The 72,089-nt window shown below is 38.0% G+C and overlaps 2 protein-coding genes across 2 annotated transcripts; both read right to left on the bottom strand.

The window, feature by feature from the left end:
- Positions 1-35,960: 35,960 nt before the first annotated feature.
- Positions 35,961-37,410, bottom strand: LOC113361247. Its single transcript, XM_026604552.1, has 4 exons — positions 37,280-37,410; positions 36,754-36,826; positions 36,597-36,652; positions 35,961-36,268 (listed from the first exon to the last, which is right to left on the bottom strand). The coding sequence occupies exons 1-4, from the start codon at positions 37,345-37,347 to the stop codon at positions 36,154-36,156; spliced, it is 312 nt and encodes a 103-aa protein (XP_026460337.1). The 5' UTR covers positions 37,348-37,410; the 3' UTR covers positions 35,961-36,153.
- A 588-nt stretch (positions 37,411-37,998) lies between these two features.
- Positions 37,999-38,982, bottom strand: LOC113359432 (BTB/POZ and MATH domain-containing protein 3-like). The gene is made up of 3 exons (XM_026603068.1): positions 38,584-38,982; positions 38,221-38,497; positions 37,999-38,087 (listed from the first exon to the last, which is right to left on the bottom strand). Exons 1-3 carry the CDS (start codon positions 38,980-38,982, stop codon positions 37,999-38,001), a joined length of 765 nt encoding a protein of 254 aa, XP_026458853.1.
- Between the last annotated feature and the right edge of the window lie 33,107 nt (positions 38,983-72,089).

Raw genomic sequence — 72,089 nt, 5'->3', positions numbered from 1 at the left:
ATGTTCAATTATGATATATTTCGTCTGCAGTTCATCCGAATGAGAAATGTCGGGTCTAACTCTAGTAATCTCTGAACCCGTGATGTTCAATTCTTATATATTTCGTCTCCAGTTCATCCGAACGAGAAACTCGGGTCCAACTCTAGTAATCTATAAACCCGTAAGGTTCAATTCTTATATATATATTTCGTCTCCAGTTCATCCGAACGAGAAACTCGGGTCCAACTTTAGTAATCTGTGAACCCGTGAGGTTCAATTCTAATATATATTTCGTCTCCAGTTCATCCGAACGAGAAACTCGGGTCCAACTCTAGTAATCTATATTTCGTCTCCAGTTCATCCGAACGAGAAACTCGGGTCCAACTCTAGTAATCTCTGAACCAGTGATGTTCAATTCTTATATATATTTCGTCTCCAGTTCATCCGAACGAGAAACTCGGGTCCAACTCTAGTAATCTTTGAACCCGTGATGTTTAATTCTTATATATATTTCGTCTCCAGTACATCCGAACGACAAACTCGGGTCCAACTCTAGTAATCTTTGAACCCGTGATGTTCAATTATGATATATTTCTTCTCCAGTTCAACTGAACGAGAAACTCGGGTCAACCTCTAGTAATCTCTGAACCAGTGATGTTCAATTCTTATATATATCGTCTCCAGTTCATCCGAACGAGAAACTCGGGTCTAACTCTAGTAATCTCTAAACCCGTGATGTTCAATTCTTATAAATATATTTCGTCTCCAGTTCATCCGAACGATAAACTCGGGTCCAACTCTAGTAATCTGTGAACCCGTGAGGTCCAATTCTAATATATATTTCGTCTCCAGTTCATCCGAACGAGAAACTCGGGTCCAACTCTAGTAATCTTTGAACCTGTGATGTTCAATTATGATATATTTCTTCTCCAGTTAATCCCAATGAGAAACTTGGGTCCAACTATAGTAATCTCTGAACCAGTGATGTAAAATTCTTATATATATCGTCTCCAGTTCATCCGAACGAGAAACTCGGGTCTAACTCTAGTAATCTTTAAACCCCTGATGTTCAATTCTTATATATATTTCGTATCAGTTCATCCGAACGAGAAATCGGGTCCAACTCTAGTAATCTTTGAACCTGTGATGTTCAATTCTAATATATATTTCGTCTCCAGTTCATCCGAACGAGAAACTCGGGTCCAACTCTAGTAATCTTTGAATCCGTAATGTTCAATTCTGATATATTTCTTATCCAGTTCATCCGAACAAGAAACTCAGGTCCAACTCTAGTAATCTCGAAAACCAGTGATGTTCAATTCTTATATATATCGTCTCAAGTTCATCCGAACGAGAAACTCGGATCCAACTCTAGTAATCTCTGAACCCATGATGTTCACTTCTTATATATATTTCGTCTCCAGTTCATCCGAACGAGAAATCGGGTCCAACTCTAGTAATCTTGAACTCGTGATGTTCAATTATGATATATTTCGTCTTCAGTTCATCCGAACGAGAAACTCGGGTCCAACTTCAATAATCTCTGAACCCGTGATGTTCAATTCTTATATATTTCGTCTCAGGTTCATCCGAACGAGAAACTCGGGTCCAACTCTAGTAATCTCTGAACCCATGATGTTCAATTCTTATATATATCGTCTCCAGTTCATCCGAACGAGAAACTTGGGTCCAACTCTAGTAATCTTTGAACCAGTGATGTTCAATTATTATATATATTTCGTCTCCAGTTTATCCGAACGAGAAACTCGGGTCCAACTATAGTCATCTTCGAACCCTTGATGTTTCATTCTTATATATATTTCGTCTCCAGTTCATCCGAACGAGAAACTCGGGTCCAACTCTAGTAATCTCGAAAACCGGTGATGTTCAATTCTTATACATATCGTCTCAAGTTCATCCGAACGAGAAACTCGGATCAAACTCTAGTAATCTCTGAACCCATGATGTTCACTTCTTATATATATTTTGTCTCCAGTTCATCCGAACGAGAAATCGGGTCCAACTCTAGTAATCTTGAACTCGTGATGTTCAATTATGATATATTTCGCATCCAGTTCATCCGAACGAGAAACTCGGGTCTGACTCTAGTAATCTTTAAACCCGTGATGTTCAATTATGATATATTTCTTCTCCAGTTCATCCGAACGAGAAACTCGGGTCAACCTCTAGTAATCTCTGAACCAGTGAGGTTCAATTCTTATATATATCGTCTCCTGTTCATCTGAACGAGAAACTTGGGTCTAACTCTAGTAATCTCTAAACCCGTGATGTTCAATTCTTATATATATTTCGTCTCCAGTTCATCCGAACGAGAAATCGGGTCCAACTCTAGTAATATTTTAACCCGTGATGTTCAATTCTAATATATATTTCGTCTCTAGTTCATCCGAACGAGAAACTCGGGTCCAAATCTAGTAATCTTTGAACCCATAATGTTCAATTCTGATATAATTTCGTCTCCAATTCATCCGAACGAGAAATCGGGTCCAACTCTAGTAATCTTGAACCCGTGATGTTCAATTATGATATATTTCGTCTCCAGTTCATCCGAACGAGAAACTCGGGTCCAACTTTAATAATCTCTGAACCCGTGATGTTCAATTCTTATATATTTCGTCTCCAGTTCATCCAAACGAGAAACTCGGGTCCAACTCTAGTAATCTCTGAACCCGTGATGTTCAATTCTTATATATATCGTCTCCAGTTCATCCGAACGAGAAACTCGGATCCAACTCTAGTAATCTTTGAACCCGTGATGTTCAATTCTTATATATATTTCGTCTCCAGTTCATCCGATCGAGAAACTCGGGTTCAACTCTAGTAATCTTTGAACCTGTGATGTTCAATTATGACATATTTCTTCTCCAGTTCATCCGAACGAGAAACTCGGGTCCAACTCTAGTAATCTCCGAACCAATGATGTTCAATTCTTATATATATATCGTTCCATTTCATTCGAACGAGAAACTCGGGTCCAACTCTAGTAATCTCTAAACCCGTGATGTTCAATTCTTATAAATATATTTCGTCTCCAGTTCATCTGAACGAGAAACTCGGGTCCATATCTAGTAATCTGTGAACCCGTGAGGTTAAATTCTAATATATATTTCGTCTCCAGTTCATCCGAACGAGAAACTCGGGTCCAACTCTAGTAATCTCTGAACCAGTGATGTTCAATTCTTATATATATTTCGTCTCCAGTTCATCCGAACGAGAAACTCGGGTCCAACTCTAGTAATCTTTGAACCCGTGATGTTTAATTCTTATATATATTTCGTCTCCAGTACATCCGAACGACAAACTCGGGTCCAACTCTAGTAATCTTTGAACCCGTGATGTTCAATTATGATATATTTCTTCTCCAGTTCAACTGAACGAGAAACTCGGGTCAACCTCTAGTAATCTCTGAACCAGTGATGTTCAATTCTTATATATATCGTCTCCAGTTCATCCGAACGAGAAACTCGGGTCTAACTCTAGTAATCTCTAAACCCGTGATGTTCAATTCTTATAAATATATTTCGTCTCCAGTTCATCCGAACGATAAACTCGGGTCCAACTCTAGTAATCTGTGAACCCGTGAGGTCCAATTCTAATATATATTTCGTCTCCAGTTCATCCGAACGAGAAACTCGGGTCCAACTCTAGTAATCTTTGAACCTGTGATGTTCAATTATGATATATTTCTTCTCCAGTTAATCCCAATGAGAAACTTGGGTCCAACTATAGTAATCTCTGAACCAGTGATGTAAAATTCTTATATATATCGTCTCCAGAACTCTAGTAATCTCTAAACCCGTGATGTTCAATTCTTATATATATTTCGTCTCCAGTTCACCCGAACGAGAAACTCGGGTCCAACTCTAGTAATCTTTGAACCCGTGATGTTCAATTATGATATATTTCTTCTCCAGTTCATCCGAACGAGAAACTCGGGTCCAACTCTAGTAATCTATGAACCAGTGATGTTCAATTCTTATATATATCGTGTCCAGTTCATCCGAATGAGAAACTCGAGTCCAACTCTAGTAATCTCTGAACCCGTGATGTTCAATTCTAATATATATTTCGTCTCCAGTTCATCCGAACGAGAAACTCGGGTCTAACTCTAGTAATCTCTAAACCCGCGATGTTCAATTCTTATATATATTTCGTCTCCAGTTCATCCGAACGAGAAATCGGGTCCAACTCTAGTAATCTTTGAACCCGTGATGTTCAATTCTAATATATATTTCGTCTCCAGTTCATCAGAACGAGAAACTCGGGTCCAACTCTAGTAATCTCTGAACCCGTGATGTTCAATTCTGACATATTTCGTCTCCAGTTCATCCGAACGAGAAACTCGGGTCCAACTCTAGTAATATTTGAACCCGTGATGTTCAATTATGATATATTTCGTCTCCAGTTCATCCGAACTAGAAACTCGGGTCCAACTCTAGTAATCTCTGAACCCGTGATGTTCAATTATGATATATTTCGTCTCCAGCTAATTGGTTCATAGTTTGTATACCGTTATACCACATTTGAAATTCGAATCGACAGTGAGCTTCAAATTTACAAACAGAGAAAGCATAAAAGCACAAAGAGAAAGCACAAATAAACACACCAATTATCGAATTCATTTTTCATTTTCCCGATTAATTCTTATGTATGTTTTGGATTTTTTTTATATCAGAATGTCGATAACAATGTCCTAAATTTATTAATAATTTTTTTGGATTTTTTTCATGTCGAAGGTTGATAATTAAACCAAACACATGAGTTCGTATTAGCACAAATAGAAACACACATTCTTCTCGATCCGTATGAGCATCCCAAATACAATTTCATCCGTCAAGATCTTTTTTCTCAATCCGTATAAGTGTATCAAACGAAACGTGGCCCGTCTATATTTCATTCGGATTCACTCATTTTTGTTTTTTTGGAAGCATTTGTTTATTCACTCATTCTTGGTTGTATCACCAAACCTTCACTCACTTTTGAAGCATTTGTTTCACTATAAATTACTAAGATTTGCTCAAGATTTGTTTTTGTGTGCTTCACTATAATCCTGATTTCAGCCCATTTTCCAAGTACTGTCCAAGGGTTAGAGAAGTGTTGAGTAATGTGCTGAAAATGTGTTTGTGAACAAGTTTGTTCAGATAGCCAAATTTGTTAGCATTTGGAAGTGCTGTCAGTTTTATTCATGTGAACGATCCTGTTTACAGATTCTAGTTTCCCTCTTATCCATTATCAAATCCTTCCTAAATCATCATATTAATTCAACCAAAAATCTAACAAGAAGAAATGGAGGAAGGATCCGATGTTTTTTGTGAAATTAACTCAACAAATTCAGAATTTATGTGAAACACTATCTCATGAAGACGAAGATAATATTAGAGGACAACTGGTGAATCTGGTAGAAATGGGGTATGATGTTAAGAAATTAAGAAAGAAGATTTGATTCATTAGTTGAACTTGCTAAAAAAGATCGAGAATTGGAGAATGAATTGGATGTTATAAACGCTGATGAAATGGTTCAACTAGGAGTCGTTCAATCTCGCATTTCTGAATTAGACAAAGAGAAGGAGTCGTCGAAAACTCAGCTTATTGCTCTGAAATCAGAAATTACTGCGCTGAAGTCCAAAGTGGATAGGCAGGAACATCCGAGCAGACTGTTGGACAAATTTAGGTCAGTTGGAATGGATATACGGAAGTGATCCATGGCATTCGATGATACCAATTAAGTGGAGTTTGATCTTTAGTTTGTTTGATTTTTTGTATCGCGGTAACATATTGTAGGGTATTAATATCGTTCCTTCACTGTTAGCAACTTTATTGGTGTATACTTCGAATCCTGCGAAGCTAGGTTGTACAACTATGAAAGAATTTGAGGAATCATATCAAATTAGGTGAAGACATGGAAATCAAGCTAGGTTGTACAACTGAGAAGCTAGCCTGCTAATCAAGAAATCTTGAATTTTTGTTTAACAGAATTTTTGCATCTTTAAATGACCAGAACACGATCAATAGAATTTCGATAAGGATTTTCTTCTTCTACAAAAGGTGTGGTTGCATTTTAAAAAAAAGACATGCAAACCAACCACGAGCAAAGCCAGAGTTGAGTTCATCGACATAATACTTGCATATCCAAAATGCCATGTACCCTCATTCAGGTCAGAGTTGCACAAACAAACAGATAAAGGGGTTACTTCGGATGATAGAGGCCACACTTGAATATATATTTACATCCCGTTAATTCACCACTTGGGATATTACCTCAAGGAACTGTTTCTTATAGATTTGAACAGCTATTTCCCGAAGATATCGCAGAATTTGACTTTTATCAATATCTTCCAAATTTATCCCCCTGATTAGATGCTCGACGAAATTCAAGGCATATACCCCGCATGAGGTTCTAATATATGCAGAAACCGAGTTGGCATCAAAAATTTATATCATTATTTACTTAGCTTACAAAACAACCAACATCTCAAAATGAATTGGGATGAAATAGAAGTCGGGTGTCAGGAAAAGAGTAGTTACATGTCGGGTTGTTGAGGGCAAGCCTCAACAAACTCGGGATACCAGTCCGTATCAATGTAGTTCTCCAAATACTCTGCTATACGCGTGATTTTAGGATAAACTCCGTCTGATTTAAAATCACGTAGCAGTCTCATGGAATCATATATATAAATGTTTTGATGTTTTAAGTCGATACGTACCGCCACCCAGTGTTTTTTTTTGGACGATATGCACCACACCATACAACATAGAGACTCTTTCCCACGGTTTAGCCCCACCAAGTGGCAATATCTCGTTTTCATATTCTATAAATTTAGCGGTGTTCGGCGAAGGCTTCCCATTCACATAAGGCTGCAGAACAAAATCAATGGTTAGTTAAAACAATACATTACTCTATCAATTAAAAAGAATCTCAGTATCTTACGTAACATACTTCAAAATGAGTGTCTATAGTGGTCCATCCGCCACGGGTGCCAAGATTTGATTCGCGCATGAGGCGCAGCATGATGTTGATATACTGTATGAAAACCCAAAAGAAATAAGTTGAACCCCCACAAAGTAAAATTCTGATATCAACGTTGTAGTTTAATTCAACTTAACATACATTCGTCCCTAAAATCCCATCCTTGTCGAGTAATGTTTTAAAATCTTGACAGCTTAACCAGTCGCCTTTAGCACCGACATCGCTATGCCACACAATAACAACACGATAGTTAAGAGTTACTTTCTAAATAAACAAGTACACTGAAGAAAATAACCGATATATCAGGGACACTCACCCTTGGTATATGAAATCATTCACACCATTCATGTCCTGCTTCGTTATCAGCCGGCTAACTTTGAAATTCTGAAAAACATTCTCCCTAACAGCGCAGCCATCATCAATTAAACTCCCAGAATTCTTTTCTCCCTTATTCTCGACATCCACGGAATTATTCTTTTTCTTACCACGCTTCCTCTTCTTACCAACTTCATTCTCGACCCCAATGTTATTCACATCGGTGATTACATCTCGCAAAAACCTTACCTTTTTGGGAGCCGTCTCATCATCGGCAACAATTATTCTCTCCTTAGGAATTGTAGCAGTAGTCATTCCAGGAGTAGTCAATGGTGACTTCAATGGTTTCCCAAGCTTCTTTTTCCTAACACCCTCAAGTGCATTCTCATTTCCCTGATATGATGATTGTGCCTCATCATGTTCTCTTTTCTGTTTTGTGATATTCTGAAACATATCGGTCTACATATCCGGAGGGCCTGAGACAATGAAATGGAATTTCAATCAAGGAGAAACAGGTCGGAGAAAAATACACCCATATCAACAAACCATACTATTGAACAAACAAAAATCTTAAAAAGAAAAAGAAAGATACACCCAGATTAATAACCCTAATCTAAACAGCAAGAGAAACATACACCCAGACTAACAACCCTAATTTTGAACATAAATTTTTATTTGTACCAAAGAAGACGTGCACGAAATACTTACAGTTTTTCAGAGACGCCAGATAGAGAGTCATATGAACCAGCTCTTCTTGATTCTTCCTTATGGCCTCCACCAATGTCGCATGAGGTGCAACTATATGCATAAATGGAGTTGGCATCAGATTATATCATTATCTATTACTTGCAACAACCAACATCCCTAGATAAATTGGAAATAGAACAAAAATGTCAGGAAAAGAGTAGTTATTTACTTATCGTGTTAATCAAAGCCACAAGAATCAGATCAGAAACTTCCTTCATTAAAAATGTTCTGGTTATCTATCTGTTTATCATCTTTAGATTCAATACCAGCCTCAAGTTTAGAAGATTCCATTCGTCTCCAGAACGTCGTAAATTCTTGAGATATTTCGTCCAAGGGCGTTACATCCATTTCTGAAGGACGACCCTGCCATGTTATATCAAAACAAAGTCAAATTAACATAAAGCCACCGACCATCTGTTTCATCATCATCATCACCCAATCCGCGAGAAAACACTATGGACAAAGATATGGATAAACTAATGGAGATGATAAAAGGATTACAACAAACACAACAAGAAAAAAACAGTTTCAAGTCAAATATAGAAAAAGATCCAGAGTTCATAGATGATTCGCCATTCAAAGTGGAGGCAAGAATCGAAATCGCTACTTACCACGGAGAATTAGACCCAGAGAAGTTAGATATATGGCTCAACTCTTTGGAGGTTTATTTCAGCACCAAGGGATTTACTGAAGAGCAGCAGGTAAGTTTCGCTAGACTAAGACTTGATGGACATGCCCTAATCTGGTGGGAAGCGTATATGTCAGGTTTGGCCCTTAGCAGTGAAGCACCAGTAACTACTTGGAAGCAATTCACAACTGATATCCAGAATCAGTTATGGTTCGAGCTAAATCTAACATTAAGTAAACAAAATGGCAACTCCACCGGTTACAGAACCCGCTAAAAGATCAACAACAAGACATGTACCCATTGCAGGACAGTTATTCAAGATCCAACATCGATATTTCTCGTATGTCATGAAATGTAATGTTGAATACAACTATCCGAATAAGACTAGTATCGTTTCCTCCGATTTAGACCACAAACAAAGAATCCTTTGAATTAAAAACTTTTCTTTTCAGCAAAAACCAATCTAAAGAAATCACAAAAAAATATTTATAAAGCAATGTAGCACATTATGATTTAGTTATAGAATACAAAGACACTCTCATGCTTCAATAACTTCTTCATAGACTGATTCACACCAATTGAATGAAAACCTTCTGTTATAGTTTAAAAATTAAAATCCCCCAAAAATCAATAAAAATATTAGGATTTTTTTCAAATCAGCAATTACACAAAAATCTTAATTTAACTAATTACCTTTAAGAGAATCTCAATGCGTTCCAAAAATATCAGCAGCACCACCAGCAATCGATCTTTTATAACGCTTCAAAAAAAAAATCGAATAACTCATCTTAAAAATCAAAATTTTAACTTGTAATATCACAAATTCTTTATCTCGTCCATATCTCTAGGTACACAAAATTATTCTTGTTGAAAACCCAAAAATTCCATGAACCCTAAATTTCATTCAAATCCGAAAAATCCAAGCTACTGAGAATGTGATTTTGAAGAACAGTGTATTTAATCAAAAACCCATCTAAAAAAAGTGAAATTGAGATTAAAAAATCTACTTCGATTTGTTTTTCCACAGACCTAAATCAGGTGTGTTTCTCTCTCGAAAACTTCAAAATAGCTTGTATTTACCTAGAATAATCCTTGATTTGAAGAAGAAACATCAAAATGAGATTCTGATAAACAAAACAATGAAGATGAATAGGTTAACTTTGATTTCGAGAGTGAGAAATCTGTGGGTTAGGTTGTCGCCCAGTTTCTCGAGAGAGAGAGAAATGTTTTTCAAATTATGTACTGAAATCAGTAGAAAGGTGATGTATTATAATACATTATGATTTGATTTCTAATTACTAACGATTGGTTTCCTAATAAACAACAGTGTCTCGACACCCACCGTATAAAGGGTATCTTAACCATTATTGAAATACACACAATTTTGGTCAACTATTTGTATTTGTTTCAGTTTCGATCAAATTATTGAAAATTAATCATTTTTTTGGTCATATATACGAACTAGGTACCGAGGGACTAATTGTCTATTTTCTTTACTAATTTTCTGTATCCAAAATGGATTGAACCCTTGTAATAGAATATAAGTAGGTGTAGTTCTAGGGTCCATTGTTCTAACTTATCGAAAAAATAAATAATAATCTACATTAAATTAATTCCAACGTCAGTAGCTGTCATGGGTTTCTAAATCTAAATAGATAATAACCAAATCACATTTGAACTTAGTTGTATCAGGCCGATTTGCAATGCATAGTGAATACAAGGCGTAGCCATAAAACGTTTATGCAAAGAGGATTTGTAATGCAATTTAAATCCCTAAACAATGCAATTTGTATCCAAGTTTCAAAACAGCTTGAATTACTCACAAAACAGCTAAAGGATTCAACTTACATCTTGTTTGTTTGCAGCTGACTCGGCGTCTGGATCTGAGTCAATCTCTGACTCCGGCCAAGTCAGCAGTCAGACCGTTTGTTTTGCATTTTGAGTCAGATCTGACTCGACCTATAACTCAGACATAACTCCTGATTCGGACCCATTTGAATCAGGTAACAAAATATCCCTGATTCATGGGACCAAACCACTGAGTCACGTTTTTTGAGTCAGATGAGTCAGATCTGACTCAAAACAAACATATTGAGTCAGATCCAGATGAGTCAGGTGATTTCACTCAGATCCAGACGACTCAGATGAGTCAGGAGTAAACAAACATAGTGTTAGTTCAAGAACTAAGAATCTGAAAACATCGTACGTAACATGAGCTTCCTAATGTAAACGTCGTTAGAGATTTGTCATCAAATCTATAAACACCATATTTCCCTTTACCGGTTTGGTCCAGTATTTCGAATCCAAACCATGCCCTAACTTCTCCAGGGCTTACTAGCTTAAGGTACACGGATACGTACTTGTTGCTAGCTTGAGTTTCGCCGTCTGGATAAAAACGTATAACCCAGTTATAACCACCAACTGTGAATTTGCCACTAGTCATGGACTTCCCAACTCCTATTCCCTATGCTAGAGGATATCCTTTTATCTCGTACTCATGAAACCTTCCACAGTTCCATAAATCGACTGCGACGACGACATCCCGTGAGACTGACGGAGAACTGGTGGAAGCGTGAAACAAAAATAAATAAATAGTGAAAGTGATAGATTTATTGAGAAAGTTCAATATTTATTCAGTAATAATATGCAAGAGTCTTCCTCGTATTCGTAAAAAAAATTCTTATAACCTACTCCTAAAGAAAACCGACAAGAAATATGTTCTAAATCAGGAAGCACTGTTTAGGCTTTTACCGCTTAATTTCTGTTGGGCTCAACACAAAGACTTAGAAGTCCAATAGTTGACCAGTACAGACTTTTAAGGAAATTGTAGAAATTTGAAAGTCTTCTAGACTTCTGTAATCTGTAGACATAAATATTTTAGGGAATTGCATTACAATGAGATGACTTTTTTTCTTTAGAATTGACATCTTTTCTATTTTTTCAGATATCATAAGTAATTAATTTACAACTTGGAATGTTTGACAATGCTACACATTTAATTAATAAGATGGAGCTATATTTGACAATGCTCTTTGTTGGCTTTGTTTCTGGGGTTATAGTTGCACTAACTTGAGTCAAATTGTTGTGCTGTGAGCTCCGTTTCATTGCACTACTTCTTCAGTTCCTCCATTGCAAAGAGAAGTTAAAAATCTTCAACTTCTTTAAAAATCTTAACAAGCATATAACAAAAGTATAAACCATAAATAATTTATATCTCTATTGCAAATGTAAATGCAGGAATTAAGATTGAAAAGAAATTATATAACAAACGAGAAATTGAGACAGGACCGAAAGAGTATCAAAATAAGGAGTAAAAGTATGAGAGTTAACCTCGGAAAATAAATTACGGAAAGAACCAGAGAAATGCTCTTCGTAAAAACCACCTGCAGTTCTAGCAGAGTAACCCTTTGGACTTCTATCAGCTTAATTTCCTTGGCCAGCACTGCTGGTGTTTTCCTGCACCACGTTAACACAGAGAAAACAACTAAATTAGCTCAAAACCTAGATTTATAGGGTTTTGAAATACAAAGCATAAACAAGACATGACGATTGAGCATTCAAAAGAAAGAGACAAGGAAATAATCAAATCAGCAAAACTGCAAACATAAAGAAAAATTACAGTTGAGGAACTCAAGAAATACTAATGTAATACAGTTGAAGGATCGAGACCTCGGGGTATCAGTATAACGCAGGAAGTATAGGACCTAGCTTATAAACTAATGTTAGTTTTCTGTCCAATGTACAAGCCGGTTGGGAATGAACAAAAGTAGGACTCAGAAATAAAATCTAATTCCCGTTATGCAACTTTGTGATTGTAGCTCCACAAAAAAATGGATATGCTTCCTTTGTTATTAGTCTGACTTCGTGTCAACCATGAGCATACAGTAATAAAAAAAACTCCAATAAATCTAAAGAGGAATTCAGCAAAAAAAAATCTATATAACAAAAACAAAATATCTTGAGCTTGAGGGTCTGCTTCATCTTCCTTTGATGCATTTGCAGGTCCCTTAGCTTCCTTAGAAAATTCATGGAAAAAATAGGTACTTCAGAGGGGTACCTCGACCCAAAGAATACAAGCGCGAATAAAAAACGAAGGGCATTTCGACAACCCAAAACAACGAAAAAACAAACTTACAAAGGCCGGAACAAAGAGTCCCACAATGCAATCACCATATTCGCCGTTAGACATAACATCCTTATGTTCGATTCGGCCCAAAAGAATGCCTGTAGTTTAACATTTTTAATGAGGCTTACCATTTTTTTTTTGTTTTTAAAGACTCTTGCATTTCGCTCTCTCCATATGCACCACCATATTGCAACCGGAATGTTATTCCAAATTTGACTAAGTCTTTCGTCAGCCCAATTAAACTTCCATGACTTCACATTTGTAGTGACATTTTAATTGTAAGTCCAATCAAAGCGGCATCCTTCCACAAAGTAATCCCAAATTCTCTGGGTACTCCAACATTCATAGAACAAATGCGAACTAGTTTCATCGTCTTCATCACAAAAACAACTTAAGCTAGAGACTCCATATCCATTCTTAAAAGTTTATCCGCCGTCATTATACTATCATGAGAAAGAAGCCAAAGAAAAAAGTTGATTTTGCAAGGATAATCCCGGCTCCATACAACATCGATTGGAAAATTTGACTCACCTTGATCTTCAACGCTCCTAATACCATCATTAACCGTATAGATACCATGATTATTTCCAACCCAAACTCGGCTATCCAAAACACCTTGTTGAATTGAAATAGAAGAAAGAAGATTTGATATAGTTGTTACTTCACATGAAATGGATTGAGGGTATCTTTGCCTAGACATAAACCTCCACCTTAAAGAACCTTCCCCAACTTCATACATACTAGCCATCAAAAACTCCTTCGTCCTTGAAGCTTCATATGCCAATGGAAACATATCACAAAGTCTTCCTTCACCTAGCCAAGAATCTTCCCAAAATCTAGTTTCCTTTCCCGCTCCAATCTTGAATCTAATACCTTTGTTATAATCTTCAAGCCCTTTATAGATATCAAACCACAAGCTACCCCTTTTGGTCCTTTGGGTTGAAGAGTTTCCCAACCTGTAAGTGTTTCACCAAATTTTTCAACCATCATCTTCCTCCACAATGCATCTTTCTCTAAGCCAAAGAGCCACCACCATTTTTTTTGCAAAGCCAAGTTCACTTGTTTAGTTCTTCTAATACCAAAACCACCTTTTTCTTTTGGTTTTGAAGCCAATTTCCAACCAACATTGTGAATTGTTTTCCTATTTTCATCATCTCATAAGAAATTTCTCACAACTTTATCAATTTTCTTAGTTATGGAGCAAGGAGCAAGAAAGATAGAGAGATAATAAATGGGAAGACTAGGTAAAACACTTTTGATGAGAGTTAACTTACCTCCTCTTGCTATTGTTTTTCCGTTCCAAGAAGTAACTCTTTTCCCACAAATTTCAAGCGTTTTTTCCCATTTTTGAGTGCCAAGATATATACTAGGAAAACTCGCAAACTTACACCCTAACATGTTAGCATAATTTTCAACTTCCTCTTCAACCGCGACACCAAATAGGCTACCTTTAGAGAAATTTATCTTTAAACCCGATGTTAGCTCGAAACAAAGAAGTAGGTAACGAAGGGCATCAACTTGTTCACTCTTAGCATCAAGAAATATGATAGTATCATCGGCAAATTGCAAGTGATTAATTTTTGTTCCCCCTCCTTCACCGAAAAACCCGAGATTTGATCAAGTTCTTGTGCTTTGCTCAACATACAACTTAAGACTTCACCAACAATAGTAAAAAGAAATGGAGAAAGTGGGCCTCCTTGATGAAGTCCATTTTCACTACCAAAGTAACCGAAAGACGATCCATTAACAAGAACCGAGAACATGGAGGATGTTAAACATTTTCTAATCCAAGCCCTCCAAACACTACCAAACCCCATTTTGAATAAGACCTCATTTAAAAAATTCCAATTCACATTATCGAACGCCTTTTCAAAATCAAGTTTGCAAACCAATCCCGGTACTTTTTGACGAATCCTAGAGTCCACACACTCATTTGCTATCAATACTCCATCGAGAATTTATCTTCCTTTAACAAAACTAGATTGAGATGTTGAGATTAGAGTAGTAAGATGCATTATTACCTATATCAGAAAACACATCACACTAATACTCACTGGTTTTTTTCTCCAACATTGGTCGTTTATTAGACCTCTTATACCGAACCTATCATCCTCTTTATTTTTATAGCTTCGACAAAACAAATAAATACACAATATCGGTGGAAATATCCTTAGAGAGAGAGATTCGTGTAACAGTCTTTCAATAATCAATGACTTCAACATTCGGATACTATTAAAAATTCCAACTGGCCCCTGCCATCTATATCTATGGGTGGAAATTTCACGATTTCTCCTTCAGTAAATTTAGAGTTTTCGTTCTCTTAGTCATCAAGTTTGTAAAAATTGTTTTTATTTTAAAATTCTATATTCTCTCCGTTCTTTTTTAATAAACTGGTTTTGCTTTTAGAGAAATTTCAGGAAATTAAGAGAACTAATCATTGAAAATGGTCCTCATGACACTTGTCAATAAAAGAAGTGAAGTGAAATGGTCCTCATGACACTTGTCACCAAAAGGAAGTAAAGTGAAATGGTCCACATGACACTTGTCATAAGTTAAGAGAAAAGTGGTCCCATAAAATAAAAGTAACATTTGACTTTTCCAATTAGGAAACCAACCTATTTTTTTGAAACATCTATTTATAGAAACCGGCCTATTATTTAGGAACGGAGGGAGTACGATTTTTATCGTCTAATCGATATATACAAATTATGTGTTGCTATCTATATTTGACTTAGACTAGATTTTGTGCCCGTGCTACGCATCAGGCATTTTTTCTTTTTAACCATATTTTTGATTTGGTACGATGTGGCTTCGTCTCGTCCCGTCGTGCATTTTATATTTGGTGTCGCGGGGCTTCGTCTAGCCTCGTCGTTGTACATTTTTAATTTGGTGTGGCTGGGCTTCGCCTCGCCCGTCGCTTAGGAATTTTGACTTGGTGTGGCTCCGCTTTACCTCGCCCCATCGCGATGCATGCTTAAAATTTTTAATTTGTTATAGCTCGGCTTCGTCTCGACCCATCCTATACATGCTTAGAATTTTTTATTCGGTGTGGCTTTCGCCTCGCCCGTTGGCTTAAGATTATTTCTTCGTTAAGGGACCTTGTAGCCAAGCTGCCAATTGTACGAACCTTTTTCTTAAACGGATGAAGTTGTAAAATTTCGGCAAAAGACCATAAAGATTTCTTATCATTAAACCAAAAGATAAGAAATATCTCTTACTCCATTATATATAAGAAACAAAACATAGATTGTTGTGATTAAACCACTCCAGATGCATAGCTTACCCCTTTATCACATTGCAGCACAATCTACCCCAGCTTCAAATACAGCTCCGAGGACCAAGTATGCATGGGTTAAATCTCCGGTCAAATGATTTCTTGTGCTGGAAAATGTGTAGAGTAAGAAAAGATTCTCCCAAATACCTCGTGTAATTTTTTGCATAAAAAAATTACCTCGTGTAGAATATTTTCTTTCCGGTTTATTTACCCAAATAAAACTTGGCAATTTGTGTGCGCACACGTGGAGAGTAGAGAAGCTAATTAGCTTTTTTATGTTCACCTCTTTTTTATCTGGTTCTATTTTACCTTTACTCAGCGGACTCCGTAGCAAAACTTAGCTGCAGAAGTATCCCAAATATCTTAATCTCACATGCTCCATTGCGAGCTAAATCAAAAGTAAACACGATTTCTTTTTACATGATGGGCTTTAATCTCACTTGTTTACATGTCTGATGACTCTGATCCATCACGAACAAATAATTGATTAGTTGTTCTTAAACATTTTTGTCCCCTTTTTCATATTATTTTTTAGAACTCTGTTTTTCAGATTTCTCATCGAATTTGGTTCGTATATATGAAACCCACTGAAATTTAAGTGGTTTCACATTGTTTGATTGGTTTTACAGGAGGAAAAATGGCGAAAAAAATGTTGCGGGTTGAGAATATTTCGCGAGTATGGAAGACCTGTATCCAAGTTCCCATCTTCTACGCCCGCGTCCAAACCGGGGTTGACCCGAAATCTCTCTAAATACCTTGTAGAACTCTGTTTTTTATTCTTTTCCGGATTTGTCATTATTCAAAATAGGAATTACCAATAGGTACCATTATGGTGTTCTTAGTTAGTGGCAGGTCCACCCATTAAAGTTCAGTAATCAGAGGTCCATAATTAAAAGAAAACATGAAAATTGACCAAATTTTTTAAACCCAGGTCCTGCACATGTACGAGATCAGGTATACGTAATATGAAAACACCACAAATAACCTTTTCTATTTAATATGTTAAAAGAACGAGAAATATTATTCACATTTCATATTCATTTTCTTCTTCTCTTTCCTCTCACCATTGCTGCAGATGAAGATGAAGATTTGTCTTTATTCGTTCTCGTTTCTACCGAATCAGATGATGAAGATTTTTCTATTGTAATGTTTCTTTTAAGGTTTTGGCGATCTAATCATTGTTGTGCTTGATTATGTTTTCGATCTCCATGGTTGATTTGTCGACTATATATTAGATCTAGATGAATAATCACATTTTTTGTTCATTTCGTTGCTAAATTCAATTATGCCACTTTCATTTTAGATGTTTTAGACGTGTTTCAGTTCTTTTTTGTATATGAAGCAACAATACATATATCCCGTACTGATAGAAACTTAGTTTATTTTTTATAAGAAGAAGAAGAAGAAGATGCATCGTTATGATTTACGACGAGAAGATTGTTTGTGTTTCCAGGTATGTATATTAACAATGATTTTCGGTTTCCATTCTATTTTTTTCATAGATTCGTTACTAGTTTTTCACATGCAGCTGAAGTTTAGATTATGAATCAGCAGTACATATATGATGTACTGAAAAATTATGCTTTAATTTTGTTATTTTTGTAGTTTTTGATATTTTTCTTCTTCGATCTAGAAGTATATATATGGAATATTGAAGAAAAAAAAGTGTTTCGATTATGGTTTTTAGAGATTCAGTACTTGGTTTTCACATGCAGCTGATTTTAGTTTCATTTTGGTTGTTTTTGATATGTTTTTAAGTTGTTTTTGTGTATTAATCATCGATACGTATATGATATACTGGTGGATTTTGATGGAACAAGTTCAGATCTAAATAAACAATCATGTTTTGTGTTTATTTCATTAGTAGATCTGATACTTTTGTGGTTTGTTTTTCAGTTTTCTTTTGTGTATTACCTATCAGTACATATATGACGTACTGTTTTCTTTTTGTGGTTACTATGAATCTATAGGTTTTTTCTTATTTTTTTTGGGTTTGTTATATTTTGTTTTTGTGTATAAATTGATAGTACATATCTGGTGTACTGATATAAAATTCTCTTGATTCTGTTTGTTCAGTGTTTTGCCACTTTTTTTTGGTTTGATCCATTAGTACATATGGGTAATACTGAAATATGTGTATGAATTGACAGTACATATCTGGTGTAATGAGTTTGTTATGATTATTGAGCATTAAATTACTCGAATTGGTGATTAATTAAGAGTTGATTCTTCATTTTGTCAAAGCTTCAGAGTTGAGGTAATCTTCTAATTCAAATATTTTGGAAATTGATAACGGAAAATGTGATGATGATGATGGTTTACAAGACTGTGCTCTCAAAATTAATGCACCAAATCTAGTGTCATTTACCTATCATGGTTGGGTGGCAAAGGAATATTTTCTTTCCAGTTTTCAAACACTAGAGTCTGCAAGCGTTTGGCTTTGTGTACCAAGGGGGCGAAAGATAGGTGCAGCTGTAAGTAAGTTTTTTCAAGCGCTTGCACATGTAAAAAATTTAACAATATGTGCTGCAAACCTACATGTACTCTTCTTTCTTTTGCTCTCTTTAAATTTTTATGTAATATATGCTCAAGCAGATTCCTAAAAACTAATATACTTGCTAATGTTGCTTTAGTTGTGATGAATAGAAATATCCGTTGCGGACGAGTTCGTAAACATTGTACCTATATTTCATAATTTGGAGAAGTTGTTACTAGAACTTGAAGTAATTATTGATAAATCAGTATTTCCACTGCTCAAAGCAGCACCTAATTTGACTCATCTTGAATTTAATGAGGTAAGTACACAAAACTTGTGATGTTTATTACCCATCTTAGAAAAACAAGTCCTGGGTGTTGTTAAGCATATTTATGCCATTAAAGAATTTACTCTTTTAATGTTTATTTGTTTCTTTTTTTTTTTTTCTAATCCCAACCCAGAACATTCACGACAAAGTAGAAGATGAAGATTGGGATGGTCTTATGTTGACAACAAGATGTTTGTTTGAACACCTCCAGTCTGCTTGTTTCATGTTTTTTAATGGAAATGCGAGGGAGATGAGGTGGTTGAAACTAATTCTGAGGAATGCAAAAGTTTTGCAGTGGATATATACTCGAATTTGTAAGCAATGCAACAGATATGTACTCAGATTTGTAAGCAGTGCGACATATATGTATTCAAATTTGTTAGCAGATATGTGCTCGAATTTGTGAGCAGTGTGCCAGATATGTACTCAAATTTGTAAGCAGTGTAGACACACACGTTTGGTAGAAGGGGTATTATGGTCATTTCTATGTTTTAATTAATTTTGGACCTCTGGATAAAAAAAATATGGTTGGACCTTACTATAAATAACTATATGGACTTTTGACCAATCAACAAATTTTCCTTATTCAAATCACTTATTTCAGAGGCAAGATCTGTAAATGTTGATCTGTTTGGTGTTTTGTTTTATTAAATCAATGTACAAAGTGGTATAATTCATCAGTTTGAGTGATCTGATAAGAATTTAAAGTTCATTCGATCGATGTCATGCAACCGGGCTCGATTCTTTTTAGGTTTAGGTTTTATTAGTTAGGTATAAACTCTACCATAGAGTTTGACGGAAGTATTGTTCACACCAACGATGTAACTTAACGTCCAATTAAGTATCCGGTATAAACGAAGTGTAACGAACATTAAGTATCCGGTGTAAACGAAGTGTAACGAATTATTTAGGCGCAACCTCTGACAAAAGTATTGTCTACCTACTTTTTGTCTAACGGTATTACAAACGGTCGGTTAAATACCTGGTGTAAACATAGTGTAATCCAATTTTAATGTCCGACCAATAGAGTCTCGCCAAGTGTCCTCACCAGGTTTACTAATGTCCGAAATTTTTATCTAACTTAGCATTTTAAAGGAGGGAAGATTATTTAATTTTTTCCCCCAAAAAAAAAACAATTATAAAAACTTGACAATTTGGATTCCATGGTACTGTATTCATATACGAGTGTATATATGTTTTGAGAGAGGTTTACATGCATGCCGGGCCGCTTTAACTTTAAGGGTGAAAATGATTTTGCTTTCCTTGGATTTTTGTTTTTATGGTGAATTTTAGGGCAATTCCTATGGTAATGTTCAAATGAAAAAATTGGTTGAGTGAGGTGGATGGCCAACCACGTTTCTTCACTATGGGAAAAGAAGTGGACGGATGAACATCAAACGCGCGTGTCAACATAATACGCTGGCGTTTTAAGAGAAAAAGAGCGATCTATTTATACACGCTGGCGTGTGACGCAAAACCGCTAGCATGTGTTGCACAACCGCCAACGGGTAGTTTTTCAAATTTAAAAATAATCATTTTTTTTCTTCAAATTTACTTCTATAAATTACCACCCTCTTCAAACAATTCACTCACACCAAAATTCACTTCTCTTGAATTTTCTCTTGTAAATTTATTTCAATTTTTAGTTTTATTAATGGTGAAACGGCTGAAAAGGCGATCACACTTTTTTGTGATGCAAAACTTGAAGCTGATGTTTCTAAGATATGTGGAAGTTTTGAAAAGATTGAAAATTGTAACAGGGAAGTGCAAGTTTTTGAAGTTGCTCCAACAAAATGTTCCGCTAAAAGGCAGAGAAAGAGCTCCAGCTTTGAAAGTTAACAACAAAAAATTCAAAAACAAAGGCGAAACTTTCAAAGAGCACGTTGAATGGAAGATACGTCAAATGAAGATAAACAGCAGGCCAAAGCTTGTACTTGATTTTTATTGAAGTTTTTTAGTACTTTTTATTATTGTCTAAGTTTATATCTTGTAAAAGAATTGACAGTAATATCAATGAATGAAAATATTTAGATTTTAAAATAGATTTCCACTTCAGGTTAAGCGATATTTATTACATTTTAAACTTGCATATAACATCAAACCACATTTTAATAAACCATAACAATAATATCAAACTAGCTACATAAAATCCAGCGACATTATCTCTGTAGAGTTTGTAACATTCAAAATGCTTAAAATCTCTTTCGGTTTCTTCAGTATACTTGATCTGAGCAATGGTTATCTGTAAAACAGATAAATAAGATACTCACCAGTTCTTCGTTGGATAATCCAGAATTGCTACGGTGAACCATCCACAAAACTTATGTATAATGTTTGACTTTCTTAGTGATGAATGAAATTCTTAGTTCTAGGATCTTACTGTTTTTTATGGTTTTGTTCCGCGACGCTACAAAATGTCCCAATACTCGTTCCTAGAATTTGTGACTGTTCATTGGTCTCATCATACGATGTAACCAACATCGAACAAGAGTAACATCTTCTTCAATTGCAAAGACCGGGAGAGGCATTAGAGTGCAGCACAGATGTGCTCGATGGACCATTTTTAAGAATTCTGAAACACGCTTCGTAAAAAAAAGGTTTACCGTGAGCTTCCTCCCAATTATCAAGAGTTGTTTGGATCACTTCATCTTCAGTTACACCGATGAACTTTTGTCAATCAATTTCCCTTACCAGCGCAAGAAATGGCTGGACTGCAGGCCTAATAGATTGAAAACGAGCATACAATCGACGAGCATCTCCGTTTCCCGGGTTCCCCGTCAGTGAGACGAACATTGTAGAAACGTTCTCCCAAAAAGAACCGTCTTGATAGCCCATACCAACGATTACCCTATGAAAAAAATATGTTTTGCATATAGGTATATCCTCTTCTTCAGTTAACTTGGGACCACGAATTCTAGCAGACATTTCTGCAGAGTGAGAGAAATTAAGAGTTTTAGAAAGAGAAGAAGAAGAAGAAGATGTGAATTTGGAGATTGGAAGAATGGAATTTACGGGGCGAGAAAGAAAATCGAGTCATTGGAAATTTAGACGTTGGCCGTTTGTAGTAAAACCGTGCGGCTTTACTACAACCGCCCGTTTGAATTACCAACGCCTACTTTTTCTTTATAAATACAACACTAGGTTTGATTCTCAACCAAACCAACATATTTATTTCTTAAGCCAACAACATCCACCATGTCTTCTAAAGGCAAAGCGAAGAAAATATTATTATGTGTCGAAGCAAAAGAGGTTTGTCCATTATGTTTCATGGATAACCACAGTATTATGCAATGCCCTTGGATGTATTCAAAGTATCCGCGGGAAGGTTGTTCACGCATCAGAATGGTGATTGAATCACAACCGGGAAATCTCAGCTATTTGCAATGTCAAGATCCCAACTGTCCAGTGGAACCATATATGCTAGATGATGCTATGAAGGTTAAAGAAGAAGAAGAACAGTTTGCAACACTCTGCACAAACTTCAAACATAAAGCCAAATTGAAGAAGAAGTTATTACACTGCAAGCATTGTGTATATGGAGATCACGAATACAAACATTTTCCACAGAGAATCAGTGGATGCTCAAAGCCCGGTTGCAGGACTTTTATGCATTTGTGCACTTTTACTGAAGAAGACACATATGGAAGGCATTTCTGGAAATGTCCTAGGTGTTTTTTTGGTGGAGTGGGCTGATTAAAGTTGAAGTACAAATAATTCACTATCGTGTTATGTTATTTAATTTGGTGTTTATTTTGTGTTATTATGATTATCTAAACCAGACATGTGGATGTCTTCACATTTGCACCATCAATATCATAACTAATTTAATTTTTTCTTAGTTGCACCACCAATAACATAATTAAAAACATACTGCATTGGATTAAACAACCACATCATACATGAGAATAAAATAAATATATTAGATTAAAACAACTATTACATAGGCGTCAATTCTCGTCGGGTGGTGGAATTCCTAGGACGATGTAGATATCGTATCTGTTTAGCACCCTAAGAATGTTGAAACAAGCTTAGAAGTTGAAAGGACGTCCGCTGTGAGATACTGCCTACATCACTAGTGTTCTGGGTTCCACTTCATGTACAACTTCACCGTCGAGTTTATTTTTGTGATTCTCCACTAGTACAATGACGAATTCCGATACATGACGACTAATTAAACTAAAACGATGCAACAATACATGAGAATCACGACCATTAATGTTCCCCGTTTCAGCGGCGAACATTCTATAGACTTTCTCCCAGAAACACAACGTCGATTCAGCTACATTCCTATCGACAACATCTTGTGTGTGAAAAATAAAGGCTCTACAAATAGCTAAATCCTCTTGTTGAGTGAATCTAACGCACCACGAACTCTGGGAGGCATTTTTGTAGATGATTTGAGAGTGAAGATATTTAGAATGTGTGAATTTGGAGTTGAAATGAGGAGTATTTATAGAACTCAAAATTATAGCTGTTGGATCACAAGAGTTTTCAGCCGTCCAAATTTCGCCGTCGGCGGTTTAGGATCAAACGCTGGAGGAATTAGCACAGAAGCTGGCGTGTGAAGGAAAAACTGGCGATTTTGGAACACACGCCAATGTTTCTAGCTCACACGTCAGCGAGTGTGCCTCAACCGCCCGTTGTTCCATCAAGCGCGCTCATGTTCTTCCGTCTCACTCAACAAACCAATAAAATCCGTTTTTCTTGTTTGTTGAGTCCATAGTGGGATCAAAATGAAAAACTTCACGTTTGTTGAGTCCATGGGAACTGCTCTTAGCAAACAAATTTTAACTAGACAGAGTTAGTTTCATTTGATACTTCATTCAGAAATAAATTAGCCTACATACTATTTTATTTGCAGAAACGAAAAATATGCCACAACATTTAGCGACATGAAACTATGGCCTACACTTTATACACTCATAATATGCATCTTTATGACTTTCGGATTATCTTTACAAAGAGATTGCCCTAGGAGGAAATACAGGCACACTTCTCTCATATCGTGTTTGCTGCATGTTCGATTAAATTTTTTTTTTATATATATAATGGGGTGGGATCCGTTGACATGGTTATATTTACATAATTTTCACATTTTAGCGTCATTTTTTTACTGAGCCCAACCGACAATGAATTTGAAGCTAATTTTTTGGTGACATGTTCTTCTTATAAGTCTATACATTCCAACCAAAAATGAGAGCATTCTGAGATGTATAAAGCCACCATCTACGATTTTGAATATCAGTCGTTGAAGAATAACGGTTGAAATTAAAATTTGTGGATGGTGAAGTTTCGTATTTCAGAATACTCTCATTTTTGGTAGGAATGTAGAATTTTATATTAGGAACATGTCACCAAAAAATTAGCTTCAAATTCATTGTCGTCTGGGCTAAGTAGAGAAAATGGCGTTAAAATGTGAAGATTATGTCAAGTAGGAATTACTGTCTAGTCCAGTTCTAGCAGACCCAGTTAATGGCTAGTCCACCCATGGAAAAGATTTACTCTCTAGTTCAAAAACATGTTTTTGGACTAGATTATTTACTCTCTAGTCCAAAAACTTCGTGGAGACTATAAAGTGTATTTTATAAATTCCTAAAACACCCTTCCAGGTCTAATTAGTATCAACACATGTAACTGTTACTAGTAGTATGTTACTACATACTAGTAGTATCAATACGGTGATACTACATATTAATATGTACTGTGCTAGTAGTAACAAAAATATCTTATTTTTACTAGTAAATTATGTAACTACTTTACTATACTAAACTAGTATACTAGTATACTACTATAGTATAGAACTAGTAGTAACTAGTACTAGTAGTAAAATATGAATACATAACAATTCTTTTTTATATGTAGTATCAATACATAACATACTACATATCAATATGTAGTATCAATATCAAACATACTACATATCAAACATACTACATATCAATATATAACATACTACATATCAATATGTAGTATCAATATATAACATACTACATATCAATATATAACATACTACATGTCAATATGTAGTATCAATACATAACATACTACATATCAATATGTAGTATCAATACATAACATATTACTACTAGTATACTACATACTACACATGTTATTACTACATATTACGTACTACTAGTATATTACATACTACATATGCTATTACTACATACTACATACTAGTTACTACTAATTACTACTAGTACACTACTAGTAACTAGTATACAACATATGTAATATGTAGTAACATATGTATCAGTATATAACATACTACCTATCAAACATACTACATATCAATACATAACATACTACATGTCAATATGTAGTATCAATACATAACATACTACATATCAATTGTAGTATCAATACATAACATATTACTACTAGTATACTAGTTACTACTAGTATACTACATACTACATATTAGTTACTACTAGTATATTACATACTACATACTAGTTACTACTAGTATACTGTAGTAACTAGTATACTACATATGTAATATGTAGTAACATATGTATTATTATACGTAATGTCATATACTAGGGTTAGTAGAGTAATTTAATCTTTTCAAAACTTTTTTGGACTAGAGAGTAAATATTTTTTGGCGCTAGACTAGTCAGTAACCCGGGTCGGGTTTTCTGGACTAGACATAAATCCCTCTTATGTCAATATAACCATGTCAACGGATCCTACCCATATATAATTTACGAATTAAGTTTTGTCATTCTACAAAATAAAGCGTCAATCTTTCAACGCATGAATTCATTGCATTTTCCACATTAAGCCTATCATTTTATTTCATATACATTACTCTACTAGAGTGACGGTCATTTGATTGTTTCTAGTTAGGTGACTGAAAGATATGATTCAAATGTCTTTTCTAGAAACAGAAATAACGGTCTCACTAATCCTCCCAAGCCTAGTTAGTAAGTTCGCGAATGATTCACGAATTTTTCCGTATCGCGAATTTTACCGTTTTATTCGCGTACGTTTGCAACTCCGAACCCAAAACGCGTATTATGTGGCAATCCCGGATTATTCGCTAATCATTCACGAACTTTACGTGTCCCGAATGATACGTACGCTTAATTCGCCAGAAATTCTTTAGCTTTTACGTTTTCAAAGGCCCTATATTTTGGGCTTTACTGCCTTCCAAGCATACGGCCCAATATTAGACGTTGTTATAATTTTTATGAAACAATAATGACATAAGAGATTTGAAGGTGAAGGTGAGAGAGATCTAAAACTCCCTAACCAAGCATCTAAACCACTATACTACGTCCTCTTTGATGACTAATGTTGTATATATTATTAATATCATCATATTAAGTTTATTTTTTCTTTAAATAACTCACACATATGCATAAAAATTAGTCTATGACCTTATAAATACTAATTATTTATTATATAGATACCGAATTTTCAGAGCCGAACTCACATTTATAAATCGAATTATCTACGTACGTATGCCGTTCCGAATTACTAAAGAATCACGTTGCGTTGACCGAATTTTGGACCGAATTTGGGTTTTACAAAACCTATAATACTCGTACGTTCGTCGTTCTGTACGTTTGCCGAATCCCGAATTGCTAACTAGGCTTCCAAGCATTGATAAATTTTCTAATAATAAACTGTATCTATTTACCACATTATCAAACCCAACAAGCATTAATATTCAAACTTAATACATATCAAGATACGCCGTCAAAAGTCAAATGCATAGATCAAAGTTCTAAGACCTTCTTTCGATTTAAAAAAAATAAAAAAATCAATTACTTCTAATCAATAATGCATCTAACATTTTTCCAAGTAATGTAATGCATTTTTACCCCTAGAGATATTAAAATCTGTCTTGCTTAGATTTAGAATCTGCATCACATGATTCGCATAAAAAATTACTTAACCACAAAGTCAGGACAATAAAAAACTAGCCATAGGAGACCATTGCTGGTGATGTTTTTTTTTTTTTGGCTTTTTTTTTTATCTACAACCGCATGCACTTCTTCAACAAATCTGTTAATAATGAGGGACACCATTTCTCCACATGTAAATACCCATCAGACTTCATAACCTCTGCGCGGTAAAAGATATTAAAGGGTAAGAGAATAATCGTTTAACTGAAACGTCCTCTGTCACCCCCACCGCGCTTACCGCTCTATATCCCAAACCAACTTGCTCTGTCCCCGGGTTCTACCTTTCTCTTCCTCGGTGAGCGAACCGTGGGAGCATGGGGGCGGTATCTCCTCCCATTGTTCCTTCGTCTCTGAACAGTCATACTTGGTAATCCTCCCATTGTCTCTCCTCTCATTGTTCCTTCGTCTCTCAACAATCACACTTGGTAATCCTCATGAAATCAATATAAATAGCCAACTACTCTATCAGAACTCTAAATACAACATTTACCTACAAAATTTTCTGGTTTAGCTGCAAAGTTTAGACATGCAGTTTATAGTTCTCGACATTGGTATCGTTCTGCTAGGAATAGTGCGTCTGCCACTGTATTTGCAGTTATATCCTCACATGAGTTTTAATCGAGCAAGATCAAAGCGATCGGCTGCAACTAACAAATGTTGCATGAGTGTAGTTGAAGTGCAAGCAGAATCTGAATCAGAAAGTTCATGTGCTTTACGAAGTTCTTCTGAGTACAAAAATAACAACATGGCCTGCGACACGTCATAGGACTATAAGGTTAGCGACCCTGGTAAACTTATTGGGCCGACCGAGCGAAGCGAGGGAGGACATTTATTTGGCCATTTTTTTGTAAAATCTAAGTCATCAATTGACACAAAAAGATTGGAAATGGTTAGGGCCGAAAAACCAAAAATGTCCCTCCCTTTTAGTCCAATTACTATAACTCCTTATTTTCCTATCTTTTCAGGGATATAATTGGAAAGCAAACTTTAATATAACATATCTAAAAATCCGTGCCTTGGAATTTTACAAATTTTATCTCGTTGGAAAGGTTATAAAAAAATCTACACAATGAGTACAAACAACAATATCAAATTTAGAGTTTTTACGAAAAATTCGGAGATATTTATCATTTTAGGCACAATTTTAGAAAATAAATGTATATCCATTATACAAACAACCACAAAGGAAACATAATAATTTATGTAGCAAAATTTTGGTTTCTGCATCAACTAATTTTCCGTTGCAACTAATAAAACGATGTACTCCATCCGTTTCAAGAAAAATGATACTTTCATTTTAGGCACAATTCTCGAAAATTCAAACCACCACAAAGGATGCATAACACATCATGCAACCATATTTTGGTTTATGGATCGACTAATTTTCCGTCTCAGAAAAAGTGATACTTTCATATCCCGTTTCAGAAAAAGTGATACTATCGCTCCGTTTCGGGAAAAGTGATACTTTCGCTCCGTTTCGGGAAAAGTGATACTTTTTCTGAAACTGGGCGAAAGTATCACTTTTTCCGAAACGGGGAGAAAGTATCACTTTTTCTGAAACGGGCGAAAGTATCACTTTTTCCGAAACGGGTGAAAGTATCACCTTTTCTGAAACGGGGTGAAAGTAGTCGCAGACAAACCCCATCATCAGATTCTTCTTCGACCGGCCTTCCCACCGTGGCAACAATCGTATTAGTATATAGAGGTATTTTAAACATAGATGCAACTGTATTTTTGAATCTAAAGCATGACAACAAAATAACAAATTGTCAAAAGTCTTACCTTAAAAGCAAAGGGATCAAATTCTTCGATGACTACTGTTTTCATGTCCGGATTACCTACTAGTCCATAAAACTGAGCTCTAAATACAGGAGATCGGGCAGCAAGAATCCACTTATGGCCTTTAAAGAATTCATTACTAACTTAAAAAGTAATATCAGAACCAACTCCAGATTCCAGCAAACCCTTGAGATTTTGAATCATATCTGATAGAGGTACATGAATAACATGATGTTTTCCCTTTTCAACACGAGTTTGCACTATTCTAACTGTAGAATAATGGTATGGCACAAGCGTAAACGGTATGATGACAAGGAGAATCCACACCTAATGGTGATGATAGAAGACTCCAATTCAGGAACAAAGACTCTAATCCAAGAGTTAAAGGACGATAACGACGGTGTTTAACCAAACAAACTTAATAGTTTAATAATCAATAACAATGGGGAGCCGCAACTATCTTTTAATGAAAGGGAAATGACTATTTATAGCCTGTAGAAATAAACCTAGAAATCTAGAACATTCCTTACTAGCATAAGAGAATATATTATTCTCATAAAAGAAGATAAATCTAATAAAACAAATAATAATCATAATAAATAAAATACCAAATTGATAAATATCCAAGATATAGCCATATCTTGGAATATACTCTTTACTTTCCTAATACGTCCCGTATCAGGCTCCCCCACTGCGACAAAACTCGTCTCGAGTTTATATTGAAAATGGCGAGTCGAAGAAAGCACTTTAGAGCTTCCACTAGCAGCACAACTTGATCTTGAATTATGCATTGGAATTACTAACCATTCGGAACACAATTTTTGCATCAACGTCTTCTTCACAAATACGGAACAACTAGATAATAAATTTCTAGTGACCCTGCGACCATAATATAAAAACTCCCATGAGCACTTCCATGCGTTGTCGAGTCGAACTCCACAAGAGATAGATGAACTATAACAAAAATTGGCGAACATGTCTTCGTAGTAGATTCCGAGAACTACCACCTCATCCACATCCTTATGGAAAGAATTACTCTTAAACATTTCATCGCTATCAGATACTTGATTATTTGACTGAACATTAGTGTCGATATCGTGTTCAACCTCTCCAAGATTGTCGTGGCACCCAGCCTCACAGGTTGCAATTAGTGCGCTTTTAAAAGCTACATCCTTCGATTCACTTGGAAGTCGTTTTCCCGGTATTAGCATGATTTTTGTTTCTTCCCACATAAATTCATAAACATTGTCATGACGATTGCGAATGGCGTGAACATCAGCTAGCCAAGGTCTTCCCAACACGATATAACAAAAACCCTTGTCTACAACTTCATGAAAATTTGAGTTAGAATAATAGTTACCGATATAAAATGAAAATCTGCAACCACCAATCCGAGTAATTATTTCTCGGTTGTTAAACCACTCAATCAGATCACCATAAGAATACCAATCCATATCGATACCAAATAATTCTACCATTCTTTTCGACACCAGATTTTCTTCGCAACTACTGTCTATTAAAAAATAACAACCTCTACCATTAACTGTTCCAACAAACTTGGGTAATTGAATGTGAAGTTCTCCCATCGTTTTGAAGTCTGGTTGTTTGAATGACTAATTTATCTTAAACGGGATCGTGTAGTAACATGGAAGAATATGAGATTTGATTTTGGTGAAGACAGAAGTAGTGGGATCGACTTAAAAGAAGTTTAGTGAAATAATTAAATGGGCTTAGTTTATGATAAAAACCTAGAGATCCAGGAATACTCGACTGATTCTTCTAGGCGGCCTCACAGATGAACAACGCAGGAAAACCTGCTCTTGATACCACCTGGTACGGCACAAGCGGAAGCGGTATGATGACAAGGAGAATCCACTCCTAATGGTGATGATAGAAGACTCCAATTCAGGAGCAAAGACTCTAATCCAAGAGTTAAAGGACGATAACGACGGTGTTTAACCAAACAAACTTAATAGTTTAATAATCAATAAAAATGGCGAGCCGCATCTATCTTACAATGAAAGGGAAATGGCTATTTATAGCCTGTAGAAATAAACCTAGAAATCTAGAACATTCCTTACTAGCCTAAGACAATATATTACTCTCATAAAAGAAGATAAATCTAATAAAACAAATAATAATCCTAATAAATAAAATACCAAATTGATAAATATCCAAGATACAACCATGTCTTGGAGTATACTCTTTACTTTCCTAATACGTCCCGTATCAAATAAATGCCAAGGCAGTCATCCTTGAGATAAGTCTCGACCACCGAATTTTTCTTATACTTCGTATATCCCCTGAAATTAATCCATATGGTTTAAAAACATCCAAGAATTGGGGGGTATAATAAAATATAATAAATAATTAATAAAAGTTTGGAGTGCAGGATATGAGTTTGATTCTTCCCTCCACCCCTGATTCAATCAATAGGTGAGGTACTTTTATATTCTGTGGTAACTATGTGAAACGACAAGGTAGAGAAGATGAAGATTTTGTATTATCAAAAACTTGATTATACAACCGGGTTTTCCCTTTACTAAATAGGTACAAAACCAAAACAAATTAGGCTAGTAGAATAATATCTTTCCTAACTAATTTATGATCGAACCTTATATATAATATATACAAATATATTACGTATCTCCTAATACTCCCCCTCAAGCATGGAGATCACGAATGCCCAACTTGCGAAGAAGTAGCTCAAACTGAGGACGTCCAAGAGGTTTGGTGAAAATGTCTGCAAGTTGAGCAGTGGTGCGAACATGAGAAGTAACAACAGCGCCAAACTGAATTTGATCACGTACATAATGATAATCAATCTCAATATGTTTGGTGCGCTCATGAAAAACAGGACTAGGAGCAATATGAAGAGCAGATTGACTATCACAGTAAAGACGCATAGGCTGAGAGTGAAACACACCTAAAGATTTCAACAGTGCCTTTAGCCACGTGAGTTCACTACAAGTATGAGCCATGGAACGATACTCGGCCTCAGCAGAAGAACGAGATACGGTGTGTTGCTTCTTTATCTTCCAAGATATATGTGAGCCTCCCAAAAGAATAAAGTAACCAATAAGAGAATGACGGCTAAGAGGACAGGATGCCCAATCAGAGTCATAATATGCAGTAAGCTGAAGAGCACTATCCTTGCATAAAATAATCCCTTGACCCGGATGACCCTTTAGATAACGAAGAACTCGAAGAGCAGCTTCCCAATGAGACACCCGAGGAGACTGCATAAATTGAGCCAAAACATGCACCGAGTAACACAATTTAGGAAGAGTTATGGTCAAATATATCAAACGTCCAATAAGCCGACGATACTGGGATGAATCAGAATATAGAGGTCCATCATCTAGAGCTAAACAGTGATGTTGATCAATGGGTGATGAAGCTAGTTTGGCTCCAAGAAGTCAAGTCTCAGACAAAATATCCAAGGTGTATTTCCGTTGAGATAAAAACATACCATCGGTTCCTCGAGACATTTCAATACCAAGAAAATACTTGAGATGACCCAGATCTTTCATATGAAAGCAACGACTTAAATATGCTTTAAAATAAGTAATAGCAGCGGAATTGTTCCCAGCAATAATTAAATCATCCACATAGACAAGTACGTTAATAGAATTCTCACCTCGTCGCAACGTAAATAAAGAATAATCAGCATAAGACTGTACAAATCCAAAAGTCTTAAGAGCACCTGCAAGCTTAGCAAACCAATTACGGGGAGCTTGACGAAGACCATACAAAGATTTATGGAGGCGACACACTTTACCAGGAGAATTAGTCGAATATCCTGGAGGAAGTTGCATATATACTTCCTCATCAAGATCGCCATGTAGAAAAGCATTGTGAACATCCATTTGATGTAACTCCCAATCACGAGCAACCGCGACTGCTAAAAATGTTCTAACTGAAACCATTTTAGCTACGGGAGCAAATGTTTCATGATAATCCACACCTTCCACTTGTCTATTACCAAGGACAACCAAGCGAGCTTTATACCGCTCGACACTACCATCAGAATTGTATTTAATTTTATAAACCCATTTGCAACCAATAGCCTTCTTCCCTGGGGGAAAATCCGTAACAGATAACGTGACATTCTTATCAAGAGCACTAATTTCCTTAGACATAGCTACACGCCAAACCGGAAGACGAACAACTTCAGCATAACTTGTAGGTTCTTTAAGAGCAGTAATCGGCGCCAAAAATGAGTATGATTAGCAGAAAAATTTGTACAAGATACATAATTAGTTATGGGATAAGGCGTACCTGAGGACGTTGACGAGTGAGGAGCGGAGGAGGCGGGATCTAATGCTTTGATAGTATTACATATGTAATCCTTTAACAGAGTATTAGGTATCCGAGTCCGAACACTTCGTCTAATCACCGTATCAGAAATGTCACCGGTAGCATCACTTTCGGTTGCTGGTGATCAAACTGCATCAGAAGTACAACCAATTTTTTCTGTAACTGCTGACATATTCCGTTGGAGCCCAGATGAGAAAATCATCACTTTCCCTTAAAGCTACTGATGATCCAGTGACCTTTGGACTCCTATCACTTCCTGTGACTGTTCGACTTCCTCCACTAAGAAGCATATCACGTAAATTACTCCCTGGAGTAGTAGTCTTGTCATTACCGGACAAAATCTGCACATCCCTTCCCACTGGACTTCTGTCAGCATTAGACGGAACTTCTGTCACCAATAGACAAATCATGGACATCACTGCCTGGGGTAGTAACATCTGTCCCTTTATGTGAATTAACTACAGGCATGCTACCTGACACATCCTCTGAACCTCCATGTTCGGAAACAATATAGGTGTCTCCCCCGGCGTTATGAATCATGTCACGTTCTGGGGCTCCACGTGATACTCTCCGGGAATCATCACAGTGTATGGCACTCCCTTTTCCTGACACTGTCTTCAAACCCGTATGTACCATGTTACTCCCCCTATCTGCTAGACTTGTAGTAGCTGTGTCACATAATAAGAAATCTGACTGTTCTGGGGGGAGCTCTAACTGAACTTGGCATTCTTCATTATCATTATCACCCGAAGAAACAACTGCATAAGGAAATTTATTTTCAAAGAAAACTACACCACCAGATATAAACAATTGTCTCGTTTCCAAATCAAATAACCGTCGACCTTTTTTTCCATAAGAATAACCAACAAATATGCAACGTCTACTCCGTAGATTAAACTTGTTTCGATCACGGGGGACAACACTTGCGTACCACAAGCATCCAAATAATCGAATAAGAGAATAAATAGGAGGCTTTCTATGTAACAGTTCATATGGAGTTTTACTATTAAGCAAGGTAGTAGGCGTCCGATTAATAATGTGAGCCGCACTTAGAATGCATTCACCCCAAAACCGAAGAGGTAAATTTGCTTGAAACCGCAAAGCACGCGCCACATTCAATATATGACGATGTTTGCGTTCTACTCGCCCATTTTGCTGTGGTGTATCCACACAAGAAATTTGAAATTCTATTCCTTGTTCAGAAAAAATTGGAGTCAATGGACGAAATTCCGTACCATTATCACTGCGAACCTGCTTAACTTGTCTATCAAACTGTGTCTTAGCCATAACACAAAAATTCAGAAAATGCTGCACCACCTCAGTTTTATGTGCCATCAAATAAACCCAAAAACAACGAGAATAATCATCAACAATAGTAAGAAAATAATGTGCACCACAGGAAGACGAAGTACGATACAGACCCCATACATCAATATGAACTAGACTGAAGATGTCATTAGCTTTATTCTCAGTAATAGGAAAAATGGCACGAGTTTGTTTAGCCTTAAAACAAGTATCACATGGTTCATTGAGAAACTTCTGACAATCAACTTTATTCATACCAGGAAGTAAAGAAATAATCTTATTAGAAGGATGTCCCAAACGCCTATGCCATAAGTAATAGTCTTCGCCAGTAGTAACTCGATTTGCCATAATCTGCGCTCCACTGTGGAAGATATAGACCCCGTCTCGTTCTTCACCTACACCAATCACCATCCTCGTAGTGCGGTCCTGTATCACACATAATTTATCAGTCAAAGTGACAATACATCTCAAATCTTTAATTAAACATGCTAAAGAAATCAAATTGCAGTGGAGATCAGGAACGAATAAAACACGGAATAATTTCATATTGTTTCCAAACACTACAGTGCCTTCGCATGGAGCATGAGAATATGTGCCGTTCGGAAGCTTTACGGAAGAGAAACCTATTTCATGAGTCTTAAATAAAAATTATTTACATCCTGTCATATGTCGTGAAGCCCCTGTATCAAGGATCCATTTACCAGAAAGCTTCTCATTCGAATCATTATTCGAAGTTTTAAGTATTTGCACAATGGTTATAGAAATCTCCCACCAGAGTTTGTGGTTGTGATTGCTACATTAGCTATAACAGTTATGGTGCTAATCTTCAACACAAATTCCGGATTTTAAATTTAAAGAGAATCAGTCTTTTCTGGCTCAGATGCCATGAAACGACAAGATAGAGAAGATGAAGATTTTGTATTATCAAAAACTTGATTATACAACCGGGTTTTCCCTTTAACAAATTAGGCTAGTAGAATAATATCTTTCCTAACTAATTTATGAGCTAACCATATACTATACAATATATACAAATATATTACGTATCTCCTAATACTATGTCTACCTATAATGGAGCACTAAATGCTTAGTGAGCTTTGATAGCAGCCGTTACATGGGCCAACCGGCCAAGCAGCACATCTGACTTTAATGTCTAGTTCTAAAATAAATTTTTTTTTATTAGCAATGTCAGTCGTACGTATTGAGAAAGAAGCACATTGAAGCTGTTTTCTTTGTTGATATCATAGGGGGGATGGGTGAGGAAATTGTATGGTTGGGGGTGGAAGAATGTAAGACTCAACTTGTGTTTAATCAAGGTTTAAATAATCCAAGAACTATATATAGGAATCTGAAAACACGCACGTATCAATGTGAGCTTCCTGCAGCTTTAAAAGGTTTAAATTCTAATCGAAAAACATCTTCTAGGCTTTGACGGTTTACCGTTTAATTCTGTTGGGATCAACACAAAGCCTTAAGCATGCGGACGTCCGTGAGTTCTGTTTCATCGTTAGAAATAGGGTTCACTGCGTGCAATACATCCTCCATTGCGGAAAAAAGTATTTAACTTTGTTGGCCGATTGTGAAATGTATATCTTACATGCCTAATGAAATTGGGTGTTGAAAAAAGTGGAAATGTCCGGCTACAACTGAACTGAGTAAATTAAAAAAAACAGACATATAGTAAAAAAATTTATACAAACAGACATAAAGTTCCACGTTGAACTCCTCGTCCTCCGCACTATTACCAGCAGTTTTTAAACTGCTTGCATCCCCAGACTCAACGCCTAAGCCATTAAAAAAAATACAAAATATTTACTAATGATATTAACCAATTCGGTCACCTCTTATGAAATTTGTTAACTAGCAGAAACATCAAAAAGTTACTGCTACGAAGTTACATAGTTCAAACATAAGTCATGGAGAATTAGCTTTGCAGCATTGAAGGGTAAAACTCAGCAGTTTTATTTCACTACTGTCATAACTGCATCACTGGCCCAAATTCTTCGATAGTCTTCGTTGCAAGTGTAAGAACGTCAACAAATGAACTGTTAGATGCTCGCAGAAACCTTGCTTCGACTGACTCAAAATGTCTGAAAAAAAAAGAAAGGGGATTTATCTTAATGATACTATAAGCAGAATGTTGATAACTTTGAGACAGTTATTTAGGTAAATAGTTTCACATAGGCTACAAAGTCCATTTTCTTAGATCTTCTCCATGTCTAATCATGTTAGAGACGTGTTCACAGAATTTTACCCGCCAAGTACAAAGTACCGTGAAAAGTAGGAAATAGTACTAAAAACGCGACAGCTGAAACTAGGACGTGGACATGATTGTGGTGCAAATGCAAAGTCTGATTTAACAGTTAGACAGCTGAAACTAGGACGTGGACATGAATGTGGCGCAGAAATTATACTCACACTGAAAGTTTTCCATCATTCACAGTCATCACCCTTTTCACTTTGTCAGGTTGCAACTGCAATCAGAGATCAAATACAAGGGATTTCGGTTTGATGTACAAAAAAAAAAAAAATGCTAAAATCGGAGATAATATACACCAGACAAGTTGAGCATTACCTCCGCATCAACAGCTATTGCTGCACATACTATGGAAGCATTCTCATCAGACCCATAATTGACTTCCAAATCACTGCAGACAACATAAAAAAGGATAAGATTAGGGCAATAGCAAATAGAGCAACATTTTCAAGTAATGGCTGTGTAAGACCAAGTGTGGGTTCAGCTTAGAGGCAATGATAAACAACGCCCAAACAGTGACTATTCAAGAAATTGTATTTGTAGGGTTTCCAAAATCAAGATCCCCACTAATGAAAGCATACAACTTTTCAATCAATTTACTACAATTGATACAAGTAAAATGCATTACTAGTTGATAATCAATTGAGAAGCTTTAGTTGATAATCGATTGAGAAGCTATAGTTGATAATCGATTGAGAAGCTTTGTGAAAGAATACGGATTAGAGAATTACTGAGACATAAACCAAAAAATTGGGTAATAATTAAACACTCCCACAAGCTAAAATTTGATGAAATTAGTCAGAACCCATTCTTCAAAACCGGTAGAAGAGAGTGAAAGACTCACCAGCTGAACTGCCATGGAGAAGAAGGAAGAGTTTGTTGATCAGCAGCAGCAGAGACACATGAAGCCATCTCCCAAGAGAAACAAACCCAGAAAGACGAAGCAGAAGAAGAGGAGGAGGAGTTTAAGAAGGATGTGGGTAACGACGCGAATACCCTTTATAAAAGAGGAATCAGAACTCTTATAACTGCAAGACGGCATTTGTTATTATTCAACCAAATGTGATGTTCATTTGCTTGCTTCTGGCTATTTGTCCAATTACAAAGATACATTTCTCTTTTAGATAAACCCAAGTGACAATCCCGTTATTCCTCATGCACATCATCTCCAGTTCTAAAAATGTTCACCAAGTCTATATCTATGAAGCAAGAAATTTTACGGCAAAAGATACCAGTACAGATGCTAAGTATTTAAACTTAATGTTCATAATACTTATCGAGGTAGTCAAAAATCCAATATCTCAGGGTAGAGATTAATGTTCTACACCCTCTTTCGATTTAAAAAAAAGAAGAAGAAAGAAATCAAATACTTCGACTCTAAAATGCATCCAATATCACAGTTTTTCCTCACTGTAAAAATGCGACGAACTCTTTAAAATACACTTGCTCTAGTCATATTTAGCCAGAAGAAAAAAAATACTTAACGACAGGGTCGAAATAATAAGAAACTTGCCCTAGGAAGCAAGTATTTCGGCTGGTGTTGCTGTTGTTATTGTTTTGGCTTCATTTTTTATCTATTGCTGCACTAGTCTTCAGTAGATCTGTCAATAGTGACTTCTCCAAATCTGCGTACCCATCAGACTCCATAACCTCTGCACACAAAACATTTAATGGGGTAAGTAAATAAATGTTGAACCCCGAAACTGAACAGACACACTTGGCAGTCCTCGTGAAATCTATACAAATAGCTAACTACTCTTGCAGAACTCTAAGTACAACATTTACCTTCTAAATTTTCGGGTCTAGCTGCAAAGTTTAGGCAAACAGTTTTCAGTGCCGTGCAATTGTATACATCTGCTATGGCCAGTGTATTTGCCACAGTATTTGCAGTTATATCTTCATATAATTTCTCCTCACACATGAGTTTCAATCGAGCAAGGCCAAAGCGATCTGCTGCAGCTAACAGATGTTGCGCAATTGTAATTGGAGTGCAAAGAGGATCTAAATCAGAAAGCTCGTGTGTTTCCGGAAGTTCATCTGAGTACAAAAATAGCAACATGGCCTGCAACACATCATATATAATATCATAAGGTAGCGGCACTGATATATTTATACATAGAGGTAAAATAATGAACTGTCAAGTCTTACCTTAAAAGCAAAAGGATCAAGCTCTTTAATGACTACTATTTCGATTTCTGGATTGCCCACTAGTCCAAAAAACTGAGCTCTAAATACTGGGGATCGAGCTGCAATAATCAACTTATGGGCTCTGAAGAATTCATTGCCAACCTGAAAAGTAATATCGGAACCAATTTTAGATTCCAGCAAACCCTTGAGATTCTGAATCATCTCTGGTGGAGGTACAGGAATAACATAACGTTTCCCGTTTCCAACACGAGTTCGCACTACTCCGATTGTACAATGAATGTTGAGGCAATCATCCTTGAGATAACTTGAGGTCTCCAACCACGACCTTTTGCGATACTTCTGAAATCCTCTGAAATTGATCCGCATGCAAAAGTCATTAATGCACCAGGCCGTCCACATTAGTAGAATACTTTTTACGAATATGTATTTTTACGAATATGTATGAACGAAATGAGGAGTAGCATAAATTAACAAAAACCGATAAAAAAAAAAAGAATAAATTAACAAAAGAAGTTCGGGATGCAGAATATCAGTTTGATGCGACATAATTCAAAAGCATAAGAACCGGAAACACATATGTACATCGAGCGGCCTCCTCTTTTGAACTTGTGTAGAGGTGAAGTGGAAAGACGATTATGTTTACCATTTCCGCTTTAGTCCAGTAGTTTCAGTTCAAGCCATGCCCTGACTTTTCCAGGGCTTTTTAACTTAACTCGCACGGATACGTAGTCCTTGCTAGCTTGATTAGCGCCGTCTGGATAAAAAAGTATCTTCTAATCATAACCACCAACTGTAAATCTGCCACTAGTGATGGATTTACCAACTCCCGTTCCCTTTGTTAGAGAATATCCTTTTATCTCATACTCATGAGAACCTTTTACGGCTTCATAAATCGACTTCGAAACCTCGTGATTCGACTCTGAAACTCTCGGCCTTTTTGTTGCCATATCTTTAGATATCGAAGATGACGGTATGAATGAAAGCGTGAAACAAAGAAGAATATAGCAAAAAGTGGGATAAAGAAAGACTGCCAAGCTAACGATATTTTTTTCTTCTTCCTTCGTAGCCTTCGAATCTCCAGTCCAGGCCTTAATTAATCCCCAGACCTTATTACTTAACTAAAAGAAAATACGCTAAAAAATCGACGAGGGAACATTTTTTAGGTTTTCACTTTTTACCGCTTAATTCTGTTGGGCTCGACATTATAGCCTAGTTTCAGAAACCCAAGCAAAATATATAGGATCCATATGAGATCGATCACACTCTACAACTTGGAAGGCCAATAACATTTACGCTGCTGCGACGTTCAAGGACATGGGACTATCCCTTACATTACACGCAACTTTTTGACTCATGAAAAAGCCTTTGTAAATAGATTGCACCATGGGAGGAAATACACTTCCGTCGACATCAAACACCCGCATGCCATCATACAAATTAATATGTCACTCGACAAAGAGCAAACAAATCTTTTTTATCTCTCACCACGTAAATTCATTACAAATCCCACAAAAATCTAAACCTATCCCGTTTCGTGTATAAACTTGGTGTGTGCGCATCAACCAAAAGCGATGGTCATTGGCTTAAAGTCAAATTTGAAAGCTACATTAATTTCAGATATCTTTTCTAGAAACAAAAATAACAATCCCATGGCCTGGCCATCATTAATCCTCATGCATGTAATTTCTATCCATTACCACATTATTTTTAATTATAGCAACAAATCAAATCCCACTTAAAAAAAATTCTTTCTAAAAGGGTCGTCCGATAAAAAAAAAACAGTTGTTTTGTTTATGGGTGAAAATTATTCCTGCCGAATTCGGTAATTTGGGGTGTGTGGATGAGGAATGAATCTAAACCCTAAACAAATGCACTGCACGAGAGTGCTTTGTGATTCGAGAAATCAATCTGTACAATTCTGGCCTAAACCAAGAAATGGCCGTTCCAGACTTGCTTCGGTCACAAAAATGAAGGAGATGGGGTTGATCTTAGGGAGGGAAGCGAAGAAGGTGTTAGCTATGTACGACTTGTATCAGAAAGCTGAACTGGCTTGCAGAATGTAAGCTATCAGTTCCGGTGTTTGAATACGGTTGTATCAACACTTGCTTCTGTTGTCTTGTTTTTTTTTTGAAAATAGGGAAGAGAACCTATTTATACAAGTCATTGAGCCTAACCCACGTCTCTCATGGGAAGTGGAGAAAGTGGAGTGATGGAGTAGCGGAGTTAAGTGTGTTAGTGTTACACGATCAGTCTTGCCCACTTCTCCCATCATCACTAACTGTCCATGACTTCCTGACACGTTCTTGTGATGCCGCGTTGTGCGCTGCACGCTGAAAAACGCCAGACCAATACCCCGGTATGTATCCCCCAGTTTGTGACATGATTGATGTCTCTAATGTGTGGATCGTGGGACCCACAAAAGGTAGCATGTAATGCTAGGTTAAATAACTAAGTTATTTGGGAATTTGATACTTGTAAAAATATCACGTGAATTCTATGCATGTAATGCATCGAATATATTCAGCATGTATGAAGCATCGTTGTTGAGCGTCTTAAAATAGCATCATGTCCAGCCTATTTCATGTGATGGTTTGGAGGCTGCGCAAGCAAGTCCTCTCTTGGCTGACCACATGGTGTGGTAGAGTGGAGGATGGTAATCACCACGACACCTCATTAACCAACTAACTCCTGACTAGGGCTGTATAACCAAGCAGGTGAAGTTGAACGGACGAGATGATCTTTGAGACACTCATCTGCGACCGTTAGTGGAGTTAGGGTTTATGAAGAGGTGCGCAAGCATCACTCTCCAGCTTGATCGAATCCAAGCTTGGGACACGATTTTGGCAAGGACGATTGGGCATGCGTGTAGACGGCATGCCGGTGTACATACCCATACCTCATTGTCTCGTAAAAGTGTAATCTAGATCGCTCAATTTGTCCGGCAAAGAGGAGCGACTAGGATTGATAAAGATTTTGTGCCGCAAAGGCCGCGCGTCATGCCAACTTTGGGCGCGCGTTTCGAGGAGACCAAGCCTGGTCGGTCTTGGCCGATTAGTCTGGTGTGCAGACGACGGGCTGGTGTACATGCCTGTATTTCATCGTCCCATAAAAACGTGATCTAAGCCACTATATTTTTTGGACAAAGTTGAGTGGTCGAGATTAGTTTGCAATTGGGAGGTGTAACCACGCCTAGTTTGGGCGTGCGGATCGAGGAAACCAGGCATGATATGCCTTGGACGATCGAGTTTGGAGATAGATGGGACCACGGTGATCATGTTGATGCGCACCGGACCTGCCTAGTCCATTCCTGGACCCTTCATTTGTGCAGGATAAAATGGACGCTCGTGATGTTCAAACCCTAATTAGGGTTTCACCGGCCGTGCATCATGCCTTGTTTGGGCGCACGAACTGGAACGACCAACTATAGTTGGTCCTGACCGATCGTCATGTATGTAGGCGGGCTCACGGTGATTGTGTTGATGTGCTCTGGGCCCTTTGAATCTACATCTACACCCTCCATCTATGCCTGCGAAGATGGATGGTTGAGACTACTTTGCGACACATGTAATGTGCCGCAGACCCTAAATTAGGGTTTCACGTCCTCGTTGCTTTGGCTAGACGATTTGGCAAGCCATGCTACCATTTTGGGGAGGCCGACCATGCGGGGCCCGAATTGGGTCAGTGGTGAATACTCTAATACCTTCTTGGGGGTTATGGATCCGATCTAAGCCATCCAATCATGTTGGTGAAGTTGGATAGTCGTGATCATTTCTGAGACTGATACGGACAGTCCAGATGCTCGATCAGGCTAGTATAACACTCCGAGAGTTATAGAATGTACGGGTATTTCGTACATGCCTCCTTAGTTAATGCTTGGAGATTCGTGTTGCTCTGCTGAGAGCAATCACTCAGTCGTCATGTCGCACCAATAATGAGAATGGAGTAGTACATAAAATACAAGGCTGGTCATGCATTAATTGGTAATGCTATAAGTTTATAGTGAAGAAGTATTCTCCACTTTATCAGTGGCTTTATCCTTTGCAGGATGTTAGCGCATAGTTTTGGCTTTTACAATTTTAGCCTTAAATGAAAATCCACCATCAACATTAAGTCCCCTTCCTAGCACATAATAGTTACACTATTGTGGGGTAGGCATGAGATGGTGACAAATTTGTATAAAGAAATGACTAAGTTAAAGTAAATACGGATTTACCGCATAGATAGACATCGCCAGGTGGAGCTAGTCAAATTAGGGTTTGGGAGAAAAGCACGACTCGGTCGGCGTCGAGACCTCCGGATAAGCTCTGTTGTAGCTGATTTGGTCTTCATTTAGGGTTTCCTTCAACATGTATGCGGGGTTTAAAAACCGTTATTCATTGATAGGCTTTTCTTGCAGAAACTCTATCTCTTTGACATGTCGAACAACAACAGATCATCTTCTTCATATCACCCAGGATCTTCTGTTAAACGCGTATGCCCATCTGAGGTTCAAGATGAACAACTTTGCGATGACTCTCATGTTCGTGTTCGCCGGAAGACCGTACCAATTCGCTTCTTGTAGATGGTGGATTTTCGACAAGGGCTAAAATCGTAAACTCATAATTATACGAAGCTCTGATCCAGCAATCAGACGTGGGTCTCTCATCGAATTCTCAACGGAGAGTACTTTCTCTCAGAGTACATGTAGATATGTAGTCTCACGACTGGAAAACGACATATCTCATGAATACTGAATACTTTCAGTGATTATTTCTATATAGTATCACGATATGGACGGCTCCTAGACAGCTTGCTCTGCTAGTATAGAGCGATAACGTCTTCAGGAACAAACAACGAGTTTACCCTGACTATATAAAGGATATGACTTACCGACAAGCTCATATCGGGATAATTAATGCTCCTATACAGCTTGCTCTGCTAGTATAGAGCCACAAAGTTAATTATTCCTAATTACAATTGCTCCTATTCCATGGTCGAATCCACGACTGGTCCCATGGAATGGCAATAAAAATTGATCCTATTCCATGGTCGAATCCACGACTGGTCCCATGGAATGACAATAAAAATTGCTCCTATTCCATGGTCGAATATGCGACCGGTCCCACGGAATGGCAATAAACAATTGTTCTGATTCTATGATCGAATCCACGGCTTGATCTCATAGAATAGCAATAACTATATTATCTCATTACTCCAATTTCATGATCGAATCCACAACTTGTCTCATAAATGGTAATAGATAAATCTTAATTACTCTGATTGTATGGTCGAATCTACGATCCCATGGAATGGTAATGCTCACTTTATTATTTTGAATTCGTAGTCGAATCCTCAGCTGATTCTATGAATTAATAATAAACATCTTATTACTCAGTTTTGTGAATTATTCTTCACTGAATTCCACAATTAGTAATAAATAATCAACAACCGGGCGTCTGAGCTACCTCTAAGTAAGCCCCGATTCAATTGGTGAAAGTGTATTCAACGACGATACACTAACAGTCACCGCACGAACGAGTATTTCAAAATACAACGAAACGATGAACCTATGCAAAATAGGGAAGAAAATAATAAATAATTAAAAATATTGACCAAGGTGCTGGGAACACGGACAGACGACCCACCGACCGTGCCGTGGTCAGTTCCACGCCAGTTTTATATTTTTAATACATTTTTATTATTTTCCATGATTTGATGAAAATTCTCTCATCTGATCAAATCTCCTTCGTCTCGAGGAAGCTCCTCGGTTTCATGGTACTTCCATAAATCCATAACAAATAATATAAAATTAAGGAAAGGAGTGTGGGGCGTGACCATTGGCCAACCGGCCATGCCTTGGTCCCAGCCGGCCCCACACCCCACGGTTCCTTATTATTTTATTATTAATATTATTATTATTTCTCTAATATCATGAAAAAACTCCTTGATTTCATGGTATTTTTTGCACAAATCATCATATAATAATAAAATAAAATAAAATTATGAAAAAGCAGGGCCACTAGCCGTCCGACCATGCCCTAGCCGGTCCCACACGCCCTTTGCTTTATTATTTTATTATTATTTATCTTATTTTTTCTTGAATTCATCAAATTCCTTGATTTTATGGTATTTCTCTCAAATTAGAAAAATTCCCTCAAATCATCAAAAATACCTAAAAATATTAAAAAATTATGAAAAACTCGTGGCACCGGTTCATAGCCGGCCGGCCATGCCTCCATGGTCCCACACGCCCGTGTTTTTATTATTTTAATATTTTTCTTCCATGAACTCATGAAAACTCCTTCAATTCATGGAAACTCCCTAAATTCATCAAATTTCTCAAAATTCATGAATTTTTCATAAAATCATCAAAATATTATAAAATTAAGAAAAAGGCATCACGGGACCGTGGTCACGACCGGCCGACCATGCCTTGACCACGGCTGTCCCACGCCTCCTCATTCCTTATTTTATAATTATTTTTCATCATCTCATGGTGTTTTCCTCAGTTTCGTCGAAACCCTAATTTTGGCATATTTTCTCGAATGGATGCTCAATTGCACGCCAGAAAATATCAAAATTCTCAGGGCTGAGACGCGGACGCCTTGGGGACACGAGCATGCTATCTTGACCGACCAAGATTGTCTCTTTGGCTCACGGAAGCCGGTCCCATCAATTTTCACAGTTTTGACCTAATTTGCACAATTGCACGTATTAGGTCCAAGACTCTTCCAAACACTTTGGATTTTCATGAAGTGATCATCAGTTGGTCATGTGACTACCCAGAGACGATTTCATGACCCCATGGTCGGTCCCTCACTCCGTCATAATTAATTAGTTTTTCTCACCTAAGGCACAGACGAGCATTTTCGAATAAATGATTAAACCAGCATTTAATCATTCTTTCACCAACAAATCGTCAAATCTTCAGGAGTTCTTTGTATTTGCTGACGTGAGCATATGGAAACTACATGGTTGATCCACGGTCTCATGTAGTCGCTCTCTTCTTCATCCCATGGTTAAAATTCTGACGAACCATGAATTGATCATCAATTGATCAAATTAGGGTTTCTGAATCCAAGGATCATCATTCCAGATTCCAAACTTAATAATTTTACGACGACCTCATGGTCATTAATTTTATTAATTATGCTCGGTTCAACGACCAGTATTCTAATTAATATTTTTGGTACGCTGCCAATAACCCATCAGATGAGCAACACATGCTCAGACGATCAAATATTCAACAATTCGTCACATGAGAAACCCTTGCTCAGATGATAAATATTTTCTCAAACCAAGGAATATTGGTTCAACAATCAATATTCAACGATCCATCAAATGACCAATACTTGCTCACTTCATCGTAAGAACTATACCTTTGTCTCATGACATGTTCAACTCATGAGTTTCAGAACGTCATGTTCAACTCAGCAACTACATGGACTCATCGTCCCATCAAAACACGAAATCATCAATTGACTAACATACCACGAGACGTCAATCGTGTCACTTTGGGGGGATATCACTTAGGGTTTTGGTCTGGCGGTCTACGACATGTGTGTTAAAACACACGATGGAATGTGAGCAAGTCGTGTAATCAGTTGAAGGAATTCACGAGGTAGTGGTTAGAAAATCTACCAAGTATCCACACGTTGAGAAACTGGTTTCAAACGCGATCTTCCCCACTCCTTGATTTCATCAACTGTCACACTTCGTGGGGTCATGGTGTCTAAAATTCCAGCAATATAAATAAATCTCTGAATCATGATTGAAGGATCGGCATCAACAGTATCATCAATCTCACGTCAAACTGACAACACGAGATCATCAACTCATCATTTGAGCAATTTCAATCATTCAGAGCTTATCATATTCATAATTCACATACCCACAATCTTTGATTACCATTGATTCCACGCATTTCTCAGCTTCCCTCCTACAGATCAACCCATCCTCTCTTGTGACCGAATTTACTCTGGAACGGTCATTGTCTTGATTTAGGCCGGAGTACTACAGATTGATCTCTCGAATCTAAAGCACCCCCTTTGCAGCGGTGCATCTGTGTGAGGTTTAACATTTCGCTCGGTTCGAGGAGTCTCCTACGTACGGTCGTCTCCTCAATTCCTTAAAAACCAGCAAATTGTTTTTCCCCATCCACACTTCTCCTCTTTTTTGCAGAGACGCCCATGTGTGACAGTGGTCGATGATGATGATTTGACCAGTCCCCTTCCTTCAAATTCGAATAGGACCACTTCTGCGGATCTCGACGATGTCGATCTAGGTATCTCGTCTTACGAATGCCCCAACGCAGGTCTTCCATTCGGTATCTCATCTTACGAATACCCCAACGCAGGTCTTCCATGAAATGTCTGTCTTTTAGCTATCGAACCATCGGCGTATTCTTGGTGCGGAAGGAGTTCGTACCCTTATACACAAAAGTATGGAAGAGGTATGGCCATATTGCAACCAGGAATGTAGTTCAACACTGTGCATCTGCTTTGGTTACCACGATAAACTGCCTTCTTCCCCTGATTGCTGAGATGGAGGGTATCTCCATCCGTAACGTTGCCGAATCAAAATTTGAAGAGTGGGAGAACATGGTGTCTACCTGTGAATCGATAGAATTCAATGTAGGTTGGCTGCGTCAGCGTCTTGACATAATCAAGGTTGATCGAGTCGGCATCCTTACAAACGTAGTTCCTGCTGCGAAGGCTATCTTGGAAGAAGAAAAGGATCCGGCTGCTTAATCGGAGAAGGTGGAGCAGGCAGTACAGAACTTGAAGAATAGGATAGAGAGATATCAATCTAGACTGAATATGATGCTCTCAAGGAATTATAATATGTTAGATGGCCTCTTCTAAGCCGCATTCAGCTGTATTTTCTCATTGTTAACGACGTTCATGTCAAAAGGTTTTGAACATCTTTGAGGAATAAATTGTACTGGTTTTTGATTGATGAAACGGGTTTTTTCATTAAAGCATCTCTGAATAAATTGATAATTCAAACATGTAATTAAAATAAATGCTTGTGTTGTTGTGTCATGAGACAGAGCGTACAATGATCAATCATGATATGCCTTGAGCCATTTTCCATTGATGACTCTCTCTAGCTTGCCTCTGTCCACTTTAATGATCTTGTAGTAGCCGGTACTGTAAGCCTTGGTGATCGTATAAGGACCTTCCCATTTCGGTGAGAATTTCGGTGCGGACATGTCTTGTTGGATGTGTTTGGCCATTTTCAAGACCAAATCCCCCACTTTGAAAACACGTGGTTTCACAGTTTTGTTGTATGCCTTGGAAATTCTATTCCTGTACACGTGAGTGTGTTCTTCTGCTTTGCTTCTTCTAAAATCCAGAGTGTCTAACTCCGCTACTCTAGAGTTGGATGCTTCAGCCTCATTCCAGTGGACCCCGGTTGCTGCTTCAATCCTGGATGATGGGATTTTGATCTCTGCTAGGAGAATTGCGTCTGCACCGTAAACAAGTGAGTATGGAGAAACTCCAATGGATCTTCTGGGTGACGTTCAATATGCCCATAACACCATTGGTAACTGGTCATGCCATTCTCTAGGATTGTCATGCATTGTTCGACTGATGATCCAGATCAGAGTCTTGTTGGTACTCTCAGCTTGTCTGTTTCCTTGAGGATAGTAGATAGTGAAGAAGACTTGTTTCATTCCATACTCTTCAAGGAGATCTCGTACCTGTTTGTTGGCGAAGGGAGTGTCGTTATCAGTGACGATATGCTTTGGCACACCGAAGCGACAAATGATATGTTCTTTAATGAAAGCCGCAATCGTTTCTCCTGTAATCCCTCGTAGAGGAATGGCTTCTACCCATTTAGTGAAGTACTTTGTCGCGGTTATGATGTACTCGTGCTGCTTTGATGACGGCGGATTGATTTTCCCGAAAATGTCCAGTCCCCAGCTGTAAAATGGCCATGGACTGCTTATCGAGTGTAAAGGGGTGGAAGGAGCGTGAACAAGGTTCCCATGAATTTGACATTTGTGGCAGCTTTGAACGAAAGCGGCTGCGTCATCCTCCATGGTCGGCCAATAGTATTTCTCGTGTATCTGGAGAAACAGTTTCCTCTTCCCTTGATGTTCCCCTTCGTGTGTTTCCTTCAGCATGATTGGTATTTCTACCCCAGCCAGACATCGCAATAGATCACCTCTGAAGCTCTTGCGATACAGGATCCCTTCGTGAAATACGAACCGCTTGGCTTTTTGCTTTATCTTGACAGCATCCTTTTGATTAGTGGGAGTTGCCCCTCGCGGAGATAGCTAATGTACGGCTCTCTCCAGTTCCCAGTGTGGTTCACACTTAAAACCTCCAATTGGTGTAGCGGCTGATAGACACATTTTTATGTCTAATTTTTCCTCAATGTCCGTATTGTTGGAACTCTATTTTTGTACTAATATTGTGTTTTTATGTATTTCTAGGAAATAAACATTTTTGGAAAATTCGGCTCGAAAAGTTGATTTTGGCACCCGGAGGACAAGTGTTATTCGGACTCTCGCTTTTGGATAAGGGGTAACCTAATTACTAAGGGGCACCCCCAGGTCACCCCCAAGGCAGCTTCTATTCGCACCCCTACTCTGGATAGGGGGCTACCAGTTTCTTCCCCATTTTAACCGAGTTTTGGCGGGAAAAATAGTTCTTCACCTGCGTAATTGTTGAAGCAAATTTCGGACGTGGTATAAGGAGATTCAAGGGCTAGTTTTCATTGGGTTGGACCTGTTATAGCCTAACAGGGATGGTATGGGTGTTCGAATCGAGTTATTTGGGCTGGATAATCGTGGGATGCAAAACAGGGAAGATATTCTCAAAACAGGGAAGATATTCTATTCTCGGAATTTTTGGATGGAAGATACGTGCATGGGTCGACTGTATTGGTTGGAAACAAATTCTACAGATCAGAGAAGATGCGTGAAAGAGATAAACCAGGAAACAAATCCCGTAACAAGTCAGAAGAATAAAAAAAAATATATCGGAAATATTCTCTTCACTGCCGGATTATATTGAAATTATTACAAAGATTTGGTCGACCTGTTGAGTATAAATAGGTTGCTGGGGTTGAGGAGAAGGGTGTCGAGAGTTTGGGGTCGATAGGAGAGCTCAGGAGCGAGAAATCAAGAGTTGATGAAACTCTGTTTCTGCTCCTGCTGATGATGAAGAACACCAAGAACACGAAGAACAGACTCGCAGGGACAGTCATTTATCAACAGTGAAACAGACTCACAGGCGTGGGTCGTAGGTGTGGGTCTTAGAACTACAGTAACAATATCACTTATTCTATGTCGTTTATTTTGGACGCTTTCTGTGGGTCGCACATTCACTGTTTTATTATTTCATCTCCATTCTCATCCTTGTAAACACCCTTTGAGCAATAAAAATGAATTTTGAGCGTGTTTTCAATATGCGGAGCTAGAACCCATCACTGGGACGACGGAGGAAGCTGTTTTTCACCCATGTGGTAATTCTATTTAATTTCTTTATGACTATTTGCACTATTATAATTGATTTATGATTTTTCTTGATTATTTGTGATTTCGTTTGATGTCGCATGCTTAGTCTTAGGTACTTTTGATGCGTCATGCTTGTGATTTACATATAATTCTTTATAAAATCTACCTTGGCAAAGATTTAGAGTCGATGTTTGTTATTTTATGAGCTTTAATTGTCCGGAATTAAATATTGAACTGCATGAATGTGAGAATTGGTGGAATCCCGAGTCCCAGTACCTCTCGCCCATTGTTAATATTTTTGTATATATAATTTTATCAAATCTTTAAATTTAATCTTCACAAGTCCGAGAGTTTGAACTTCATTACTACAACCCCATCAAAAAACATAATCATTTTGGCGCCGCCGACGCGGATTTGTGCTTAGGTAGAACTTTTAGGTTTTTATTATTTTTTATTATTCCATTTTTTCTTTTTACGTCTCTTTGGTTGTGTCTTTGTATTACAGGTTTGAAGTTGGATACTAAAGACCTTGGAATCAAAGCTTAAAGCTAAAAGAGAAGGAAAAAAGACAAAGCAAAAAAATAAAGAAAAAGAGAGAAAAAAAAAAGAGAGAGAATTATTTTATTTTATTTTTTTAAGAGACTTTCCTTTTTTTTTGTAATTATTATTATTATTTTTTTTTATTTCTTTTCATTGGACTGGACTTTGGACAATTTATTTTAATTTTAAACCCTACGGAAGGGTTATATATAAAAAAAAATTATATATAAACTGTGTGCAGGGAAGGACGACGATTACTATATCGTCTCGGCCCCTTGGGTTCGCACACTGACACCGGAGTCAGTGGCCCGAGTCGACTACAGCGGTTCTTCGCCCGTCTGGTACGGGAGGTAAACTTCTAATCACCCGCGAATCTCCTGTCAGCGGGTTTACTGTCTGCCTTAAAGTGATTATATGTTGAGGACTGAACCGGATGCTTTAATTTACTAGTAAAGGGCAAGAACTTGCCATATAAGATAAGGGTTCGGATTTCATCACCGCTCCCTTCTTGCCCGCCTTAGGTAAACGAAACCTAACGCGAACCCAAGCTTAAAATCTGATTAGAACGAGACCGATAGGGTAACGAGCTTGGTAGGAAAATCTTTCGAAAAATATTGGTTACTCTTTTAAGCATACTTCAAAGTTCTTGATGGTTTCTGTAAGTTTAATGCGTGAATGCGCCGCCTTGTGATAGCGGTGAGGCCTTGGGTATCAAAGCTCCACTGAGCTTCCCTCGCCTCGATTCAACTTACATTAGCTCGGATTGATTCCAGAGGGGTGTGCTCAAATTGTAACGAATTCCTTTTCGAAGGAATATAAGCTGGTCTAGAAAACAATCTAAGTGGAGACATCATGCTTTTTGTTTGCTAGATTCTATAGGTTTGATTTGGTCGAGTCAGCCTTGTTTGTGATTGTGTAGAATTCCCTTGCAATTAAGAATGTCGAACTGGTATGATAGAAGCCAATACAATGAGTATCGATCTGAATTTGAATATGGACATCATCATTTTTATGACCATGGTGGGAATAGTAGTTGGGAACGCCAACCTTTTCAAGGTTATGGTTCATACCATGGTGAGCCCAATTACTATCCACACGCGAATTGGTCTTACGATCAAGAAAATCAGGAACACTGTAGTACTGGTTACTCGTTTTTGGAAACTAGTCCTGATTATGATATTTCTGAACCTGTTCCATCTCTAGAAGAGACCCAACAACGGATTAAAAGGACGTATAAACGTTTAGTTGCAATGAATAGTTCAAAAGAAGAGTGTACACGATATTCTGAGATGATAAACGAGAGTGGTGAACGTATAAGTGTTATGCTCAGTGAAATTCAGGCACGTCTAGAGGCAGAAAATGAACAGTTGGCTAATGCTGCTCGAAATAATCTAAATTTCCAAAATAGGGTTTCTAATTCTACCCTTGATATCAATAGTGAATATTTGCCTAATTTAGAGGACGAGGCTAGAATAAAAGACACTACTTATTTAGATAAGGTTCAATCATCTTTGTACTATTATGATGATGAGGATAATAGTAATGAAGAATCTGAAATATGTAGGCATAGTGATCAGGAATCTATTAATCCAATTGAGCTTTATAATGATTATATTATTTCTAGTTCAAATCCAAATAATTTTTATGATTATTTACCTATTCAAAAGGACGAGGATTTGATTAGAGATACCACCGTTTTAGACGATGTAGTTTTTCCTTTTGATTACGAAGCCAATAGTGGTTTAGAGGAACGGGTTTATTCCAAAAATATTGTTTTAGAGTCTAGCGACTTAGAAATAATAGTATTAGATGATTAAGATATACCCGTAGAGATGAGTAAAGATGCACTACCTGATAATAAATTAGAAGAATCAATTGACCATTTTCAAGAATCTAATGATCCAGAAATTAGGGAGATTGTAACTAGTCTATCTAGAGACACTGAAAACTCTAAGTTTGGCGGTGATTATCACCTTCCTAGTGCCTTACCTTTAACTCTCAGAAAGTCCCTTCACTTAGGACTTGATATCTCTGCCTCGACAATTTTACAAGATTACATTCATACTCGTTTTCCCGAACCTAATGATGTCCAGGAAGAAGTTCAGTCGTTAGAAACCCATCCTCTGGTTGATGTGGTTTGCCCAGGCTATGATCCCCAGATTGACTTTGTTTTCCCACCAAATAGTTTTCTTCCAACTGTGGGAACGTTTATATTCCAAATGTGTCGAATATTAAGTTGTGAGACTAAACCTAAATGCTTTAGGAAATTAGAATCGACACATTTGCTTAAGAATGACCACTACTCTCATTGTGGTCAATTATGTAAGTAAAATCTTATTGACTTAGGGGATCCTCAGTTATTTAGGTTATTATTGTGCGCTTCTAAGATCATATTTGAGTTTTTCCAGACTCTAGGACCTAATGATTCGGATCCCACCTATGAAGAAACGCAGCCAATGAAAATTTTCTATTTAGACCCTTTCATAGAACCTGAACCTGAACCTGAACCACAATTAGATATAAATTTCTTAATCAGGAAACTAAGTAAGGGCATGCTAGTCTTGTTCACTTTCTTGGTTCATTGTAGTTTCCTTTGGTCAGCTCTATTTAGTTTTGAAGACCCACAGTTATTTCGACTGTTACTTTATGGTTCGAGTTGACTAATCCTTTCCTAAGTATGGCTGAAGACTTTAAACTTAACACTTCTTGGGAGGTATCCCATGCTCATGCAACACGGTAATATCTTTCCTTAACTCTTTCGCTTCAAATGGTAACAGTTTCTCCTTGTTCATGCTTTTATTTTCATCTTTAGAACATTGAGGACAATGTTAGATTTAAGTCTGGGGGTATGGGAAAATATTTTAGTTTCAATAAATAAATACGCTCCAGAGCCTAGAGATTTATGCGTATTCAGGATGGAACTAACTAATCTAAGTGGATTGAAGCATCTTGGTTGTAGGAGTTTAGGAACCAATCTGATTAGATGGAAACATCTATAGAGTCTATTCATAAAAGCACAGAGCTCAGGTGTTAGAAATAACATGATAGTTGCACCATATCTCGTTGAGTCCTTTTCATTTTTTTTTCTTTTTAAACGATGTTTCTCTAAGTGATTAGGTGGGGCACACGATTCAATTTGTTACCACTTCTAGGGTGAATTAGAGTGACTGAGTTACTAAAAAAAAAAAAAAAAAAAACCGGACCAGTTAGACCAATCGGAATAAGTATTAACACTTGGATAGCAATATGCGTGTGTTCTACCTGTTTCCGCCGCCTAAGCAAGCGTGGAATGCAGGACCCGTGGGAACTATCATGTAATTTGCTGACAAGAAGCATGCGCTTGGATCAAAAAGATCTATTCATGCCGTTAAGTTAAAAAAAAATGGTTATTGTTCTGTGTAGTCAACTGCTGGTTCCCTTGTATTTGCCAGTTTGTTGATCTAGATTTAAGTTATTGACCACTGGTTCCCTTGTATATGCCAGTTGTGTTAATATTAGTCAGACCGGTATCTCAGTCCATTAGGATAGGTTCATTCTGGCAGTGGCCTTCAGACAGATATGTGAAACATCGATCATTTGGTAACATCAAAACCATCTACATTTTTCTATTTCCATCTCCTTTTTCTATCCATATGATTAGTTTGACTCCGAGTATGATGTCCATAGTGCAACTATCTGAGTAGAGCTCTACCACTTTATATGAATTTTAGTATGCTTGAGTGTAAACTCGTGTACAACAATTGGAATTTCGCATCAGGGTACTTCCTCTTATAGTCAATAAGTATGCCAACCAAGGAGATTCTTTAGTGCCTTCCAAGGTTCTTCATAGATAAGCTAGGGTCTGGAGTAATGGTTTTGTGGGCACACCTCTGGTAAACCCTCCCGAGATTAACTCGGTTTTATTTATTTTTTATTAGTTTTGCTCGAGGACTAGCAAATAATAAGTGGGGGTATTTGATAGACACATTTTTGTGTCTAATTTGTCCTCAATGTCCGTATTGTTGGAACTCTATTTTTGTACTAATATTGTGTTTTTATGTATTTTTAGGAAATAAACATTTTTGGAAAATTCGGCTCGAAAAGTTGATTTTGGCACCCGGAGGACAAGTGTTATTCGGACTCTCGCTTTTGGATAAGGGGTAACCTAATTACTAAGGGGCACCCCAGGTCACCCCCAAGGCAGCTGCTATTCGCACCCCTACTCTGGATAGGGTCTATCAGTTTCTTTCCCATTTGAACCGAGTTTTGGCGGGAAAAATAGTTCTTCACCTGCGTAATTGTTGAAGCAAATTTTGGACGTGATATAAGGAGATTCAAGGGCTAGTTTTCATTGGGTTGGACCTGTTATAGCCTAACAGGGATGGTATGGGTGTTCGAATCGAGTTATTTGGGCTGGATAATCGTGGAATGCAAAAAAGGGAAGATATTCTCAAAACAGGGAAGATATTCTATTCTCGGAATTTTTGGATGGAAGATACGTGCATGGGTCGACTGTATTGGTTGGGAACAAATTCTACAGCTCAGAGAAGACGCGTGAAAGAGATAAACCAGGAAACAAATCCTGTAACAAGTCAGAAGAATAAAAAAAATATATCGTAAATATTCTCTTCACTGCCGGATTATATTGAAGTTATTACAAAGATTTGGTCGACCTGTTGAGTATAAATAAGTTGCTGGGGTTGAGGAGAAGGGTGTCGAGAGTTTGGGGTCGATAGGAGAGCTCAGGAGCGAGAAATCCAGAGTTGATGAAACTCTGTTTCTGCTCATGCTGATGATGAAGAACACCAAGAACACGAAGAATAGACTCGCACGGACAGTCGTTTATCAACAGTGAAACAGACTCACAGGCGTGGGTCGTAGGTCTGGGTCTTAGAGCTACAGTAACAATAGCACTTGTTCTGTGTCGTTTATTTTGGACGCTTTCTGTGGGTCGCACATTCACTGTTTTATTATTTCATCTCCATTCTCATCCTTGTAAACACCCCTTGAGCAATAAAAATGAATTTTGAGCGTGTTTTCAATATGCGGAGATAGAACCCATCACTGGGACGATGGAGGAAGCTGTTTTTCACCCATGTGGTAATTCTATTTAATTTCTTTATGACTATTTGCACTATTATAATTGATTTATGATTTTTCTTGATTATTTGTGATTTCGTTTGATGTCGCATGCTTAGTCTTAGGTACTTTTGATGCGTCATGCTTGTGATTTACATATAATTCTTTATAAAATCTACCTTGACAAAGATTTAGAGTCGATGTTTGTTATTTTATGAGCTTTAATTGTCCGGAATTAAATATTGAACTGCATGAATGTGAGAATTGGTGGAATCCCGAGTCACAGTACCTCTCGCCCATTGTTAATATTTTTGTATATATAATTTTATCAAATCTTTAAATTTAATCTTCACAAGTCCGAGAGTTTGAACTTCATTACTACAACCCCATCAAAAAACATAATCAGCGGCGCTTGACAATTTGAGCAGGGCTTCTGAAGTAGTCTGGATTGAGTCTCCATCTCTGGACAGTAATAGCCCATGCGTTGAAGTCGTCGGTAAAGCGTTACCACCAGTGATTGTCCACAAATTTCATTGTGAACACGGTTAAGCTGTTGTTGTGCCTCATCATCTCCAAGACATCTTGATAGAGAACCATCCGGGTTTCGATGATATAGCATACCATGAAGCATGAAGAAGTTATGCAGGGTTTGAGAATGACCTTTCCTGTGGGAGAGGGAGCTTCTGAGCTCCTGAGATCGGCGTTCGCCAATCGTGCCTCGTGTCTTTGTATTTTGGACAGCCATGTTGATTTCTATGGTTCTCCTCTTTACTGTCAGGGTTTTTCAAATCCTTCGAACTTCAATTTTGGAATCAGCGTTGCTAGGCAATCGGCGTGTTTGTTGTTGCTGCGACCAATATGGGTTTATGGTTGCATCGGCAAAGTAGTTTAGTAACCTTTGTGCTTCTGATTGGTATGGAGATAGCGTTCCTTCTTCCTTCAATGCGTATACTACCATTCATCTGATTCACCAGTATTTTGGAGTCACCTCTTATCTCCAGACGTGTGACTCCTGCTTTTTTGGCTATTGACAGCCCTATGAGGAAGTCTTCATACTCTGCTGAGTTGTTAATGCATTGTAAGTCCAGCTTGAAGGAGTGTAAGAATACTTCCCCAGTCGGGGATACTAGGGGTAGCGTAGCCGTCAAAATACAAGATTCATGCTTCTTCCTCGACAACAGAGATGTCTGGAAATTCTCCAGGAAGATCTTCGTGTTCCCCGTAGTGCCTTCTCCAGGGAATGCTGCTAATAAGTATGCGACTGCTTGCCCCTTGATAGTTCTAGGCGACGTATGTGTTATGTACAACAACGACATTTGGAGAATCCACTTGGATGTCCTTCCCATCAGGACCGGTTTTGAAAGCAAAATTTTCGCAAGATCATATTTAGATATGAGTAGCACCTTGTTGGACAGTAGGTAATGTCTGAACTTCTGAATGGAATGGATTAGAGCTAAACATGCCTTCTCCGCCTTGGGATACCGGAGCTCAGCATCTCTTAATATTCGACTGAAGTAATATATGGGGCGTTCGATTCCCTCATCGTCTTCCTGGGCGAGTAAAGTCCCTACAGCGGTATCGCTGAAGGCGGTGTAGACACATAACGGCTTCCCTTGGACGGGATTCCTCATGATGGCTGAAGATGATAGTATTCGTTGAATCTTTTGAAACGCTTCATGTTAAGTTGCGGTCCAAATAAAATTTGATCCCTTCTTCAGCAAGGGGGTGAATGCAGCGACAAGCTGGGCCAAGCCAGGTATAAAACGATGAATGTAGTTCACCTTGCCCATGAAGCTCAGAAGTTCCTTCAAAGTTTGTGGTGGCGGCATCGTGAGGATGGCTTGAGTCTTGGACGGGTCTACTTTGATCCCTTCAGCACTCACTTGGAATCCCAGAAATTTGCCTGAAGAGACACCGAAGGCGCATTTCAAAGGATTCATCTTCAATTTGTATTCACGGCACCTTTCGAACACTTGTTTTAAGACTCATGCGTTATCTGTCGAGCTCTTGACTTGACCACAATATCATCCACGTAGTATTCTACTTGCTTATGCATCATGTCATGGAAGATTGCCGTCATAGCGCGTTGATACGTTGCACCGGCATTCTTTAAACCGAAGGGCATAACAGTATAGTAAAAATTGCCAAGGGGGTTCGAAAGCTGTCTTATGATGTGTTTTTCAATTGAGTTGTAGTAAAAAGGTTCGTTGATACTTGTGAAAGCAAAAGAATTTAGACTTAAAAATTAAAGAAAACTTAACTCAAAATTTGATTTCAAGATATGAGAAAATAACCAAGACACTGATTCCACTATTACACATGAATGAATTATGGTAAATAACCCAAAACTCTAATTATCTTAAGTCCCTTATTTTCTTAACTCACAAATAATCAGGCAAATTCTCAAAAATTAATTGTATCCCCTAAGCATAGATTATCTAATCAAAGCATAACCTATCTAATTGAATCACAACTAATGAAGAAAATTATGCAAACAATTAAAAACTCTACAAAAACGGTGATTGAGTGAATTATAATTAAATATTAGAGAAAATATAATAGTTACCAAATTATTCATGCATAAATAGCTTCCTCATTGCCTTGGTTGTGAGAGAATTATCACATCATCATGTTTGAAACACGCTCGAAATTCATTATTATTGCTCAAAAATGGTTTACAAATGATGGAAAGGGAGAAATATAATGAAAACCGGGTTTGTAACAGTTATATGTGTTATAAAACAGAACGACCCACATTATGTGTCACTGATACTGTAGCAAATAAGTCTGCCTCTGATGTACGACCCTCGTCTGTGAGTCGTTATCACTGTAGAAAAACGACTGTCCTGGTAAGTCTGTTCTTCGTGTTCTTCAGCTTTGCAGCAGCAGAAATGGAGTTTATGCAATTTGATCTTCTCGACTCTCTGGTGTTCTAAATCCTCCCAATTCTCTCTTCACCCTTCATTGATACCCTAATAGGCTTTTTATACTCAACAGGGACAAGAATCTTCGCTCATTACTCCGGAAAATCCTTCCAATATTCGGCAGTAAAAGAAAATATTTTGGAGATATTTTCTTTCCTTTCTTTCACAATCATGCATCTGCAGCGTATAATATCTCCACAATGCCTCTGTTGCGACTCAACAAACTCCAAACACACATAGAACACGTTACGAACACACTGTAACTCAAGCAGAACCAATGAAGAACTCGTGTCCTCTGTTTTCTTCCCCCAACGATCCAGCCCAAGTTTGTCGAAACAAAACACCTTACCACCCATGTTCAACCGTAGAAGGGTGACTATAACTCCATGGGGTGATTAAATCTCGCCAATTCTCCAGGAAATTTCTAACAGAAATATCGTGTTTTCTAACTTCTTCCCTGTTTTCTTCAATGTGATTATCCAACCCAAATTCGTTAATTCCGACGACCATACCAAGCTTGTTTAGTCCATTCAAATCTAGACCAACGAATTTCTCCGATTAAATATCCTCAGAAATTGCCCAGAGATCGAACCCTAAAATATGTTCTTCGCTGCAACTATTCCCGCCAAAATATGAAATTCAAATTAAGAAGATGACCTCCCCTTATCCTATACAGGTCTGCCAATAGTAGTTTCCTTGGAAATGGGTTACCCCTTAGTAACTGAGGTGCCCCTTAACCAACACTGAGAGTCCGAATAACAAGTGTCTTGCGGGCGCCTTCACCACCTTTTCGAGCCGAATTTTCCGAAAATGTTTATTTCCTAAAAATGCCTACAAACACATAAAACACCAAAATTAGTACAAAATCGAGTGCCAACCATATATAGTATTGAGAACAAATTAGACACAAAATGTGTCTATCAAATACCCTCAAACTTATTATTTGCTAGTCCTCGAGCAAAACTAATAAAAAAAATAAAACCGAGTTAATCTCGGGAGGGTTTACCAGAGGTGTACCCACAAAACCATGACTTCTAATTGGTCACAAGTATCCAAAGAGCTGTGAGGATATACGAATTCTCAACCTATCTCCAAGTAACTAGAATGCCAGAGAAATTAAAGGTGTCAGCTCTAAAGCTGACTGAAGAAAAGGGGAGACACATCCGCAACACAGCTAGATAAAGAGATATCCGCTACACAGCTAGATAAACATTGTAAGATGCGTCCGCTGCTTTACAGCTGGATAAGATTAGGAGAGAGATAAAGATGAGAGGGACATCTGCTACACAGCTGGACTAATTACGTGTGATGAGTTAAAACAGTGCTAGAAATATCTTGTGCCAGATTGAAAGCGGACTAACAAAGCAACCAAATGTATCTTCTCCGACTCTCTCATAGTGCTCAGTAGAAACAACGTCTTCTTCGGGCTTCAAATTTTGATGATAAACTATCGAACCTCATAGAACCTTGACAATTAACTCTTGTCTTCGATTTCTTGCTTGACTTAAAAATTTCTACTCCCCTATGGCCTTATTGAACAAAAAAACTAATTATAGAACAAAAAGAACGTAATGATTTTTTATTTTTATTTTTGAAAATTACAAGACAAAAATTTACATGGCCATGAGAGAAGAATTTTAAAACTTGGATCTTCGCAACTTGTGATGTCTTGGTATCATGAATTCCAACAACTTATATCATTTTCTTTTATAACTTCTTGTAACTAAGTCTTCAACTTTGATTTTTGAATTATTCTTTTCGATTGTTGCTTCTAAACCTTAAACGTCTTCAACTTTCTTCATAGATTTTGATGTCTCTTCGCTTGTTGATGATGATAAGTTTCTACTGCGAGAGAGTCGCAATCCAGTAACTAAGACTACATTGTGAGGTTGCTTTGTCTTTCTGGCATTTCCTGACCTACTTGCCTTTCCATCATGTATGGTTAGGTCCATCACGGTTACCCTCTAAAAGGAACAAGTTCTCTCCTGAATTTCAAGGATCTCAATGTCTTTTTCTCTAATGTCTCAAAAGGTTGTTATCCCTAGCATTCCAATTTCTATCTTTTCGGTGAGAAACAGTATGTAAACTTAGCTAACCGGATACCATGTGACGCTAGAAGTTTCAAAAGTGCAACTAAAAAGTTCTTCCCCCCCACCCCAAACTTAAATCTAACATTGTCCTCAATGTTTCTAATGAAAGAGCAATACCAAAAGTAAAATAACACGAGGAGAAGTTGGAAAGATAGTACCTGGGTGAAGAAAATCAAAAACTAATATACAACATACAACTTCCTCGATGGTCAATCAAGGGTAAACAGGGTCCTCCAGAGGGACCTCCTCAACATCACCTGTAGGAAAGGGCTCTAAAAAGGGTTTCAATCTCTGACCGTTAATCCTACCATCCGGTGTCTCAATTTCAACAGCTCCATGAGGAAAGACAGTGCGAACAATAAAAGGACCCGTCCACCGAGAACGTAACTTCCCAGGGAAAAGATGTAAACGGGTATCATACAGAAGAACTTTTTGACCTGGAGAAAATGACTTCCGTAAAATATTTCTATCATGCAAGTTTCATTTTGTTCTTATACTCCTTCGCACTATCGTAAGCATCTATACGAATCTCGTCCAACTCATTGAGCTGGAGTTTCCTATGGGCTCCTGCCTTGTCAAGTGAAAAATTTAGCTTAACAGCCCAATAAGCTCTATGTTCTAACTCAACAGGTAAATGACATGCCTTCCATACACAAGCCGATAAGGCGACATTCCAATGGGGGTCTTAAACGCAGTACGGTAAGCCCATAAGGCATCAGTAAGCCTAGACGACCAGTCTTTCCGATTAGGATTAACTGTTTTCTCTAATATACGTTTTATCTCCCTATTGGAAACCTCTACCTGACCACTAGTCTGCGGATGATACGGGGTAGCTACCTTATGTGTAATACCATATTTCTTCATCAGAAGCCTAAAAGGTCCATTACAAAAGTGCGACCCTCCATCACTAATTATAGCTCGCGGTGTACCAAAACGTGTAAGTATATTATTTTTCAAGAACTCAATCACAACCCTATGGTCATTGGTTTTACACGCAACCGCCTCAATCCACTTAGAGACATAGTCTACGACAAGGATGTATAGGTTACCAAAAGAATTAGGAAACGGACCCATAAAGTCAATACCCCACACATCAAAGACCTCAACAACTAAATAGGGTTCAAGGGCATCATGTTCCTACGGAAATGGTTCCTAATTTCTGGCAACGTTCACAAGTAACACAGTAACTATGGGAGTCTTTAAACAACGAAGGCCAATAGAATCCACACTGCAATATCTTAGCAGCAGTCTTCTTAGCACTAAAGTGACCCCACAAGCATGATCATGACAAAAGGAAATAATACTGGACTGGTCACTCTCAGGTATACATCTCCTAATAATCTGGTCTGGACAATACTTAAAAAATAAGGATCATCCCAAAAGAAGTGCTTAACCTCGGCTAAAAACCTAGAACGATCTTGTTTACCCCAATGTTGGGGCATTCGACCAGTAACAAGATAATTCACTATATTCGCATACCAAGGTGCTTGGGTAACAAAGAAAGTTGTTCATCAGGAAACTATCCCTTATAGGAAGGGATCATCAGGGAATCAACAACTAGCCTAGACAAGTGGTCTGCTACTACATTTTCGGCACCCTTTTTGTCTCTAATGTCTGGAGAAAACTCTTGCAACAAAAGTATCCACCTAATCAATCTAGGTTTCGTATCCTTCTTAGACAAAAGATATTTCAAAGCAGCATGATCAGTATATATGACGATCTTAGAACCTAAGAGATAGGGTCTAAACTTGTCTAAGGCAAACACAATGGCTAACAGTTCCTTCTCGGTAGTGGTATAGTTCAACTGGGCATCATTCAGAGTTTTGCTAGCATAGTAAATCACATGAAGTAATTTTTTTCTCGCTGACCTAGCACAACACCAATAGCATAATCTGAAGCATCACACATGATCTCAAAGGGTAAGTTCCAGTTGGGTGCCTGGACTATGGGGGCGGTAGTGAGTAAAGTCTTAAGCTTCTCAAAAGCCTCTAAACAAGCATCATCAAAGACAAACTTAACATCTTTTGCAAGCAATTGCAAAGAGGTCTAGAAATCAAGCTAAAATCCTTAATGAATCGACGATAAAAACCTGCATGCCCTAAGAATGACCTAATATCTCTTACGGTTTTTGGGACCTGTAAAGTCTTGATAAGGTCAACTTTGGCTTTATCTACCTCTATACCCTTAGAAGATACGATATGCCCTAAGACAATTCCTGATCGAACCATGAAATGACATTTCTCCCAATTAAGCACTAGATTCTTTTCCTTACACCTAGTCAACACTAATGACAAATGATGCAAGCACTCATCGAAAGACGAACCAAACACTGAAAAATCATCCATAAAGACCTCTAAAAACTTTTCTACCATATCGGAAAATATGCTCATCATGCAACGCTGAAAAGTCGCAGGGGCGTTACATAGCCCGAAAGGCATGCGTCTATACGCAAAGGTACCAAAGGGACAGGTAAAAGTAGTTTTTTCTTGGTCTTCTGGGGCAATAACGATCTGATTGTAGCCTGAGTAGCCATCTAGAAAACAGTAATGACTATGTCCAGCTAATCTCTCTAGCATTTGGTCGATAAAGGGAAGGGGAAAGTGGTCCTTCCTAGTGACCTTGTTCAATTTCCTATAGTCAATACAAACACGCCAACCCGTGGTCACTCGGGTCGGGATTAACTCATTGTTATCATTCTGGACTACAGTAATACCGGATTTCTTGGGAACAACCTGAACGGGGCTGACCCACTTACTGTCTGAAATGGGGTAGATAATGCCTGTATCTAATAGCTTAAGAACCTCGGTTCGAACTACTTCTTTCATATTAGGGTTTAGTCTTCTTTGCATCTCCCTAGATGGTTTGGTATCTTCCTCTAAATAGATCTGATGCATACAAACAGTAGGACTTATACCCTTAATGTCAGCTATGGTCCACCCTAAAGCTTCCTTGTTGTTTTGAAGGACGGTCACTAGCCTACTTTCCTGATCACTATCCAAGTCGGAAGCAACAATCACAGGTAAAGTCTCATACGGGCCTAAAAACACATACTTCAGGGTATCTGGCAATGGTTTTAGGTCCAACTTAGGAGGCTCTTCTAACGAAGGAACTAGGGTAGACTTAGAAACTGGTAGTGGTTCGAACTTAGGTTTCCATCCGGTACTAGTGTTTAACAAAGGGGTTGAATCTAACAAAGCATTCACCTCATTAATCAATTATCATCATCGAAATCAATCCCAAAGTGAGCTAGGCATTTCTCTAACGGATCTTCTAACAAAGTGTTTGGTAATGACTTCTCGACTAATGTTCCTATCATGTTTACCTCTTCTATGCTCGAGTCATCTAGTTCAAAGGGTAGCTTACTAATATGAAAGACGTTCAACTCAATAGTCATATTACCAAAAGACAAATTCATAATACCAGTTCGATAATTAATGATCACATTGGATGTTGCTAAAAATGGGCGACCTAAAATCACTGATATATGGTTCTCTGGGTCAGGGACATGTTGGGTATCTAGGATAACAAAATCCACTGGATAAATAAACTTGTCGACCTCAATGAGAACATCCTCGATCACACCACGAGGAATTTTAACAGACCTATCAGCTAACTGAAGTGTCATCTGGGTAGGTTTCATATCACCAAGTCCTAGCTTGAGGTACACATGGTATGGAAGTAAATTCACACTGTCTCCTAAGTCAAGCAAAGCTTTCTCAACATGGTATTTACCTATTGTGCAAGAAATGGTAGGGGACCCTGGGTCTTTATACTTAGGAGTAGTGGTATTCTGAATAATGGAACTCACGTGACTAGCTAAGAAGGATTTCTTTTGGACACTAAGCTTACGCTTTTGTGTACACAAGTTCTTAAGAAACTTGGCATAAGCGGGAATCTGCTTAATCGCATCCAACAATGGTAGGTTGATAGTTACCTCCTTAAAAACCTCAAATATATCATTAAAGTTGTACTCCCTCTTAGTTGGAACTAGCAGCTGGGGAAGGGGGATCTGGGAACAAAGCCGGGATCAACAGGACCCTCATTGGTCTCTTTAGAGACTCTATCAGTCTCCTCATTTTCTGGCTCAGAAGGGTGAACTACAACATGTTCACTATCAGGCATGGAAACCTTATTGTCAACTTTCTTTCCACTCATAAAGGTTGTAATAGAGTTCACATGATTGTACGATTTCCCTGCTTTAGGATTGGGTTGAGTTTGACTAGGAAACTTACCTTTTCCCTCAAATATTCATTTATCTGAATAACCTGGTTTTTTAACTCAGAAATAGCTTGGGAGTTAGCATAACCTATATTTTTACTTTCTTCTATCCCTTGAGCAACCATTAGGTTGATCTTATCAGAGTTTTTAATAAACGAGGCTAGAGTGTCTTCTAAACTTGTGATCTTTTTATCCGAAGGTTCTAAAACTGGGGTTGACCTGAAGAGTTCTTACCATAACCAAAACCTGGGGGAGGCTGAGAATTACTAGACTGACCTTGATTTTGGCCCTTAGACCAAGAAAAATTAGGATGGTTTCTCCAACCAGGATTGTAGGTTTCTGAGTATGGGTCAAACTTCTGACGGTTCTCAAACCTAGCGTTGTTATAGACAGCATGGGCTTGTTCTTCACTAACATGACCTTCCCAAAAACGAGTTATTGGGCTCTACTCCACAACTAGAGACTTGAGCGTCTCTAATCCTATCATCAGGTTCAACAAGAGATCTATATTTAGGCTGATTCAATTCCAAAGCTTCTAACCTTCTAGACAAAGCAGCAAACTTAGCATCTGACTCGAAGCTTGTATCTACCACATTGGTGCTATTTTTATTGACCAAGAGTCTTTTAGGGGGTTCAACACAAGACTCCCACTGTTGGGATTTTTCAGCAATAGCTCCTAAGAAGGTAAAAGCATCATCAACATTTTTACTGGTGAACTCACCAGCGCACATAGACTCGACCATGGCTTTGTTCGAATAGTCTAAACCATTATAAATAATCTCAAAAAGTTTCATCTTATCAAATACATGGTGAGGACACTGAGATAGGAGATCATTGAATCTCTCTAAAAACCTATAAAGAGACTCTCCCTCTTGTTGCACACTAGCACTGATTTTCTGCCTAACAGCTGCAGTTTTATGCTTAGGGTAGAATTTCATATAGAAAGCAGCAACAAGTTCCTGCCATGTTTCAATGGACTCAGGTGGTAGGTTGTTCAGCCAGGTCTTGGATTTATCTCTCAAGGAAAAGGGAAACATCTTAAGTTTCAAAACTTCATCAGTGAGGTCTTTTATTCTAATTGTCCCACAGATTTCCTCAAAGTCCCTAATATGAAAATAAGGGTTCTCATCATATTTTCCTAAAAACATAGGGATCATCTGAAGAATACTAGGTTTTATCTCGAAATTAGCCGTACTGGCTGGCAATTTAATGCACGAAGCTCGGTTGGTCCTAGTTGGGAACATGTAATCTTTCAAAGTTGTCATCGTTGGCATAGCTGAAGTACTAGGGGTACTTTCCTCACAAAGAGACATATTATCAAAACTGAAGTTTCCAAAAACGGGGCTCTCAAAAGAAGAGTCTTCGAGCTCCCCGCCTTCACAAGAATAACTACTAGGTTTATCACTAATCAAACGACCTAGAGTGTTTCTTTTCCAAGCCCGCTCTATGATAATCTCAGGCATACACTAGAAAACAAAAGAAAAAGGGAAATCCTAAAAGGAAGGGAAGTTCTATGCAAACTCAAACAAGGCTGACTCCACCATAGCAAACCTACTGATTTCTAGCAAACAAAAAGCATGATGGATCCACTTAGTTTGTTTCTAGACCAGCTTCTAATCCTTCGAATGGGAATTCGTTACCATTTGAGAAAACCCCTCTGGAATCAATCCGAGTCAAAGTAAGTTGAATAGAGGCGAGGGAAGCTGCGTAGAGCTTTGGTACCCAAGGCCTCACCGCATTCCAAGGCGGCGCAGTCATGCATTCAACTCACAGAAACCATCATGAATTTCGAAGTATGCTCAAAAGAGTAACCAATATTTTTCGAACGACTTTCCTATTAAGCTCGTTACCATATAGGTCTCGTTCTATTCCAAATTTTAGGTTTAGGTTCGCGTTTGGTTTTTTTTTCCTAAGGCGGGCAAGAAGAGAACGGTGATGAAATCCGAACCCTTATCTTGTATGGCCAGTCCTTGCCCTTTACTAGGAAATTAAAGCAGTCGTTTTCAAGTCCTCAGCATATATGCAAACGAAGGAATACAGTAACTCGCTGACAGGGGATTCGCGAGTGTTTCGACAAACTTACCTCCCGTTCCAGACGGGGGATGAACCGCTGAAGTCGACTCGGGCCACAACTCCAATGTCGTGTACGAACCCGAGGGGCCGAGGTGATATCGTAATCACCGTCCTTTTCTGCAAACAGTTTAATATTTAATACTACCCTTCCGTAAGGTTTAAAAATAAAAGAATTTCCAAATGTCCAAGTCCAAAGTCCAAAAGAAAAGGAAAGTCTAAAAAAAATAAAAACAAAATAAAAATAAAATAAAATGTCTCTCTTTTTTTTCTCTCTCTTTTAATAAAAACAAAAAACAAAATCTTCTTTCGCTCCTTTCGCTTTGTCTTTTACTCCAAGTCTTTAAGTATTCACCAAAGCTTTGGCAAAATTTTCTTTCGCTCCAAATTCCAAAATCTGTAAGGAAAAGACAAAAACCCAAAAACGTAAAGAAGAACAAATAAAATAAAAACAAATAAAAACCTAAAAAATCTAAAAACTCTAGCCTAAAGACAAGTCCGCGTCGTCGGCACCAAAAATTGATGTGTTTTTCAATTGAGTTGTAGTAAAAAGGTTCGTTGATACTTGTGAAAGCAAAAGAATTTAGACTTAAAAATTAAAGAAAACTTAACTCAAAATTTGATTTCAAGATATGAGAAAATAACCAAGGCACTGATTCCACTATTACACATGAATGAATGATGGTAAATAACCCAAAATTCTAATTATCTTTTAAGTCCCATATTTTCTTAACTCACAAATAATCAGTCAAATTCTCAAAAATTAATTGTATCCCCTAAGCATAGATTATCTAATCAAAGCATAACCTATCGAATTGAATCACAATTAATGAGGAAAATTATGCAAACAATTAAAAACTCTGCAAAAGCGGTGATTGAGTGAATTATAATTAAATATTAGAGAAAATATAATAGTTACCAAATTATTCATGCGTAAATAGCTTCCTCATTGCCTTGGTTGTGAGAGAATTAGCACAGCATCATGTTTGAAACACGCTCGAAATTCATTATTATTGCTCAAAAATGGTTTACAAATGATGGAAAGGGAGAAATATAATGAAAACCGGGTTTGTAACAGTTATATGTGTTATAAAACAGAACGACCCACATTATGTGTCACTGATACTGTAGCAAATAAGTCTGCCTCTGATGTACGACCCTCGTCTGTGAGTCGTTATCACTGTAGAAAAACGACTGTCCTGGTAAGTAAATTCTTCGTGTTCTTCAGCTTTGCAGCAGCAGAAATTGAGTTTCTGCAATTTGATCTTCTCGACTCTCTGGTGTTCTAAATCCTCCCAATTCTCTCCGTCACCCTTCATTGATACCCTAATAGGCTATTTATACTCAACAAGGACAAGAATCTTCGCTCATTACTCCGGAAAATCCTTCCACTATTCGGCAGTAAAAGAAAATATTTTGGAGATATTTTCTTTCCTTTCTTTCACAATCATGCATCTGCAACGTATAATATCTCCACAATGCCTCTGCTGCGACTCAACAAACTCCAAACACACACATAACACGTTACGAACACACTATAACTTAAGCAGAACCCATGAAGAACTCGTGTCCTCTGTTTGCTTCCCCCCAACGATCCAGCTCAAGTTTGTCGAAACAAAACACCTTACCACCCCTGTTCAACCGTAGAAGGGTGACTACAACTCCATGGGGTGATTAAATCTCGCCAATTCTCCCGGAAATTTCTAATAAAAATATCGTGTTTTCTATCTTCTTCCCTGTTTTCTTCAATGTGATTATCCAGCCCAAATTCGTTGATTCCGACGACCATACCAGGCTTGTTTAGTCCATTCAAGTCCAGACCAACGAATTTCTCCGATTGAATCTCCTCAGAAATTGCCCAGAGATCGAACCCTAAAATATGTTCTTCACTGCAACTATTCCCGCCAAAATCTGAAATTCAAATTAAGAAGATGACCTCCCTTTATCCTATACGGGTCTGCCAACCACATAAAACCGAATAACAAGTGTCTTGCGGGATCCTTAACCACCTTTTCGAGCCGAATTTTCTGAAAATGTTTATTTCCCAAAAATGCCTACAAACACATAAAACACCAAAATTAGTACAAAATCGAGTGCCAACCATATATAGTATTGAGAACAAATTAGACACAAAATGTGTCTATCATCTTACATGCATCGTGTTCATACATCCTTATCTGATTGTAGACACTGTAACCATCCATGAAGGAGAACATGTCATGTCCGATGGTAGCATCTACTAACATGTCGATGTTAGGCAGAGGAAAATCGTCCTTGGGGCAGCACTTGTTCAGGTCTCTGAAGTCTACGCAGCACCTTATCTGTCCGTTTTTCTTCTTTACTGGAACCACATTAGATGACCAGGTCGGATGGTGAATAGGTTTTATGAAGCCAGCAGCTAGCAACTTCTGAATTTCGGTTTTGATTTGATCTTCCACTTCGTGTCTGAATTTCCTCAGAGACTGTTTGATCGGCTTGGATCCAAGTAAGATATGTAGATGGTGAGTGACCAATTTTTCATCCATACCAGGCATTTCCTCATACGTACAGGCAAATACGTCTTGATACTCCTTGAGAAGCTGGACAAGACTCGCGCATTCGTCTGTGGACAAAGTCGAACTGATAAAGACAGGCCTGAGAGATTCTTCATTCCCGATGTTAACAGTTTCGAGCTCGTCAGTTGTGGAGTTGGTTCCATCTTGTAACTGTCGCGGAGCGTCCAATACTTCTTCTTGCGGACCGTCATTCTTGAAGCACTCATATGAGCGGAGAGACTGGGTGCCAGTCTCTCCTGCTAATTGATAACAGCGGCGTCGGTATATTGTTTTTCCCTTTTGATCACGGCTTGCCTCGAAAGTTCATTCCCTCTTGGTGTGAACGTGGGTTGAAGCTTCACCGGATAAAGATGGACGCCTCATCAGCAAAGGTGCATCGTGGTGCTTAGCCCTTAGTGATGCAAGTCGGTCTTCTTCCTGAATCGAATCCCACGTGGGTATTGGAGTGCACAAGACTTTGTCTGATCTTCCCTGCGGAGTTTCTTTTGGCTCGAAAAGTTCCACTCCGCATATTGGTGCGTACGGAGACAATGATGCAGGAATACGGATGACTTCTTCATTTAGCATGGTCTTTAGGCACTGGTGATACGTTGAAGGGATGACCTTATTGTCATGAAGACACGGTATCCCTAGTATCATATGATAGTCCGGCTCCTTCTCTATGACTTCAAATTTCACTTTTGATTGAACAGGCCCTACTGATAAATTCAGATTGACATACCCGTATGTGCTGGTCTGGTTTCCTTCGAAGTCTGTCATTGTGGTGGGTTGTCGTACGATCTTGCATGGGCGAACCTTGGTTGTCCTAAGAGTCTTGAGAGAAATCACATTCGAAGATGCTCCTGTGTCGATGAGGGCCCTTCTGAACTCTGAACCCTTGATGTGTGCGGTAACATGCATGGCTCGGTTGTGACCTTCTTCTGCCATCATATCTTCTTCTGTAAATGTAACTTTATTTACAGATGTTTCCGATGCTCTTAGGACCTCTGGACGTGAAGGAGACAGGTGTACATACAGGGCTATCTGGTTAATTGCAGAAAACGTCTCCGCCCGCTGATTCTTCGAGAGGTGTAAAAGTTCACACAAACTTTTCACTAGAGATGTCGCTTCCTAATCCACTGGTCTCTGGTTCGTAGTAAAGCTGTTGATTTGAGAGGGACCAGTCCCCGGTGTGGAAGCCTCTGGAATGCTCATCTCTGATGTGATCTTGACGAGGAGGTCAAGTATGCTATTTATCGCTTCCTTGATCAGCTCCATGTTCTTCGTGTGAATCTCCTGTACCCGCGCTAGTTCAATCAACATTGGAAGTCTTCTGATTATACTGCCAGGTACGCCGTTGGTAGGAGGGGTATCTCCGTTGGAGGAATCACCAGGATTTGATGCCGTTGAGGCGGTCCTAAGATCAACCTTTTGAAACCGATCGAATGGTATTGAAAAAATTGACTTTACAACCGAGAGATGAACCTCCCACTGTGGTCGCTAATTGTTTATGGGTGAAAACTATTCCTTCCGAATTTGGTAATTTGGGGTGTGTGGATGAGGAATGAATCTAAATCCTAAACAAATGCACTGCACGGGAGTGCTTTGTGATTCGAGAAATCAATTTGTACAATTCTGGCCTAAACCAAGAAGTGGCCGTTCCAGACTTGCTTCGGTCACAAAGTGAAGGAGATGGGGTTGATCTTAGGGACGGAAGCGAAGAAGGTATTTATATTTTGAAGGTGTTGGCTATGTACGACTTGTATCAGAAAGGTGAACTGGCTTGCAGAATGTAAGCTATCAGTTCCGGTGTTTGAATACGGTTGCACCAACACTTGCTTCTGTTGTCTTGTGTTTTTTTGAAAATAAGGAGGAGAACCTATTTATACAAGTCATTGAGCCTAACCCACGTCTCTCATGGGAAGTGGAGAAAGTGGAGTGATGGAGTAGCGGAGTTAAGTGTATTAGTGTTACACGATCAATCTTGCCCACTTCTCCCATCATCACTAACCGTTCATGACTTCCTGACACGTTCTTGTGATGGCGCGTTGTGCGTTGCACACTGTAAACCGCCAGACCAATACCCCAGTATGTGTCCCCCAGTTTGTGACATGATTGATGTCTCGAATGTGCGGATCGTGGGACCCACAAAAGGTAGCATGTAATGCTAGGTTAAATAACTAAGTTATTTGGGAATTTGATACTTGTAAAATATCACGTGAATTCTATGCATGTAATGCATCGAATATGTTCATCATGTAATGCATCGAATATATTCATCATGTATGAAGCATCGCTGTTGAGCGTCTTAAAATAGCAACATGTCCAGCCTACTTCATGAGATGGTTTGCAGGCTGCGCAAGCAAGTCCTCTCTTGGCTGACCACATGGTGTGGTAGAGTGGCGGATGGTAATCACCACGACACCTCATTAACCAACTAACTCCTGACCATGGCTGCATAACCAAGCAGGTGAAGTTGAACGGACGAGATGATCTTTGAGACACTCATCTGCGACCGTTAGTGGAATTAGGGTTTATGAAGAGGTGCGCAAGCATCACTCTTCAGCTTGGTCGAATCCAAGCTTGGGACACGATTTTGGAAAGGTCGATTGGGCATGCGTGT

This window comes from Papaver somniferum, chromosome 3 (assembly GCF_003573695.1).
Source record: "Papaver somniferum cultivar HN1 chromosome 3, ASM357369v1, whole genome shotgun sequence".
NCBI classification, from domain to species: domain Eukaryota; kingdom Viridiplantae; phylum Streptophyta; class Magnoliopsida; order Ranunculales; family Papaveraceae; genus Papaver; species Papaver somniferum.
Note: the sequence above shows the minus strand (reverse complement) of the source record. Positions and strands in the feature narration are given on the sequence as shown.

Coding starts and splice junctions, on each gene's coding strand:
- LOC113361247 (XM_026604552.1), bottom strand. CDS start 37,347: ATGGCTTCATGTGTCTCTGCTGCTGCTGATCAACAAACTCTTCCTTCT. Junction 36,827..37,279: donor TCTCCATGGCAGTTCAGCTG/GTGAGTCTTTCA, acceptor TGTTGTCTGCAG/TGATTTGGAAGTCAATTATG. Junction 36,269..36,596: donor AATGATGGAAAACTTTCAGT/GTGAGTATAATT, acceptor TTTTTTTTTCAG/ACATTTTGAGTCAGTCGAAG.
- LOC113359432 (XM_026603068.1), bottom strand. CDS start 38,982: ATGTGGACGGCCTGGTGCATTAATGACTTTTGCATGCGGATCAATTTC. Junction 38,498..38,583: donor TTGATCCTTTTGCTTTTAAG/GTAAGACTTGAC, acceptor GATGTGTTGCAG/GCCATGTTGCTATTTTTGTA. Junction 38,088..38,220: donor TAGACCCGAAAATTTAGAAG/GTAAATGTTGTA, acceptor TTTTGTGTGCAG/AGGTTATGGAGTCTGATGGG.